Source organism: Cryptomeria japonica, chromosome 3, assembly GCF_030272615.1.
Source record: "Cryptomeria japonica chromosome 3, Sugi_1.0, whole genome shotgun sequence".
NCBI classification, from domain to species: Eukaryota; Viridiplantae; Streptophyta; class Pinopsida; order Cupressales; family Cupressaceae; genus Cryptomeria; species Cryptomeria japonica.
The window spans coordinates 388,637,269-388,709,357 of record NC_081407.1 but is presented as its reverse complement, the minus strand read 5'-3'; the positions used below and the strand labels follow the sequence as shown (position 1 = coordinate 388,709,357).

The 72,089-nt window shown below is 33.5% G+C and overlaps 2 protein-coding genes across 2 annotated transcripts; one reads left to right on the top strand and one right to left on the bottom strand.

The window, feature by feature from the left end:
• The first annotated feature begins 28,650 nt into the window (after positions 1 to 28,650).
• Positions 28,651 to 30,087, top strand: LOC131047903 (uncharacterized). Its single transcript, XM_057981713.2, has 2 exons — positions 28,651 to 28,931; positions 29,288 to 30,087. Exons 1-2 carry the CDS (start codon positions 28,751 to 28,753, stop codon positions 29,821 to 29,823), a joined length of 717 nt encoding a protein of 238 aa, XP_057837696.2. The 5' UTR covers positions 28,651 to 28,750; the 3' UTR covers positions 29,824 to 30,087.
• A 23,634-nt stretch (positions 30,088 to 53,721) lies between these two features.
• Positions 53,722 to 55,708, bottom strand: LOC131047908 (blue copper protein 1b). Its single transcript, XM_057981722.2, has 2 exons — positions 55,387 to 55,708; positions 53,722 to 54,420 (listed from the first exon to the last, which is right to left on the bottom strand). The coding sequence occupies exons 1-2, from the start codon at positions 55,556 to 55,558 to the stop codon at positions 53,900 to 53,902; spliced, it is 693 nt and encodes a 230-aa protein (XP_057837705.2). The 5' UTR covers positions 55,559 to 55,708; the 3' UTR covers positions 53,722 to 53,899.
• Between the last annotated feature and the right edge of the window lie 16,381 nt (positions 55,709 to 72,089).

Genomic DNA, 72,089 nt, shown 5'->3' with positions numbered 1-72,089 from the left:
CCCTTATAAAATCCTAGTGTGTATGACATACCCCTTAGTCCATCACATAGTGTCCTAAGGGGTCACACATGTGTTAACAAATGCGCGACCCCTTAGGACCACATATGACCCTTTATAACATCCTAGTGTGTACGACATACCCCTTCGGATCACATAGTGTCCTAAGTGGTTATATGTGGTCCTAAGGGGTCACACATGTGTTCTAACACATGCGTGACCCCTTAGAATCACATATGACTCCTTATAAAATCCTAGTGTGAACGACACACCCCTTAGTCCATCACACAGTGTCCTAAGGGGTCATATGTGGTCCTAAGGGGTTACAGATGTGTTAACACACGTGTGACCCGTTAGGACCATATATGACCCCTTATAACATCCTATTGTATACAACATGTACCCCTTAGGATCAAATAGTGTCCTAGAAGGGGTCATATGTGGTCATAAGAGGTCATGCATGTGTGTTCTAACACTATACATGCGCGACCCCTTAGGACCACATATGACCCCTTATAACATCCTAGTGTACATACGATAAGTCATATGTGGTCCTAAGAGGTCACACGTGTGTTCTAACACATGAGTGACCTCTTAGAACCGCATATGACCCCTTATAAAATCCTAGTGTGTACGACATATCGGTCCCTTAAGATAACATACATTAGTGTCCTAAGGGGTCAAGAATATGTGGTCCTAAGGGGTCACGCATGTGTTCTAACACATGCGTGACCCCTTAGAACCGCATATGACCCCTTATAAAATCTCTCTTCCCTTAATTTGCTCAGCTGGCATGTGTTTTAATTTTTAAAAATTATGTTTTAATTTAGTACACGATGTATATATCTTTAATGATCTCTCTCTTTCTCTCTCTCTCTGAAATTAATGTTATCTCTCTCTATGTCATGAAAATGATCTCCCTCTCTCTCTTGAATTAATGTTTTAATAATTTAAAATGTATGTATGCGATCTATATAGATAAATTTATATATGTTTTAATTTAGTAACTATATGTATATATCTTTAATGATCTCTCTCTCTCTGAAATCAATGTTAGATCTCTCTCTAGATGTCATGATTTAAATGATCTCCCTCTCTTTCTCATTAATGTTTTAATAATTTAAAATGTATGTATGTGATCTATATAGATAAATTTATATATATGTTTTAATTTAGTACTTGATGTATATATCTTTAATGATCTCTCTCTCTCTCTAAGAAATTAACGTTATCTCTCTCTCTCTCTGTGTCATGAAAATGATCTCCCTCTCTCTCATTAATGTTTTAATAATTTAAAATGTATGTATGCGATCTATATAGATAAATTTATATATGTTTTAATTTAGTAACTGCATGTATATATCTTTAATGATCTCTCTCTCTCTCTCTCTCTCTCTCTCTCTCTCTCTCTCTCTCTCTCTCTCTCTCTCTCTCTCTCTCCCTGAAATTAATGTTATCTCTCTACATGTCATGATTTAAATGATCTCCCTCTCTCTCTCATTAATGTTTTAATAATTTAAAATGTATGTATGCGATCTATATAGATAAATTTATATATGTTTTAATTTAGTATGTATGATGTACATATATATCTTCAATGGTATATCTCTCTCTCTGAAATTAATGTTATCTCTCTCTCTCTCTCTCTCATGAAAATGATCTCCCTCCCTCTCTCATTAATGTTTTAATAATTTAAAATGTATGTACATGCGATCTCTATATAGATAAATTTATATATTTTTAATGATCTCCCTCTTGCTCGAGCTTTAAAATTATTAATTAAAAAATTTGAATTATGCGAGAACTTCATGTATATATATATCTATGAATTATGCGAAAACTTCACGTGTACATTTTAATTTTTAATGAGCTCAAGATTAATGATCTCTCTCTCTATAGAATTTAACATATTTTATTTTTTAATGTTTTAAATTGAATTTACTTCATGTGTGTGTGCTTATGTATTTATTGTAACTTTATGACCTACCTAGATAGATGGTGTCCCAAGATCCAGTCCATGATCATGTACCTGATTAGGATCCACCTGCATAGGCTACTGATCAGGATCCACTTGCACAGGCTCCTGATGAGGAGCCACGTGATGATATAGATCCTCCATACCAAGATCCCCTTGCCTAATATTGCTATCATTTTTCACTACAGTGACCATGAGTTACAAAGGTTGAGGGTCATATTAGATGACCCACGAACTGATGGCATGTACAAGAGTACATGCAAATCCATTTTTGATAGTTTACGGACATTAAGGGACCGCCTAATTAGTCACACCTTATTTTCACCCGAGGTTATAGTTGATATTTATAGACAGTTGAAGAGTGAGGTGAGGGGTTGTGATTCTTTTGCTGATGTGGTAAGGGTGGTCTCGAAGGAGACCATCAAGGAGATATGTTTTCCATAGTATAAAGAGAAGAGTAAGGTGAGAGGATATCAGGTCACGAGATGTATTGATCCATAGGTTGCATCATTGGTTTACCCACGCTTCTTAGCTGCCCATGATCGTTATCCTAATAATGACCAGATACAGTTATACTTTGCACAACAAGTATTTTCTGAGGTTTATTGTCAAATGAAACCAAACTACCTTGATATTCCAACATATTATGGATAGGGGAGGGGTAGGATTTCTAACACAGATACATATCATAGGTGTGATAGAGCTCCACCTAGACACAGGGACCTTGTTGGTGAGAGATTTCCAGTAGTAGTCCCAGCCCTCACCCCCATAGAGGATCATGTTGTGGTTTCTTCTCAAAGAGAAGCAACTGATAGGATTGGAAAGATTGCATCAGCAACAACCACCATATCATCTGATAGGCTGGGCATATATATGATAAGCCGACCACGTTTGAGATCATCCACAGATCATTCATCTTCTAGTCATGGGGTGGCTTCAGATTTAGATGATCAATATATTTTTGCTGGCATCCCCTCCCCAGATGAGGTAGCGACTATAGTAGGAGGTGGTAGACATGTACAGATGTCACAATATTTAGCCGAGGACCTGCTACCTTCTTACCATTTTATTTCATCTTGACTTGGGATACCATTGGCTGCTGTTAGAGAGGAGATTATCAAAGATGGGTAGGCTATCGTTGCATCGATGCATACCTCGAGACAATCACAACATTCACATCACTCTAGGCATGCTCCAGATACTGACCCACCTACAGATCACTCTGTTGCTGTAGAGGAGGAGATACGAGTTGATCAGGTCCATATCACAGATGAGGGCTTGGATTCATTTGAGGAGCAATTGCAAGGTTTGAGCCATACTGGGTTTATGGATATGCTACTACAGTTAGACACTTCATCCACGATGCCTGGTCATCTAGTTAGCCCCTTACACTCCTCAGTCACACGTATAGCTAGAGAGAGATATGCAGGCAAGAGTGATGTGGTTGATATGATCACATGACATGATCAAACTATACAACCTACTCCTGGTACACATTTATGTACATGTGCGTTTAAATTTTTAAAAGAGGTATATGTTGTAATGTACGATAAATCTATATAGATCATTTAATAAATAATACAAGTTAACTTGTAGATCATTTAAATTGATCCTTGACTAATCCTAAAATACATGTATACGTATGTATAATAGTTAGCTCATGTCACTCCTAGCTTGAGCTCTGAGCGTGTGCATAGGAGAGATTCTTTCGATGCTGCATAGGTTGTTAGTGGACATGTTAGTTATGGTTTTTTGTATATATGTACATGTACATGTACGTTACAATTTATATTTTAATTTAAATTTAACTAGTCGGATTTGATTATATTTAAAAATATGCACTTATGTATATGTGTAGAGATCTATATTTAATATTTAAATAAATTCTACTTTTGCAGGGGTCTATTCGACATCCAGACTCTCACCAGTACTCTCCCTCAGATGGTCACTCTGTTCGTGGCCAACATGATGCATGTTGATTTGCTGGACTTTATAGCTCATTTGTTTATCTTTTTATATATTTACATTTTAGACTTTCATATTATATATTCATGCATGTATGAATTTTCTAGATTATACTTTATATAGTTTGTGTTTGATTAGATTATATATTTCATACATGTATGTTAGATTATGCTTTATACAGTTTGTGTTTGATCTTGGATTATATATATCATGTGCATGTATGGTTAGATTATACTTTATATGTATAGTTTGTACATTTGATCCTGGATTATATATCACATCATTTATATTCAGATTATATATGATCATGCACATGTTAGATTACTTACACATTATATATATATACATACAGTTTGCGTTTGATCATATTTGCACATTTGATATATATACTTTAAATATCTATTTAAGTTAAATGATGTGTTTGATTATATGTAACTTATTAGATAACATTTGTATATGTATGTGCATGTTTGATTATTCTTTTATATTATATTATATAAGATCATCTAGATTGAATTGGTGTAAATGTTCAATTAAAAAAATGTTTTTAAGAACTCTAAAACTTTCAAATTTATATATCTGTGATTGAATTTATTTACATGTAGATAGATTAAAAAAATATTGATATGTTAAATTTAAATTTTACTACATGTAACATGTATATGTAGATATGCATTGAATTTAAATAAATTTGTGAACAATATATCCACTCCACTATGCAAGCCATGAACAATATAAAAATCACACTTGTCCATATCAAATGAACAAACTCAAGTTAATGAACATATTCAATAATTTAAATTCTAGAAGTTTCATCTGGAACAAGTTAACTAGAAGTGAACATTCTAAAGTATTAAAAATTAAAAATTCATACATGTAGGTTCAAACACATGTACTTCTAGGTGTACTAAATAGTTCACACCACATCAAGTGGTTCATCCCGCTCTTCAATTATTACACACATGTCCTAATTTAATATCAAATTTACATATACATCCTAATTTAACATGCATTTTTAATTAAATTTACACATGATTAAAAATGTCCTAATTTACTTTACATACATGCTAAATTATTTTAACAACTTACAAATTACATATGCATACATGCATTTAGAATTAGATAGACTATACATCCTAATTGTACATGTGACCCCCTTAAGACATATTCAAATTTACACACATATGTATACTATTTTAATATCAAATTTCATACAAATGCATATTTAAAATTAAATGAATACATGTACATCCTAATTTACTTAAAACATACATACATGCTAAAATATTTTAATAACTTACAAATTATGCATGTGCATTTAGAATTAGATATATATACATCCTAATCAAGTGCATACATCAGGCCTTAACACATTTTCAACTCATCCACATGTCCCAATTTACTTTACATACCTGCACATAAGTATTATTTAACATGTACATTAGTCATACATCCTAATTTAATATAATTGAAAATTTCATATTTAACTAAACAATATATGGTCCACACAAGCCATATATATATATACTTAATGTATTTAATAATTTATCCAATTTTGAAAACAAGTTAAGTTCTAATTTATCAGTTATTAATTCAATTCATGGGTTGAAACACATGTACTTTGGTTTACTAAATAGTTCATACCGCATCAAGTGGTTCAGACCGCTCTTCAATAACACTTAATATTTTCTCATGATCTTTACTATCTAGTCTCCACTTTTGAGACCACCCACGACGTGGAACTGTATGAAGAATTAGGCCAACAACAATGACCAAGTGGCTATATTGATATACCTTGTTGTCAATTTGGTATTCAGTGAAATGAATCCCATTTTGAACAATTTTAACTTGTTTGAAATATGTCCCTTGCACTACAACTGAGCCTGCATGTACATGTATATAAGAAACGAGAAATTAAAAATTTGCACGTAAACGAGCTGTGTACATATAAAAATTAAAACATGTGTAGATGTGCATGTTTAAAATAAATTTATTTAAAATAATTTAAATGTTCAAATCAGTTCAAACTTGTGGGAAAGGACATTCCATCGCTCATTTAAGATTTTGTTAACTTCTTTCTCTCTTATGTGCAACACAATAAATAATAACTAACACCTTCTATATTTCCATCTTCTGCTATACTGCAAAAATATCTCCTGCAATTTGAAACAAGTTAAATAAATTTAAAATGTATGTACTCGATTTAAAACTTGTATAATTTATTTACATACGCAACATTTTTAAAGGAAATAAATATATATATATATATAATTTAAATATATGTGTACGTCATATACCTTTTTTAATAAATCCTAAAATATGGTCATAATCAACAGAAAGCAAAGGAATGTCTTCAAATATTTCATCCCCATTTGAATCCTGGTATGTGTCAGAAACATCTAGTGGCACCAATTTCCATTCACTAACATACCCAAGCTCTTGGTTCTTGCAATCAACATAGTTTTCCAAAATGCAATCAAAACAAAAACATGAATAATCCTTTGTGTACAATGTCCATGGGCGATTATCTGTACTCATGACACAATGCAAAGATCTTGTCCTCTCCATGCTCTTGCATCCATGCATTGATCTTCTATCCACATCTGCAAAATGTACATGTGTACATGAACATACATGTAGATAAAGTTGTTAAATTAAAACATTTGAACTAGGAACATTTAAAAAAATTAAAAAATATTTAAATAAAACACTAAAAGAGAACACATACTGATTATCTCCCAGAATACTCTATATGGAATGGGCCTGTATGTTCTCAATGATGATTCACCAGGATAATTAGGTTGCACAAAGTGTTTCTTTCACCATTCAACAACATCATGTGCATCGTCTATACGATCTCCTGTATAATTTATTTGATGCTTTCTTAGAGAACATTTGATACAAGCTCCTGCACCATTATGTTCACCCTTTCCATGACCACTCTAAAAAAAACTCCAAACATGTGGTATTTTGTCATTTTGATGATATCCACATAGTGCATAAAATGGTCTTGAAGATTTGAATTGTGTCGCACATCCATAAGACCAAACAAAATGTTTAACTATTGTTATGCCTCTCTCTTTCAAATATTCAAAAAAATTGTTAAAACAATGTTGTACAAAAAGTGTGGCATGCTCCTTATCATCACTGATATAGAAGTGGTACTCTTTCTTAATGACACTGTAGTCACACAAATCTGTCCAGCTTAATTAAATAAATATTCGCTATTTATTTGATTAAAAATCCACTAGCCATCAGTTAATTAAATTAATATTTAATTAATTCATCTCCAAACATTCTCCTATTAATTAAATAAATTATTGAATTTATTTTAATTAATTCATTAAACCAAATTCACAATCAATTAAATGAATAAAATCTATTTATTTAATTAAAACCCCCTTTTCCTCTTTTAAATAAATTAAATAAAACATTTATTTAAATCATTATCCCCCCCACTTGCATTTTCCTACAAAAGCAACTTGCACACATTTATTAAAATAAATGAATTTTTATTTTAATAAAATCCTATTTTCCCTCACCCACCAAATCCAATTGCATTCCTAAATCCCCTTCTAGATTCTTCTAACCCCTTCCTAATTAGCCTAATCCATCCCCTAATTATTGTCACATTCCTAAGCAAAATGGAGTCACTTCTCAAAGACTTCAAAAGTCTTTGAAAAGCATTTAATGCTTTGTGTGTTCAACAAATTAACCTCCAAAGTCTTCCAAAACCACTAATGGCTCTTACATGACCATTTATGGCTCTTACATAACCATTTATGGTTATTTCAAACTTGTCTTCCCAAACATTTATTGCTTTGACCATGTTTATCCCTCTTGCCCTTTGCACAAGAGTTTATCCATTGAATAAAAGCTTTATTCTTTGAATAAAGAGTTTATTCATTCAACTAACCTTGACGTTAACTCCCAAGGTCATATCAAGCATTTAATGCTTATTTCCTCTCCTCTCAACCTATCTCACATTGACACTTGTCATCCTGGGATTGGGTTGAAAGCTCTCACATGGATTAAAAATCATTCAATCTTGACCCTTGTTGAGATTGCTCAATCTCAACCATCCATTGCTCCATTTTTCCTATAAATAGAGCCCATTTCTTCATAATCCAGATCTTGAAAACTTGTATGCATTTAACCTATAGGCATTTTAGAGAGCATTTAGCATAGCAAACTAATATCTTGTTATTTTGGTTAAAATCAATCATTTTAATAGCATCTAGTATTTTAGCTTTTCATTTTACATTTGGAGCAAAATACTCAAATCTCAATCCCCCATAAGCATCCATAGTGCAAAAAGCTGCTGAGAGCTACATTATTTTGGAACTTGGAGAGGAGAGGAACAAGGGAGAAGGAGCTAAGAGCATGCTAAGAGGCATTTGGAGATGCCTTATTATCTTTGTTTCATTTGTTAGATATATTAGCATGATTTTAGTATCTCTTTTGATATGCCTGTTTAGATTAGCTTTTGATTGACTAACACTAACGATTTCTTGTGTCTTGTGTTGTTTGTCATTTGCTAACCTTGTCCATTTCGCAGTGCATCATTTGGTGAACCCGACGTGAATCCAAACACCCAAGAGATCATTTTTTTTAACCAATAACATGTTTGAATGTTGAAATTGTCACACAGGTTGTGCTTTAGCGCTATTGATCGCATTTTAGCGCTATTGATACTTGTTGTTCTAGCGCTATTGTTCTTACAATAGCGCTATTGTAGCAAGTTTAGCGCTTTTGACACTGTTTTGGCGCTTTTGACCCTGTTTTGGCGCTATTGACCTTGTTTCAGCGCATTTGCCTTCTCTGTCTTTCTTTTTCTTTTAGCGCGTTTGTGTTAAATAGCGCTTCTGTTCAAACATAGACTAGCGCTATTGTAACAGAACGTTGTAAAAAGGATCTTGTAACCGAAAAAGTGAAAGTTTTTAGGCTTGTGGAAGCCCCCCTTAGACATGGATTTTACTAACCGGTTGTTGTTTGTGCAGGTTTAAAAACTCACCCTTTAAAATCAAACACTTTATTTTGGTGCTTTAAAAACTTGAACAAACAAACTTTCTTTACTTTCTAGTTAGGGTCACTTGTTTTTTTGGTGCATTAAAATTGAACAAAACAAACATTTGTTTTCTTGCAAGTTAGGAAACACACTTCATTTGGTGCTTAAAATCAACACTTCCATTTTTCTTGCATCAAAAGAATTTACAATCCACACTTCTACTTTTGGTGCACATAAAATACACAAGCAACTTCTTTAAAACTTTTTGCAAAGCGATTTTTCTTCATACGTGCTTCAAGTTCAGTTGACCAGGATTTCCAATTTCTAGATTACAACACATTTTGCCATTAAAGGATAAAAAGAACACCATGACTGTTGGAGCAACATCTCCAAATAGTTAGATCACATTTTGAGGTTTAAAGGATAGAGAGAAAAGATGAAAAACAATGAGCTACTAAAGGATATATAATAAAAAAAAATCATAAAATATATGAAACATTGAACATCTAAAGGTATTAAGGATACAAGTGAAAAACAAAATATGCAATATAATGACTATTTAACATTTAACTTTGGCTTAGGTTTGGTAAATTTGAAGGCATTATTTTTGAAAATTTTACAAGGATATTTAGAACAAGAAGTGAAATTATTTAATTAAACAATTTTATCTTCTCAATTTATTTTCATAATCTTGAAGCATCATATATGTTAGTGTTGATGGTGTTTTGATGCACTATCAAACACAAAATAAAGTATTGGATACTATATCCTCTCTTGAATAAAGACTCTCAAATGCTGAAGATTTGCAAAGGATCACTTGAGAGGACTTCAAGGTTCTTTTATGTTAGGTCTTAACGTGTTGGATAACTTCAATGGTATTGATGTGATTTGTTGTACCTGCGAGTGGACTTACGTTGAACACCCAAGTGCTTGAATGGTGCTAGAATGTGGAAATTCACTTGATTAAAAAAAAGGGAAAAGGGATAAGGGTTGAAGAGAGATCTAATTCTAACACTAAGAATGTAGGAGCAATGGATGATCTTTGATGAAATTCTAACTAAGTCTTGCTTCTACATGCAACGAACATCTCCAAAAGGCTAGTTCGATCTTCTAAGGAAAGCTTTATGATTTTCAAATCATCACCGCAAGCGTAGACACCATCAAGTTGATGCATATCAATGAAGAAGCGATAATTGAAGTTAAGCTTAAGCTGAATGATTCTAGTTGACTACGAAGAGCACATTACCATCGACAAAGTGTTAGTAGTATGGATACATGAATTTCACCATTGATCATACAAATTTCTATTCTTCTAATAACATGAAAATAAATTTGAGAAGTATAGAGATCATACAAATTGTTGAATCAACACATAACATTCACCATTTTTTTAATGAAGTTTACATGTCTTTTGCAACAATGTCTTGGCAACAATCTTTGCCTTCTCTTTCTATTCTACTCTAAAATGCTATCTATCTAATGCCTATTGACTACTAACTATGAACCTTACAAATGATGAAGTGAGTCCTTTTATAGCGCTCTCATTACAATTCAATGGCTCAGATCAATTTGAGATCAATGGGCAAGATTACAAGATAGAAACCCCAATTAAGGTTTGTTGAACCCATTACAAAGCATTAAATGCTTGACCAATGATATATTTACATTTAATGGGACACATGTCCTTCTTAGAAAATTCAACCAATAGATGACAGCGGTAGGTACATCGAACTTTGTGCCCATTTGGTAATCTTCTTCTTTGTTAGGTTCATCGAATCTGGATGACTTCTCATGAAGTGACATGATTAGTTGTATTGATGACTGGACACCACCTTAACTAGCTCGAGCTTTGTAACTCATCACAAGTTGTAGACAAATGAAGCATATCTCTTGATACTCAACATTGCTCTTGATGTAAATCAATCTTCTAACTTTGATTAACTCTTCTAAAACGATCACATGTCTTGATCACTTGCATTCACGAGCTTTCATCTGACTATGCGCTGTGACAATGTAAGAATCACACCCATAGTGTATGCGCTGTGACTATGTAAGATGAAATCGTTGCAACAAATAGAATTCAGCACACAATGACAAAGATAGGTGACAGAGAAATGAAGTCGCTGATGCCCAAGATTTGCCTCTTCTTCAAGGTGAATTCGCTTGTCAAATATGTCTTAATCGCTGCCTCAGTTTGATCGAAATGGCTCACAATCACCACTCGCTACTGCATGTAATCTAATATCAGAGAGCAAGAGTAAATCGTTTCAACAAATTGATCAATTTGGAAAATAAAAAGGCATCACAGGTCAATCGACTTTCATATAATGTCTTTGAAACAACTTCACCACCCCAACTTAATACCCATTATTTTAAATCGAGTTGCCACTTTTGATCTCAAAGCAACTCGTATTAAATCCCTCATGGTGAAGTCGTCACTTTGATTAAATTAATGATCTCCAAATCGCAGCTTTCATACTTGGCCGATTTATTGCCTTTACTCTCCTCGATCACCTCAATCATTTAATATCACTTAGTTGGTTGCAAAAGATGTATCGAATTTATTTCGAATTGTGCAATTAAATTTCAAAATTGATCTTTATTAAATGATCAACTTGCAAACTAATATCGACCTTCTTTATTTGATTTTCATGAAAAATTCTTATCCTTATGCCTTGTTCATCGATTTCAAGGTGATCATTGATTGTCTTCTACATTTTGCATCGTGGGAGTTTTCTAAGTCATTGTTACTCCAGCATTCCCATTGTGCGATCTTGCCACCTTCATTTATCATTTGAACTTACAGTTACTCATCGTGCAAACGGATATTAAATTTTAAGCGACTTTGCATTGCTAAGAGCAATGATGAGCAATACATGAAGCATGCAATGCTTTCAAAAAGCAGTAAAGATGCAAATAAAAACCACTCAAAAGTAGCAGTGGCATTGCTTAGAAGCAGCAGTGGCATCACTCAGAAGGCGCAGCAGTGGCATCGTTTAGAAGCAGCAATACTACCGCTTAGAAGGAGCAGTGGCACCACTGAGAGGCAGCAGTGGTACGAAAAGGCACTGCTTATTTTCATGCCTTAGCCAAAATTTTATGATTTAATTTTTTATTTTTCAAAATTTTTTCATTTTTTAAAATTATTTTAAATTTTTTAAAATTTTGAAATTGTTATTTTTTTTTGGATTTTTTAATTGTTAATTTTTTTTGTATTTTATATTTTTTAATTTTTTTTGGATTTTTTGATTTTAAAAGGCACTAACTCTAGACCAAACTAAGACTCTATATTTACAACTATGCTAAGAATATATGGGTCCCCATTTGCGATGGGGTGATGTGTCAATACGTCACAACATTTAGGAAATATGGGATACTTTTGAAAGAGGGTATTTTCTTGAATGGGTTCAAGAAGATTTTTATCCTTTGATTTAGGTATTTATTTATTTCCTATAACATTGTAAGTTTCAAAGTCAGTGAGTATATACAACATACTAGAAATCAACAACATCAAGGCCATGGAATTATTGTTGGGATTGGCTTTGATGAGTAAAATTATGATGGGGTATTCAATAGAACAACATGTGGTGGGGAACGACAAAGGATGGGATCCTACCTCAAATTCGAAAGGATAACCTTTGTAATCTTGCTACCCTTATTAAAATTTTGTTTAGAAAAGTCCCTTGATCAAGGTTTATGATGATATGTGTATAGATAATTGTGATTCTTTCATATTTATTGAAAACTCGTCTATAGATGTTAGATTGGCTTCACCATGCTCTATGCAATGGTGATTGTCTCCTTTAAATCTTTCAACTCTCTCTCTATATATGTATAATATTGTGATTATAATGTTATGTATGTAATTGTGTCTTTTTCTATTCAAACTAAAATGTCACTTACAATTAAAATTTGCATGAGGAAGATACTTATGCATGCTTAATTGAATTTAGACTAAGTAGTCATACATTGGGTATTGATTGTATTGTTCTATAATATTTATCATTATAAAAATTTATGTGTTTTCTAATTTCTTCATTTGGTATCAGAGTGATCGAGGAAAATTTAAAGATCTAGCCATAAATGAAGGTAGAGAAGATAGTTCACTCAACCGTTTAATGCTAACTTAAAAGGTAGATCGGATTATAGTCACTTGCATTTTTGGGTAAATCTACCAAGGAAGAAACCACAGGTCAAAGTTGGAGAAAGTCATTGTCGTCATGAATACAACTGCAACTATTAAAGGTGTCACCCATGTCAAGGAAAGAGATGACTAATTAAAATATATAGTTAGAAGCTTTTTTGACTGTACTATCTGTAAGCCACAAGCCAAGGAAATCTCTCATAACCAGCCTCCAAAGGTGAAGCCAATCTTTAAAAGAGGAGATCAAAGTCAAAGTAATTTTTTTATATCAATCACAAGAGAATTTTAGTTTTTGAATAACCTCACATTTAAAGAGAATTTGTAGTAGAATATTGTTCAATCAAAGAAGAGATAATAAGAAGAGTGGTCAATGAGATTAGAAGATAATATTTTTTTAAGACGAAGTTGTTGCTACCAAGTTTGAAGTCATTGAAGTTTATAGATAAAAAAAAGATGATTTGCATGAATAAGATCGTAAACCTTGTAGAAGCCGCATAAATTAATCTAAATTTTTTATATCAATCACAAAAGGATTTTAGTTTTTGAATAACCTCACATTCAAAGAGAATTTGTAGTAGAATATTGTTCAATCAAAGAGGAGATAATAAGAAGAGTGGTCAATGAGATTAGAAGATAATATTTTTTTAAGACGAAGTTGTTGCTACCAAGTTTGAAGTCATTGAAGTTTATAGATAAAAAAATGATGATTTGCATGAATAAGATCGTAAACCTTGTAGAAGCCGCATAAATTAATCTAAATTTTTTATATCAATCACAAGAGGATTTTAGTTTTTGAATAACCTCACATTTAAAGAGAATTTGTAGTAGAATATTGTTCAATCAAAGAGGAGATAATAAGAAGAGTGGTCAATGAGATTAGAAGATAATATTTTTCTAACATGAAGTTGTTGCTACCAAGTTTGAAGTCATTGAAGTTTATAGATAAAAAAAATGATGATTTGCATGAATAAGATCATAAACCTTGTAGAAGCCGCAGAAACTAATCTAAGCCACCAATACAAAGTCATGTGAAGAAGTAAAATCCAAGCCTTAGAAAAGGCTTGAATGAGTTATAAGACAATAATTTGCAACCCAAACAAAGATTTATGCATAGTAAGAGAGAATCTTGCTGAAGTTAGAAGATATCATTGCTTTTGTGTTGAATCAATAAGGGGTTCAAATTATGGGGAGATTATTGGAATAATTAATTTGTCTCACTTTGCATGAGAATAACTTCATGTTTCTTTTTTTCATAAGTTAAAAATAGGATTTTAAAATATAGATTTTGCATGTTAATTGATAATTTCCATGGAGCTAGATGTGATACATTTTTAGAATTTTGTATAATTTGTTCATTGTGTCAAATACCTCTATTTATTAAGGCAATTGTAATGCATTCCTTGTCTTTGATCATTTGATTAGTCGATCAAATCCTTGATCATGTGACAATAAATTCATATAATCTCTTTACTATTTTTTATATATCAAGCAAGGAAATGGCCCTAATAAAAGCATGAGTAGCTTCCATATAGTCTACTTTTGTCTACGACAAAGCGACTACACAACTTGCCTCTTACTAGTCCAACTAATAGAACCATAGAAATTAGTAAAAAGATAAACACTAGTGGATGATTCTATTATCAATGCCATGTACCCAAATGAATTTACATATCCACAAATACTTAGAGAATGTTGAGGTCTAGTAGGATAACCATGAAGACACAAGGAATACTTGTAAGTACCCCTCAAATATATGAACACTCTTTTAAGTGTATCTTGATTTACCCATCCTAGATTAGCCATATATCAATTTAGCACTCCCACTTCTAGGGAAATGTTCCATCGCATACATAAGACCAAAAACACTTGCATATGGTACACTAGTCATGTCCTCCACCTCGGTAGGATATTTTGGACAATCCTCCATAAATAAATTCATTCCTTGTACAACTCAAACTATCATGGATCTATAAGTTGGCATGTTGAATCTCTCCAACACTAAATTCATAAAACTATCCTGCATTAACCAAAGATTTTATTTTTCTCCATCTCTTATGATCTCCATTTCCATAGTGTACTTGGCTACACATAAGTATTTCATTTCAATCTATGTTGACAATTGAGACTTCAAGTAAAAATCATATATCTTCTATTGCCCAAAAATGACATATCATCCACATATAATGTAATGATGAGAATGTGATAATTATCAATTATTAAATAAACACAACGATTGGATTTAGACCTTTCAAGCCCCAAACTCAACACATAGGTATCAAACTTTTGGTACCACATCGTAAGAGACTATTTTAAACCATATAATATCTTTTTCAACTTGAAAACTAGATTTTCTTTACCTTTTACTATATAAAACTCTAGTGGTGACAAATAGATTTCTTCCTCCAAATCACCATGAAGGGATGTTGTCTTCACATCAATATGCTTGATTTATATGTCACAAGCTACAACAAGTGATAATAAGAACCAAATGCATGTGTCATATTTGCAATAGGGGAGAATGTTTCACCATAATCAATTCCTCCACTTGCGAATACCCCTCCCAACAATTTCCTACAACCAAAACACCTATCAAATATAAAGAGTAAAAGTATGATTGTGCTATACAACCTTGAGAGATTGATTGATACAAAAAAAACCAAAAAAACCATGATGATATGCATATATTGATTGATCTAAATAATTACAATATACAAATGAATACTTATAAAAGAAAAACCCTAGAAAAAGAAAAACCCTAGATGAAACCCTAGGTGAGGATTAAGTTAGATCATGACTAGTGTCCTCATCATATGCTATGAGACAATAGGACATAATTAGTTTTATCTAATAATAGGAAAAAACTCCTAAGTTTATTTTAAGTGAATAAAATAACATGGGACCTATAATTACTAGGTGATTAACCTATTTACTCCAATAGATTGTGAGGGAGAAAATGCACCATAGGTCTTATTTTATCTACATATTTGATTCAACTAGTTACCAAAATGGAATTATAATAAGGAGATAATTTGAAGAATTTTATTCTTCAAAAGAGGTATCTTATGGTTCTAATTTTTTTATACAGAGATTTGTAATAAAGAGGTAGGTCACTTATATGGATTAGAAATGGAAGTGATTAGCATTGTTTGACAATAAGGTGCACTCACCACTTGTCATCCACTATTTTGAAATCAAGAGAGTTGAGTATGAAGTTTTCCTTTATGATGAAGATTTGGCTTCTTTTATTGTGGATGATTATGTGCCTAAGTTTAAATATTTTAGTTCGGCTTAGTATAAAATTTGTAATGATTTTAAGAAATAATATGTATTCCAAGTAGAATATCATCATGTTTCTCAAGTTTCTTATATGGGAGAATTTAAACAAAATAGTTTAATGTGTTAGAGTAAAAGCTTCCTTGTGTAGGTTGGTAAGATAGTATTGCATGTTATTTTGTTCTAATATGATTTGGAATATTTTTCATTTTACCTTTATAATACTAATGAGAGAAATAGGTATGAAGATATTTTTATTCCTAATCATCTTCTTATTGATCTCAACCAATCATTATTTGAGTTCCATAGATCTTAGGTCTCCATATGTATGACATCCATAGAAGTTCATGTAAACTTTATAAGCCTCATCATGAGTTCCTCATCTACCTAATGTTTCCTTGAGCAAACTAAGAACCTATACTAAAGATCCATAAATATTAATTTGTTTTATATGCAAATGGTTGGTCTTTGGGCCAATTTTCTAAGCTAGGAAGGTCTAGAATGGATTCAAGCATAAAAAGATTAAGGTATAAGTTGTAAATGGGAGAATGTATTTAATAAAGAGTAGGAAGGCTTTTGCAATTTGTATAATTCCATGTGATGGTATATCTCCATGTCTATGTATAGTTATTTAAGAAAATATGTAATCATAGTTATGTGATTTTTGTTGCCATATTTATTGGAGTAAATATAATGAAATTTTGATGTGTGTGTGTGAGAGAGATATTAATTTCAGTTTAAGTTAATTATGATATTCATGATTTAATGATATTTACATTAGAATTATTTTAATAAATTCTCAATGTTTTTAATTTCCCGAAAATAAAAAATATCAAAATTATTTAAACTTGGGTTGCTTTATTATTTCCTTTTCATTCAAATTGCACAAGTTTTGAAGGGGTACTTCAACATGAAGATATGTTTGTGCCTACACGGAAATGAGGTCCTAAAGTTGTAGCTTTGTTGTTTTCGACATTATTCAAATTCATATTACAACCCTACTAAAGGTGTGTTTGATACAAACATACTCCACAATTTCAACTACTTGAAGTTATGGTATTAGTTTCTGAAGAAGTTGGGAAAATACAACTTCAGAGGTCCCAAGAGCACCTGCAAGCAAAATACCTGTCACAAGAGAAGATTGGAGACAAAAACACAATAGAGGCTTTGAAGAAAAAGATTATCATTCAGAGTGGGAATATAATAAAAAAGTACAATACTTGATCCTTATAAAAGGAAAATATGCAACCCTAAAGATGTGCAACCCTAAAGAAACCCTAAAGGGATAAAGTGTATTTAATAATTAGAATAATTATTAAATACCTACCATATTATTAAATGACTAAGTTTAGCTTAAGCGTAGAGTATAATAGACTAATAATTAAATAAATAATTATTAGCTAATACAAGATAACTCTAACACCCCCCTTAAGATGAACTTAGGGAGTAGCTAAAAAACTAAATGCATGAAAGAAAAATGCAACTACATGAAGAAGGCAAAATTTGGGTCCCGACAACAAGGCCTGATGAGGTACCCAATCACAACCAAATCTGGGTCTAATAGACTGCTTCTTGCAAGACCATGTGATAGGACCAAAACCGAGGCAAAAAACAAAGCCAGCAGTAGACTTCCATTCATGAGCATCACCAGCCCAATCTGAGTCAGTGAAGCCAACAATGTGAGGGGATCCTGAAGTACAGTGAATGTCAAACTATGTAGTGCCCCAAATATACCTCAAAATATGTTTGGCAGCTTGCCAATGGCTCTCATGAGGATCATGGGAGAACCTAGAGACAAGACCAACCGCAAAGAAAAGATTCGAATGCATATGTGTTAGAGTACAACAAACTGCCAACCAACTTCCTGTATAAGGTAGGATCCATAGAAGGTGTAGAATAAGTGGCAGAAAAAATATCACCTGACTGAAATGGTGTGGGTGCAGGCTTGCAAGAAAGCATGTCAAATTTGTGAAGCATATCAAGAGCATACTTCTGTTGAAGTATGGAAATCCCATCGGAAGACTGAATAACCTGTAGGCCCAAAAAATAGTGCAGAAGGCCAAGATCTGTCATCTCAAACTACTCCATTAAGGCTCTCTAAATATCCCGAATCATGGAGGATGAGCTACCAGTAATGATAATATCATCAACATATAGCACAAGGATAACTATATCATCCCCTTGACAATGAATATATAATGTGGGATCAAAATGACAATGTGTGAAGAGTGTGGAGAGCAAGAAAGAGTCCATTTTTCTCATACTAGGCCTAAGGAGCCTGTTTGAGACCATATAATGAATGCCAAAGTTTGCAAACCAAAGAGGAATCCTACATAAATCCCTAAGGCCGCTCCATATAGATCTCCTCATGAAGGTCTCCATGCAAGAAGGAACTCTTCACATCCATCTAAAAAACTATCCATCCTTGTGAAGTTGCAAGTGAAAGTACAAAGCGAAAAGAATTCATCTTGGTGATAGGAGCAAAGGTCTTGGAGTAGTCAATACCCCCCACCTGAGAAAACCCCTTCGCAACAAAATGAGCCTTATACTTATTAATAGAACCATCTGCAATGTACTTGGTACGGTACATCCACTTGTAGTGAACCAACTTTCTTCCTTTCAGAAGAGTACAAAGATCCCAAGTATGATTCTTCATCAAAGAAGAATACTACTCATCCATGTCCCTATTCCACTCTAGGTGACCTATCACCTCTAAAAATTTCTGAGGATCATCCAAAATGGCATGACTCAAAAGACTATATTTTTTTAATTTATTGTGGATTTTTTAATTTTAAAAGACACTAACTCTAAACCAAACTAAGACTCTATATTTACAACTATGCTAAGAATAGATGGGTCCCCAAACTAAGGCGTAGAGTATAATAGACTACTTCTTGCAAGACCATGTGATAGGACCAGAATTGAGGCAAAAAACAAAGCCAACAGTAGACTTTCGATCATGAGCATCACCAGCCCAATCTGAGTTAGTGAAGCCAACAATGTGAGGAGATCCTGAAGTATAGTGAATGCCAGACATAAAAGATCATAGTCGTTGCCTCAAAAGGCTTTCAAAGAGGAGCAAGAGGAGGTGACTAGGCGGAAGTGGTTCTCTGCCTGGGTGGTGGTGGTGGTTGGGCGGGGCTATGGTGGCCGAGCGACGGCGGTGGCAGAGGTGCTCCGAGCAGCGGGACCGTTGTTGGCTGGCGGGTTACAGACCACTAGCTTGGAGACCGTCGATTTGGTAACCACTTGGGAGGTTGATGGTGGTAACTGCCTGGGAGGCTGCGGTAACCAAAAGGTTGGCCTTGGCATTTAAGATACCACCGACGGTTGATGGTGAGGGTTCTGGCCTAGGCAAGCCGTTAAACTACCCAATTTTTATTTTTTTTTAATTTTCTTTTTATTTTTCTCGAAAAACATGCCCTTAAAGGGCCAAAATCAAAAAAAAAATTCTCAAAGCCAAAGTTGTCCAAATTGGACAAATTATATATGAAAATGGGGGGTTTGGGGTGTTTTCGAGCTCAACGGCGAGGTCCGTTTGAGCACAAAATGTCCAGAAACAAAGAAGCACTCCAGATCCAAAAATAAAACTTTGAAAAAAATTGAAACCTTGGCTTCCAAAAAATCTTCTGAAAAAATTAGGAACAAGCAGCAACAAAGGTAGGCTCTGATACCATGAAAAAGTTGAGAAAATACAACTTCAGAGATCTCAAGAGCACCTACAAACAAAATACCTATCACAAGAGAAGATTGGAGACAAAAACACAATAGAGACTCTGAAGAAAAAGATTATCATATAGAGAGGGAATACAATAAAAAAGTACAATACAATCCTTATAAAAGGAGAATATGCAACCCTAAAGATGTGCAACCCTAAAGAAACCCTAAAGGGATAAAATGTATTTAATAATTAAAATACCTACCATATTATTAAATGCCTGAGTTTAGCTTAAGCGTAGAGTATAATAGACTAATAATTAAATAAATAATTATTAGCTAATACAAGATAACTCTAACAGTTTCAAATGAAATTTCAAATTATTATTTTCTAAATATTTTCCCATAAATTGGTATATAATAAATTGGTTCAGTATAAATGCAAGGGATGAACAATGAGGAACATTGTAATTTTTATCAACCACTCATTTTTTGAGTTGCATGGATCTGAGGTCTCCCTATGGATGACATCCATAGACTTATGCTAAAATTTTAGGCCTCATCGAGAGTTCCTCATCTACCCAGCGTTTCTTGTGCAAGCAAAGTACTTAGAAAGGTTCATTAAGTTAATTTCGTTTCCTCAAGATTACAGAAGGAATAAAAACATGATATCTCCTACTATAAACAGATGGAAAAACTAAATATTTTAACAAATTAACAACCCAAACTTACCGAAATTAAGGTGATGTCTGTATTGCGCGGGCTTCCTCCATTTCCATGATCATTGACGTTTATTATGTATAACCAGATATGTTTGTCTAATTTGTGTCAATATATTTCTTCAACATTTAGAGACATGGAGGAGACGACTTCAATATTAAACCATTCCAATCTACTACCTGTACTGATTAGGAAAGAAGGAAAGAGTTGGATTTTTCCACTCGAGAGATTAAGAGTCGACCATTTGGAATCCATGAGTTTTTGGACTTATTGCAATGTAATATTCCTCTTAACTTTAGTGTTGGATTATCTTCTTTCATGCATGTAATTTAATGAGGCGTATTTTATCTATTGTAATTTTAATATTGGATTGTTTTGTTTTGTACATAAAATTCATTGAGGTGTGTTTCATGAATTTTAATTTTAGTGTTGGATTATCTTCCTTCTTGTATGGAATTTAATGATATATATTATATGAAAATTTAATTTCCAGTTTAAATAATTATTCGATACAATGTTTGTAGGGTTATTTTCATGGCGTGTTTGTTAAGTGGTAGTGTTGTTGTTGTGACCACCAAGGTTCAAACCCTACTAGGCCATTGTGATAATAGGCTTATGTCTTTGCCTATCCAATGTGCTATTGTAGAAGTTTTGTTTTTAAAATCCTTAAAATAACAAATATTGTTTACTATGATAAATTTAAAATTAATGATTTTATTTAAAGAAATATTCAACAAGAATGGTAATATTTTTAATCCAAAAACTTATATTTGAAGTAATAACCGTACTATTGATGTTTCACTTGATTTGTTTGACTATCACCTTAGGAAAACCTTCTTGTGTGGCTTCAAAGAGGAATGTAGCCCATAATAATAAAGATTGGGGTTGACTAACCTCATTTCAATTGGCTTAGATCCTTTTTATGTACGATATTAAATATTTATGTATTTATTTAGACTAAATGTTCTAAATATCCTCTAAAAATCTAAAACTTTCTATGGTACAAGTTTTTAATTCTTAAGGCTTTCATTCAGGCTTGAAAAGCTTGAATAATTATATTTTAGTTGAAATTAAATTGTCTACTTTATAATTATGTGTTGACATTAATTGTTATGGTACTACTATTAGATTATGTGTGAACATAAATTGATAGGAAAATCAAAAAATTATTTGCAACACCTTTTAAGACTTCATTATTTGTATAAAGCATAAATGGTAGCTTTGACAAACTTATATAATAGTCAATTTATTGTTAATAAGTATTATCAATTCGATTTGGTAGATTTAATTAATTACATATGTATTGTTATCAAAATTAATTATGTTTTATGATTTTATATTAATTGTTTCTCTTGTTTGGGTACTATAAGTTGAATTTTTTTATAGAGATAGAGAGCATCACATAGGAGGAGGATGTCATGCTACTATGGTCATAGTGAGAAAAAGAATTTTGATATTTGAATTGTACCTTTCCTATCATTATACACCCTTCTTTTGTGTATTGTGTTCATCATTTTTATGCGACATTAACACCATTTTAGTTAGTAGTCTTGGTTTCCGTTAGATAGTGACATTTTGCTAGGTGTTGGCACATGCAATGAAGTCTAGTTGTCTAGAAGTAATGATTTTGCTTATTATTATTTGCATTATCTTTGACTGTTATAGGTCATGATCTACTATATTTCTAAGCTATCTTAAAACTAATAATAATAGATAATTTAATTATTTTTTTATCATTTAGAAAAGATCTAATATTGTTTAAAATATCATAGCTAAAACTACATGAAGTCATTAAACCTCCCTTTAGGCATGGGACACTACTTAAGCATTACATTCGTGATGAGATTTATTTCAAGATTTTGTGCTTCCATGTAGGGACATATAGATAGAAATAGTGTACTGGCAGTGACCATGGTGACTATACCACTCTATTTTAGTTTTATTACTCATTTATCATGTCAAATGGTAGGATACAAGGGTATTCTAAATATAGATTTAGCTCTAATTTTTAGGGAGCCTTGACATTTTACATGGAGTTTTGGATTCTTTACAATAGATATCATGTTGATAGACAATGGCTACATGCATATGCTTTGACATTACTAACTAGGATATTTGGTGATTCATTACAAGTGCATTTATAAGGGTTCAAAGATGCTAAATTCAAGGATTTTCCAATTGTGAGAAAGGATTTTTTAAATGTGGAAGACTTGATTACTAGAGAAATGACCTTATATTTTATAGGGGACATAAAAGTGTGTTGCTCCTATTAGGTACATGTTTTGTTATAACCCATTCCAAAATATATTTCTCTCACCTTCATTATTTCTCTTTCTTCCTACTTGTACCTTCACTAATATCTAATTTGAGAGTTCATGTAGTCACCCCATTGATATACTCATTCTTTGAGTTGTTTCCCTCAACCCACTAAGTCTTTGTTGTATGCCCAAGTGTCAAAATTTTCATGTTTTATGGTTTGATATTAAAAAAACTAGCCCCAACAAATTGTCAAAACTTTAGACTAATTATGCAATATTTTTAGATTATATTCTCACCAATTGTTTTTGCTAGCTTATCACTATAATGTCTCAAGGTCTCTACAAAATCCTATAAAGTTACAATTTTTTTTTCTATGTACCATTTATGTAACACTCCTCTCTCATGGATTTCTTCCTCTTTGCAATTGGATTGCCTCCTTTCTCCTTGTCTCCCAATATCAATAGTATTGTGTTATGTGGAACACCAAACCATTGATACAATTTATCCTTAATTTCCATGCCACTTTTTCTATCTACCATACATTAGTTTTATATAATTTTCTTTGTCCACATAATTAGCATTTACCTGTAGACTTTCACCCTTTTTCCTACCTATGCATGTCTAGATCTTTCCACCTTACATGAAGTTGCATATTTCTTTACAACCCCTATGCTCTTCTTTTTATTTCCTTGTGTACTTTTTTCCTATCCATGACATTTCTTCCCAAATTCATGTCATACCTTGAGTTCCACCTACCTTAAATGTACTATTAAACTTTGAACTCTCCATCTAATCTTACAAAATTACAAATTGAATTTGTACTTCCATATTCTACTCTTCCATCATGCTTCTATTCGACAAATTTTTTTACTCTCTATACAATTATGAATTATGCCGCAACCTCTAATTATCATGGATGAGTTCCAAGAACTTGTGAACCAACAAAGGACCATCCTATACAACATCAAGACAAGGATAACTCAGGATAACACTAGACTAATTAGAAAAAGGATTAATATGGCAGAATGAATTAATACATTTTCAACAATCTAGTTGGAAAAAATTATGAAATACAATGTAGAAATAAAATATCCATGAAACATTGAATGTAACATAATTATTCTAGTGGATTTGTTGCTTCTTCCTTTGATGTTGTCAATGCCCCTACAGTTGTTTCTTATAGTAATGAGTTTGTTGCTACGCCTACTGGTAATGTCACTCCCACCGGTAACATAGGTTTTGTTGCTCCTACTAGTAATAATGATGTTTATATTGGTAATTTTGTTATCTCTGTTGCTATTGATCCATGTTTGTCTTTGGGTCAGCATGGTTCATATTGTCTAAATAGATCCACACATGGACAATTCTCCAATGTAAGAAGAAGTCATCTAAGGATATAATAGCTGATAAGCAGTCTCAAAATTTAGTTTCAAAATAAGATGTAATTTGTTTGGATCCAACTCTATTGTTTGGTTGGTTGCCATGTTTTGTTGTCTCTGTGACTGGTTATCCAATTTTGGTTTTTATAGTTGGAGATTTGTGATGAATTGGGGCCCTTCCCCACTTACTTTAATAAACTAATAATAATTCTATTGTGATGGATATCATAGAAATTATCTTCCATAATTATAGTGAATGTATAAATTCAGTTTTATATATATAGAATAAATGATAACTTATGCTTCAATATAAAGAGGTCCATAGTCATCGTTGTTAGGAATTCTAAAAGGAGGAAAAGTGGTAAGAGGAGAACAAGGAGATAAATCAAGACCAACATCAAAAGTACTAACCATGAAAAGTAGAGCTCACAAAGATTCATAAAAATTCAAGGGAATGATGAATTCTACAAGAAAAAATGATGATATTATGTAAAACTAGAAATGGCCGTCTAATCAATAACCAATATATTACCACTTAATGTAAATTTAATTAGACACACATAAGTGTCTTGTTTACACAAATTATAAGGGTAAGGTCCCATGGGGTGGGGGGGAGGTATTAGGATCTATTTTCATGAAGCAAGAGGTCCCATGAATTAAAAAAAATTATGCTACAAGATTATTTTGAATCTTTTCCTAAAAAATAGCAACCCCTACTTCTCAAGACTACATATTTTAGCAGGCGCAATCAGGGTGGGGCTAGAAATTGCCCCACTAACTTAGGAATTTTTCTGCCACTTGTCAATTATGTTGGGAAAATAGGTGTTGTACACCTTGCATAATGTTGTAATTATAATATTTATTTATTATGGCGTTTCCCATGGACATGTAATGTAATATTTATTTAATTGATATTGCACATGGACGTGCAACATGTAGAGATTCCTTGGTAATATTCTCAGGACCACTTGATGAGTTGTATTGTAACATTGGGATTATTATATTGTATTTATTTAATATTGGGGAAAAATATTTAAAAAGACAAAAAATAGTACCCAATATTAAATGTGGGTTCAAGGGGTAAGGTAAGCACATGGTTTTACTTTACCACTAGCTGTTTTTGTGTGAGATTTTGTCTATATAAGTAAGCACATGTTTAGTGGTTAAGGTAGGCTAGTGGTTTTGGGCCATCATTGTATTGAGTCCTTTGGAGGATTGCATTTGTGAAGGATGGCATGGGATGTGTGGATTCATGCTTCAACACATGGGAATGCATTGAAGGACTTAATGATTCGGAGGTATTCACTATAACTCTATTTTGCTTTATGGTTGATTAATACAATGGAGTATGGATTCTTTTGGAGGCTGGGTTTTTCCCAGGATATATCTTGTGTTATCTTGTTGATTATCTATTTTGATTTTTTCATTATGGTCATTTCGTTAGCTTGTATGCTTGCTTTTCTCTCATGGGCTATGTAGGAAATGGATTAAATGTATGTGGGTTTAAAGCATCATTTCCTAACAAATTAGCTATTATTTTAAATTACCGCCAAAAAAGAAATAGAAGGAAAATGGTGTCTATTTATTATTATTTATTTGCAACATTCTTCATGAGATTACCAACTTAACTAAATTATCCCAGGATATATCTTGTGTTATCTTGTTGATTATCTATTTTGATTTTTTCATTATGGTGATTTCGTTAGCTTGTATGCTTGCTTTTCTCTCATGGGCTGTGTAGGAAATGGATTAAATGTATGTGGGTTTAAAGCATTATTTCCTCACAAATTAGCTATTATTTTAAATTACCATTAAAAAAGAAATAGAAGGAAAATGGTGTCTATTTATTATTATTTATTTGCAACATTCTTCATGAGATTACCAACTTAACTAAATTTTGAAGCTTAAACTTTTAGCTGAACTACACTACTAAATCATGAGACCACTAACTTTAAAATATTCCTAAAAAATCTCAACATAACCCATTGAAATTTTTTAGAGAGCATCCCTCCATGGGACCTTACCCTAAGTCTATCAGACATTTAAGTTAGAAGAAAAAACTAAAAATAGGTTATTTTGTTTCTATCTTGTATTGTGTGGGAGTAGAGAGATGTCAATCACCTTAGCCAATATGCTAAGAAAGAAAGGTTTGGTTGCTGGATTATCTTTTAAAGATTTAAAAGAGATTAACTTCTATAAAAAACAAAAGTATATCAACTACTTAAACATATATTTAAATTTTCATGAAACACCCCTCATTAAATTCTATGCAGGTACAAGATAATCTATTACTATAATTAAAATTTATATAACACACTTTATTAAATTCCAACAATAAAGTTAAAGTTCATGAAACACACCTCATTAAAAATTATTATTAATTAAATTAGATTTTATATTAAATATCTTTAAATTATATAATTAAATTAAATAACCTTTAAAAAATATCTCATATTTCCTAATACATGTGAAATGCTTTGAGATTCCAAAAATAAACTTAGAAGATATTTTATTAATTAAATAATCCCACTTCTTTTTTCCCACTTATTCTTCTCTTTTCTCACCCCATCCTTCTAAATATATTTATAGAACTTTAACAAATAATACCTTCAACTTTCTCAAACCTAACCCAAAGTTGAAGGCTAAACAATCTAATATTCTATATATTTTTTTCACTTGTGTCTTTGTTTCACCTATTTTTTCTATTCCTTATTATATATCCTTTAGTAGCTCATTGTTCCCCCAAATTCCCCTTGAATACTTATCTTCCTTTTCCTTAGAGGTATGATTCTAAACATTTATATCAATACTATCATGTTTTATCTTATGATTTAAAAAGTGTATATTCCTATGGCACTAGTTCTAAGATCTCATTGATAGTTATTTCATAAATGTTTGTGAAAATAATGATAAAAGTAATAAATGGTTCCTTTTCATTTTATCCCTTTGCTTTTGTATATCCTTTTAAGATCCCATTTTCATGTTTATTATTTTGGTTGCATGTTGATTTATCTTCATGTTCTCCTCTTACTATTTTTTCTCCTTTTAGAATTTTTAATAATGAATGCCATAGACTAGTTTATAAAATGAAACATAAATTTCATATAATATCATTTATTTGATTTATATATAGTTGTTGAAGAGCATCTCTATGATATCTAGTTGAGTAGACTTGAACCCAAGACCTCCCATGTAAGAGGCTTGTAGATAACCACTACGTTGTGGGGTCGTCCCCCTTTTATTCACATGCTGTGTTGCATGATTATTCCCATTTATATTTTTCATAAATGTTGTAATGTTATTTTTATCTATGATATTTCTAAAAACCCTTGACCTTTGATAAATGAAAAAAAAATCAAATATTAAATATCATTACACCTTATTTTTCCTTTCAACCTAAATCTTTATCGTTATTCCTTTTTAGATACTTTATAAATATAATAGGATATAGCCTAAAATAGTTGAATATAATGAAAATAATAATAATGATCCAAATGCTTACTTCTAAATAACTAGATTTCATCAATTATGCCAACACTTGGTAAAAAGTGACTATCTATGTCAATCATGACTAATGATCAAGACAATTCCATTGCCAAAAACCATACAAATAATAATGATATAAACCTATAGGAAAGGTAGATTTGAAGAATCAATTTTTTTTTTTAATCACCCTTAATTGCATGACATCATCCTCCTACATGATACTCTTAGTATTGGTTGAAGAAAAAATTAATATAAAATTATAAAACATAATCAATTTAATAAAAATAGAAAAACATATATCATTAATTAAATATATAAAATTCAAATAAAAAATAAAAAATAATTTTATTACTTCAAATATAAGTTATTAGAAAAAAATATCATTCTTACTTAAACTTTATTCAAACAAAATTATATCATTTAAAATTTATCATAAATTAAACTATCTTTATTATATCAAATATTTTAAATTTTTTAATTTCTATAATAATAAATATTATCGTGAAATATGAAATACATAGCTCTAAATTCCATACATAAAACAAGAAAATCCAACACTAAAATTAAAGTTCATGAAACACACCTCATTAAATTCCATATATAAAACAAAATAATCCAACACTAAAAGTTAAAATTCACAAAACACTCCATTAAATTCCATGGATGAAAAAAGAGAATCCAACACTAAAGTTAAAAGAAAAATTAAATTGCAATGAATCCAAGCCCATGAATTCCAAGTGGGTGGCTCTTAATCTCTCCACTAAAAAATCCAAACCTTTATTTCCTGAGGTATTGACTAGGTGACTATGCCATCTCCCAGGTTTTCATTCTTTACTGTAACCTTGTGAGTTGAGAAGCCACCGAGCAGTCTTTGACACTGTAAATCAATGGCTCAAAGTGCATCGACTTATTGCTTGATCTTCATGGTGATGGGATTCACTTTGATGAATATCAATATGATTTGTTCAGCAGAACAACATGTGGTGGGGGACGACAGAGGATGGGATCCTGCCTCAGATTTCAAAGGATGGGCTTCCCGCAAGATCTTCCATGTTGGAGATAATCTCTGTAATATTGCCCTTCCCTTGTTATAAATTTGTTTAGAAATTTTAGTAAAGTCTTTGATTAGGGTTTATAGGTTATATATGTATGGATGCTATTGGTTCTTTCATATCTATTTAAATCCCATCTGTACATATTAGATGGGATCTTTGACCATGACCTACGCCATGGTGACTACCTGCTTTTAGATCTTGTCAATCTCTTTTGAGTAGCTCTTTTAATCGACTTATGTCAGTCAAAAATGGGTTTGTGGAGAACTTAAAGAATAAATCTTTCTTCTAATGAAAATTTTAGGTTAGATAAAGTTTGGCCTTTGTGCCTAGAAAAATGATGGCAAACAACTACATTTTGACATTTGACAGGGTTTGCTTATGCTTCCTCTCAACAAAGCGTATTGGAGCTGAAGAGCCGAGATGAGTTTGAGAATTGTGATTTCAGCAATCCAATCAAGTTATTTGATGGAGGGCTTGATGCAGTCCCACTCATTGAAATGGGTGACAGATATTTTACCAGTGGAAATGCAGAAGACTGTCAACGTGGGATGAAAGTGCACATTAATGTTGTATATGATGGACTCGACAATGGCCAATCTGACAATTTCGATGTAGTTTCAGATGGGCTTGACAATGTGGCCAAAGATTTGGTTTTAGATTTATTATCAGATGGATTAGAGAAGGGTGAAGGCAACCTTGTGTTGAGATCAGATGGAATGGAGCATTATATTGCTGCTTCTGCTGGTGATGATTCGATGGAGGAGGGGGCAATAAAGGAAGTAATTGCTGAAGGGCCCACATCATCACGAAGGCAATTATCTGGGTGCCCTCCATCAATTCTTATAAACCTCTCACTCTCCATTTGTGGCACTGTTATCACCATGCTTATCTACGCAACGCTTTAGCTTATCAATTCTCTATTTGATTATGAACATATATATATATATATATATATCTTGTGATTATAATGCTGTGTCACGAACAGATAAAATCTAACGTGACCTAGGTAATCAGTACAAGTAGTAGAAGAATGGAGTGGTTTGCTTTTGAGTAGGGGAGTAATATATTGAAATCATGTCCTCCTCCTCTCTATATGTTGAAGAAATATATTGGCACTAAGCTGTGATATATTGGCTATTTATTAGACAAACATATCTGGTTTCAAGTTATATCTTCGTTTCTGCTTGTAGAATTCATGTTTTCTAGATACTTTCTGTGAGCGTTAGGATCATGACAACAGGTTGCAGGTAAGAGTATTTTGATAACCCAGTCATCAGATATTTTATTGAACTCAAACTGCAAACATGTTAAATGGTACTTCCTTTCCAAGACAATCTTATAATACTTTCAGGATGCTTCATGTCAAATTCTGTTGAGCTTGCTCATGGTGCTTTTTCATGGTAAACTGTTTTGATCGTTTTTGCAAAACTCCATGTTTTTATTCAAAGCCATCTTTTAGAGGTTTATTGCAAACATCTTTTATCATGGAAATGAAGGAAGGCCGTGCAATACAGACATCACCTTAGTTTCGATAAGTTTGGGTTGTTAATCTCTTACAATATTTAGCTTTTCCATATGCATTTTTGTTCCTTTCTGTGGCATCCTTTCATCTGTAAGATCTAACAAAGCCATAGTAGAACAACGCGTATAAAAACTGCCATTTAAATTAAGCAGCCAGGTTTGTTGGTAGATCTAACTGCATGAAAAGAAAGTGATATGAAATATAGAGAAAAACATACAAAATTAGCAAGAGTTTAATCCATTGAAAATTTCATTTTTTTCAAGATTTCATATGTATTTTCCCACTGTCATCTTGTTTTTGCAGTTGGTCGTATTCTTTCCTTAGTAGATGAGACTAGTTTTCATCATTCTACTTATATCACCAAATCGCTGCAATTAGCCATGGAGAGATACCATCACCTGGAACTCTACATTACAAATCCTTCCTACTATTTATCAGATGCATTCTCCCATTTATGATTTAGTCCTTTAGTGTTTGATGCTCTAGAATACATTGTAGACCTTCCTAGCCTAGAGAATTGGCTCAAAGATCAACCATTTATGAATTTTGCATGAATCAATGGGTGTCATGTATAGGAACTCAACAAACGAGTGATTGAGATTAAGGGGGATTGTTAGAGTAAATAGGGTAATCATCTAGTATTTATTAATTATCAATTAGTTATTTAGGTCTTCTTTTATTTTATTCACTTAAGCTAAATTTATGAGTGCTTTTCTATTATTAGATTAAGCTAATTATAGATTATGTTCTCTCACATTATAGGATAAAGACACTTTTATGAACTAACTTAACCCTCACCTACAATTTCATCTAGGGTTTTTCTTTCATAAGCATTCATTTGAATAATATAATTATTCAAATGTTTTTATTTAGATCAATCAATACAAACATATAATCATGTTATTTTTGGACCAATTAGTCTTTGAATTGCATAGCACAATCATTCTTTTTCTCTTTAGATGTGATAAATGTTATGGTTGTATGTGATTTTTGGGAGCTATGGGGTTCACTATCAACTCCAACACAATCAACATATTAGTTGTTTGATGGCCCATTTTGTCACAACCTTCCTTTATCACCTTTTGATTTAAATACAAACTCTATTATATTTCTTTTGGATAAACTATTGAATGAATATTATAAAGGAATGAAAATAATAAATCACACACACACATGGAAAATATACTTTTTTTTAATTGTTTATTTAAATTTCCTCACCCAAATTATGGCACATGTTGTAGGAGGAATAAGAAGCTTCTAGAGGCTTCTCCACCACCTTGCATGTAACTCCTCCCACTAAGTCTAATCAATTTGCATGAAGGCCAAATTGGGAGGGAATATCTATTTTTTAATTAAAAAATTAGGTAGTGGAATTTGGAGTTTTTTTCTTATAAAAGATGTACAAGTTTTCAAAAAAGAGGAGTTGGTAATTCCATAAAGAAATTCTTCAAAAATTTTTCTCTTGTAGTCACATTTTCATTCTTCAGCTAAGATTTTTGCTTTGGAGGACTTCTCTTCAAGTTTGAAGGATCAAGGGAGATCCATAGAGGATTCTACACCATTTTCAAGCACCCAGGTTCTTTCAAATATAGTTTCTTTTCATGCGTCTTATTCTTGCTGCAAATTAGAGTAGATTAAATTGTTTGTCTCAAATTTTGATGAGAAATAGATTCATTTATTTTCAGATTCTTGATAAGAATTAGAAGTAGATTAAATTGTTTAAGAAATTAGAATCATTTGTTTTCAAATTTTGATGAGAAATAGATTCATTTATTTTCAGATTCTTGATAAGAATTAGAAGTAGATTAAATTGTTTAAGAAATTAGAATCATTTTTTTGATGAGAATTAGATTCATTTATTTTCAGATTCTTGATAAGAATTAGATCCATTAGTTTCAAATTTTGATAAGAATCAGATCCATTGTTTAAGAAGTTAGATCTACATATTTCAAATTCTTGATAGGAATTAGATTAAATCGTTTAAAATTTCTTATTAAGTTTTAGATTGATTCTTGCTGAAGAACTAAACCAGAACCATCTTTATCTCCTTTCTCTAAGAACCATTTCTTTGGTTATTGATTTAAAATCTGAAACGTATATTTGAAGAGATCTCGCTGTGATCATTCTCTCTGTGATTTCTCATTTTCTGGTTATCTAAATCCTCTGTAAAAATATAATTAACATTTCTTCTCTGTGAAATAATTTCTCTGTGTGTACAAATAAATTTATCTCTCTGCTCTATGAATAAATCTCCCCGTGTAAAGAACAAAGGAATAAATAATCCCTCTCTGATTACTTGTCTATTGTATTTTCTCCCTGGAACTCAATATGTATTCTCTCTAATATTAATATTTTTTTTACGTACCTATTATCTACTATTCTCTCTGTGATTTCAATAATATGGAAATGCAATTCTCTTGCATATAAAAAAATGCACACACACACACACACACACACACACACACACACACACACATAAATAAAAATTTATTTCAAACTTAAAAATTTTCAAATCATTATAATGCACGACACCTGAAAATTATTTCAGACGGTTGGCAATGGTACGCAGGCAGCCATTATGGTAACCGCAGGGGGGATGGAGGGGCCCGCGGTGTCCCCTCAACCCTGCGGGCCTACACATGCAGGACCGCAGGGGTGATGGGACCTGTGGTCCCGACCCCGCGCCCTTTTAACTTTTAAAAAGGGGTTTGCCCATTTATAGATGGCTTTATTATTAAGCACTTCGAAGTTTTAATTTGGTTTTTTTTTCAAAAAAAAGATAATAACCTAAGATAATTACTATTAAATTCTTAGTTTAAATTTTAAGTTGTTAATGATGACATTTAGGAAATAATGATTTTTTTTATTTTTTTATTTTTTTTATTTTTATTTTATTTTTTTCTTTAGTGTAAATTTTAAGATATTGAATTTCGGCTTAGAAAAGAAAAAAAATTGGGATTAATGTGTAGCAAGTTCGTAATTAAATTATCCTTAGTAAACTTTATAATTGTAGATTATATTCTCTTAAATCGAGTTATTCAATCCATTAAGAATCATTGGGACACTTAATTGACCTTTAGAGATTAATTTACAGTAATATGATTTGAACCAAATGCTTAAATTTAATCGCTATTTTGGATTCGCTAAATCTTCTTATGGCATGCAAATTTCTCATAGATTAATTACTTTCATTGATGGTTCATAGCATGCGAATTATTTATGGATTAATTACATTTTTCATGCAAGTACACATGTAATTACTATTATGCAAGTTTCGTGATGGTCATTATTATGCAAATTATACTCCAAGTAGTTATTTCAATTAATTAAAATTTTTACGCTTCCATTTCGTGATTATTTTCAAGCATGATGTTTTCATAGTTAGAAAACTAAACAAAGGAAGTTGGAAAACCAAAACTAGCAGCGTTCGGTATATACGGTGCCTCTGGGTCATGCTTACGGGTAATTCTGTCGTGTTGAACTATTGCACTTAATGCCTAATAAAGCTGCATTAACGATGTCTGTGGCATCGTGCCTATAAATCGTCGGGGAGTAATAAGGGACACTTGGAAGTTAAAATCCAAGGGGCGGGTAATCCCCCTTGGATCGATAATTTAATAAGATAACTTTTAAATGATTTTCACATCCATTGAGATAAACCATAGTAAACCCCTTTTAGGGATGGTCAAGTTAAATGCTCTCATGAAATTGATTTCTTATTTGAAGGGATATTGGTGATTTGCAATTGGGTGACGCTCATGATAAGAATTAGGATCTAGTTATTTTTAGGCCACAAGCAATAGGCCATCTTGAGCCTTCGCTTAAGCGCTACCATCGTGGGTAGCAACCGCAGAGAAACTGTCTGGGACACTGACCCTAGAAAGGGTTGCGTACCCACAAATCAGTTTACATCAAACCATAGAATAGAAAATAGAACTACATACTTTACGCCTTGATCCCGTGCTGAAGCAAGTATGTAGGCAGTCTTGGGACAGAGTTGTCCCTTGTACTCAGGCGTTCGTGGGTGGAGTCTAGGCTTGGTTGAGTAAGAATCCTAATTGAAAGATAAGATAATTAAATTGAAAAATAAATTCAATGCATACTTGGAAGGAATCCCGTATGGATTCGCTTGACTTCCCGAGGCTTTAAGCCAAATTCCGAGGCGGAATTCAAGCTTGTATTATTTTAATTACTCCCAAGGACGGCGACCTCGGTGCACTCTTGTTAGAAGAGAGTAGTACTTAGTGAGTGGCTCAGGACCCGAATGGTCCCGATGAGTCTAAGTCTCTGGCCAGAGCATCTCCTATCCCGTTTGGATGGATGCCTACCCCGTATGGGTAGATGCCTATCCCGTATTGGATAGATGGAATCTTATGTCCTGTATGGACAATTGCCTAACCCGTATGGTTAGATGCTCATCCCGGATGGATGAATGCCTAATCCTAAATGGATGGATGCCCAAAGAATGCAATTGAATAAAACATAATGATTACATTAAACAAAAACAAAAAAGAATACTCAATTTTTTTTTGAATCAATTTTGGTGGGTTATTACATGTGGTATTAGAGAAAAGGTTCAAATCTAGGCCTTGTGCTCACTTCAATTTATTCAACTAAGGGAATGTTTTACAATAGTAGAAATTAATTTTATTTATTTTTTAAATCCTAAATCAAAAAAAAAAAACTAACTACATAATTTAACTTTTAGGCAAAACCTAGAATGGCAAGAGGAAGAGGAAGAGGAAGAGGAAGGGGTAATGGAACACGTACTAGGAGTCAAAGAGAAGAAAACCATGAGGAAAACCATGAAGAAAACCATGAAGGAAACCATGAGGAAGATCATGAAGAGGATCGACACAACCCAGGGAATAACGGAGATGGGGTCCAAGCTATAATCAACCTTCTAACCGAACAAAGAGACAAAATCAACTTCTTGGAACAATCACTGCAGGACCTTAGGGAAAGGCAGAATGACTATGAGAATAGAAGTGGTACCGAAAATGGAAACCCTGGTAGCAATCAAGGGAATGTGATGGGTAATAGAAAGGAAAATAACATATTGGAACTCTCCAAGGATTTAAAGAAAATCACCCCTCCTAAGTTCGATGGGAGGCAGATTGGTGAAGGGGCTGAGAATTGGCTAAATGAAATGGAAAAATATTTTGAGCTAAGAGATTTTAGCGAAACAACCAAGGCTTTATGGGGTTCCTATCAACTCACAGGGGAGGCGGCTAGTTGGTGGACCAACACCAAGGAACAAAATGGGTATAGTAGGGATACGGTCACATGGGATCAATTTGTTCACCACTTCGGAGATAGGTGGCTCCCTCAATTGTTCTTTGATGAGAAAGTGATAGAATTCCATAATCTACGTCAAGGATCCCTATCCGTTCAACAATATTGGGATAAGTTCGCCAAGTTGCTTAAATATGTGCCTATGTACCAAAAGGATGAAGAAGGCCAAGCAAGGAAGTTCATTTTGGGGCTAAATACCAACATAGGGGTAGAGGTTGACATGCATGGACCCAGAAACATGAATGAAGTACTTGAAAAGTCCCTAAGGCAAGAGAGAAAGATTCAAACACTAGCAGGGCGGAACTATAATGGGAACCACTCATTTAAAAGGAAGCAAGAATTCAATGGAAACACTAATTTCAACAAGGGTCAGAGGAATAATTCTTCCGAAAGGAGGCCACCGCCTAATCAATATCAAAGGAATGGAAATGATAATAATAGGGGCAATAATAACAGAGGCAACTATAACAGGAATGACTAGTAGGACAGGATAACTTATCCACCCAGGGGCAATGAAACAAGGAATGATCCCCCTAGAAATCAAGGTAGGAGGGGTCCTCCAGACAGATGCTTTATGTGCGGGGAAAACCATTTTGCCAGAGAGTGCCTTAGGATGCAAGGACAAATTAGGGCCAATCAACCCCAACAAGGGCCCCAACAAAGGATTCATGCAGTAGTTAGGAACCAAAGAGGAAGATACCAGAATGTTCCTGTGGAAACTACAGGTACACTAATTGAACAACCAATATCAATTCTAATTGACACTGGATCATCTGAATGTTTCATCTCACCTGAATTAGTAAACAAATATGCATTAAAAGTTAATCAAATGGAGTCATCATGGACGGTTCAATATGGGGATAAGGCAACTAGGGAAGTAACTAAGTGTTTACCGAGGGCAAGGGTACAATTCCCTGAGTTCGAAACAAGGGTAGATCTCTATGTGGCACCCCTAGGATTATATGATGTAATTATGGGAATGATTTGGTTAACAGACCATCAAGCTAATGTGGATTGCTATAACAAAGTTGTTGAATGTTTGGATGATGGGGGGAAAAGGGTCAAAATCCAAGGAAAGTTTAAACCCATTAATATAGAAACCATCTCAGCAATGCAATTAAAGAAGGAAAGGAGAAGAGGAGGTCAAATCTATATGGTTGAAATTGATGAAGGAAAGGAGGAAAATACAACAACATTTGAAAATACCCCTTTCTTAAGGGAATTTAACGATGTTTTTCCAGAAGAATTACCCGGTTTACCCCCTAAGAGGAAGTTTGACTTTTCTATCAAAGTACTCCCAGGAGCTGAACCAGTATCAAGGGCACCTTACCAGATGAACACAACCGAATTACAAGAGCTCAAAATGCAGTTAGAGGAACTCTTAGCTAAGGGATTAATAAGGCCAAGTGTATCACCATGGGGAGCGCCAGTTTTATTTGTTAAGAAGAAGGATGGAACCTTAAGGCTATGCATCGACTATAGGATGTTGAACAAAGTCACCATAAAGAATAGGTATCCCTTACCTCGCATAGAGGATCTTTTTGACCAAATGAAAGGAGCGGCAGTTTTCTCAAAGATAGATCTCCGGTCAGGGTATCATCAACTCAGAATTAAGGAGGAAGACATTCTGAAAACAACCTTCAGGACTAGATATGGACATTATGAATTCACAGTAGTTCCTTTTGGTGTAACTAATGCCCCAACTTCATTTATGAACCTAATGAATAGTGTACTCCATGACTACTTGGATAAATTTGTTCTGGTATTTCTGGATGACATATTGATTTACTCTAGAAATGAAGAGGAACATTTGCTACACCTACAAATTGTTTTGCAAAGGTTGAGAGAACATAAGTTATATGGGAAATTGTCCAAATGTGCCTTCTTTGAGGAAAAGATTCACTACCTTGGGACTATAATATCAAAGGAAGGAATAGCAGTCGACCCAGATAAAATAAAGGCAATAGTAGAATGGCCAATCCCTAAGAATGTTTTAGAGGTAAGAAGATTTATGGGGCTAGCAGGTTACTATAGGAAGTTTGTGGAAGGATTCTCTACGATAGAAAATCCCATCACCTCGTTACAAAGGAAGGGCAAAAGGTTTGTGTGGACCAAGCAAAGTGATAAGGCATTTCAAATCTTGAAGGGAAAACTAACTTCAGCACCCATTCTAAAGGTACCAGATCCGAATGGACACTTCACAGTCATAACTGATGCTTCTATTGAAGGGTTAGGAGGAGTACTTGTCCAAGATGAAGGGGTGGTAGCTTACGAATACAGGAAGCTAAAGACTCTTGAAGTCAATTATGCACCCCATGACTTAGAATTGGCAGAAATTGTGCATGCCCTACAAAAATGGAGACACTTCTTACTAGGGAAGCCCTTTGAGCTTAAGTCAGATAACCAAGGACTAAAATACATCTTTACCCAACCTCACTTAAATGCCAGACAAAGAAGGTGGTTAGAGTTTCTAAGTGAATATGATTTTGAAATTGAATATATTAAGGGGAAAGAAAATAGGGTGGCAGATACCTTAAGTAGGAGGAGACACTTGATGACTATAGCAACATTCAAAACCTCTTTCAAAAGGCAAGTAATGGATGAACAAGGACATGACCCATGGTATGAGCAAGTCAAGTTGACTTTAGAACACAACCCAACCGATCCTAAGGTCGAAGGGTATACATTAGATGAAGATGGGTTGCTCAGACACAATAATAGAATCTATATTCCTAATTCAGGGAACTTAAGGGAAGTAGTCTTGTCGGAGGCTCACAATGCCCCTTATTCAAGGCACCCAGGAGTTAACAAACTTTATGCAGATCTAAAGAAGTTATACTTTTGGCAAGGGTTGAATAATGATATTGTCAAGTATGTAGCTAAATGTTTGGAGTGTCAAAGAGTAAAGGCAGAACATAGACACCCAGCTAGATTGTTGCAATTGCACGATGTACCTCAACACAAGTGGCAAGTTATTAGCATGGATTTTGTGCAAGGGTTACCCATGTCACCTTCTAGGCATGATGCAATAATGGTGGTAATTGACAAACTCACTAAGGTGGCACACTTTATACCAGGAAATCTGACAGATGATGCACCTACCTTGGCTAGATGCTTTGTTAAGGAAATATTTAGGTTGCATGGAATACCAGAGAAAATCATATCAGACGGAGATGCTAGATTCACTTCAAGGTTTTGGACCACTCTTCAATCAGCTCTAGGAACTCAACTAAATTTTAGCACTGCATACCATCCTGAAACCGACGGTTAGACAGAAAGGACAAATCAGATTATGGAAGACCTGCTTCGCATGTACTGCATGGACCAACAGAGGAAATGGGAAGAGTACCTACCTTTGGTAGAGTTTGCTTACAATAATACATATCAAACATCTTTGGGAATGGCACCTTTTGAAGCTTTGTATGGTAGACCATGTCGAACACCTTTGAGTTGGGATAGTCTTGAAGATAGAGTGATTATTGGGTCAGATATGTTGAAAGAAATGGAAAGGAAAACTAAGGAAATTAGGCAAAGATTGAAGGAAGCCTCAGATAGGCAGAAAAGTTATGCAGACAAAAACAGAACACCAAGGGAGTTTGAGGTAGGAGAGAAAGTCTTCCTAAGGGTTAGGCCACACAAGAGTTCCATAAGATTTGGGAAAAAGACTAAGCTTGCACCTTGTTATGTCAGACCTTTTGAAATATTGGGAAGGATTAATCCAGTTGCATACCGGTTGGCCTTACCTCCCCAATTGAGCCGAATACATGATGTCTTCCATGTATCTCTTCTTAAAAAGTATGTACCTGATGAGAAACACATTTTGAATTGGGATGCTTTACAGGTCCAAGAAATGGGAGCAATAATGATAGAGCCATTCAAAATCTTGGAGAGGCACCAATGCCAGTTGCGCAACAGAGAGGTTGATCAGTGCAATGGGACCAGTATGATGAAAAGAATGCCACGTGGGAGGACACTAAGGAGATGCAGCAGTTGTTTCCTTTTTTGTTTTAAACATGAACTATAAACTCTTTTGAATGCATTTAATAAGTGCATCAGGACGATGCACAAATTTAGGGGGGAAGGATGTCACAACCCTCCTTTATCACCTTTTGATTTAAATACAAACTCTATTATATTTCTTTTGGATAAACTATTGAATGAATATTATAAAGGAATGAAAATAATAAATCACACACACACATGGAAAATATACTTTTTTTAATTGTTTATTTAAATTTCCTCACCCAAATTATGGCACATGTTGTAGGAGGAATAAGAAGCTTCTAGAGGCTTCTCCACCACCTTGCATGTAACTCCTCCCATTAAGTCTAATCAATTTGCATGAAGGCCAAATTGGGAGGGAATATCTATTTTTTAAATAAAAAATTAGGTAGTGGAATTTGGAGTTTTTTTCTTATAAAAGATGTACAAGTTTACAAAAAAGAGGAGTTGGTAATTCCATAAAGAAATTCTTCAAAAAAATTTCTCTTGTAGTCACATTTTCATTCTTCAGCTAAGATTTTTGCTTTGGAGGACTTCTCTTCAAGTTTGAAGGATCAAGGGAGATCCATAGAGGATTCTACACCATTTTCAAGCACCCAGGTTCTTTCAAATTTAGTTTCTTTTCATGCATCTTATTCTTGCTGCAAATTAGAGTAGATTAAATTGTTTGTTTCAAATTTTGATGAGAAATAGATTCATTTATTTTCAGATTCTTGATAAGAATTAGAAGTAGATTAAATTGTTTAAGAAATTAGAATCATTTGTTTTCAAATTTTGATGAGAAATAGATTCATTTATTTTCAGATTCTTGATAAGAATTAGAAGTAGATTAAATTGTTTAAGAAATTAGAATCATTTTTTTGATGAGAATTAGATTCATTTATTTTTAGATTCTTGATAAGAATTAGATCCATTAGTTTCAAATTTTGATAAGAATCAGATCCATTGTTTAAGAAGTTAGATCTACATATTTCAAGTTCTTGATAGGAATTAGATTAAATCGTTTAAAATTTCTTATTAAGTTTTAGATTGATTCTTGCTGAATAACTAAATCAGAACCATCTTTATCTCCTTTCTCTAAGAATCATTTCTCTGGTTATTGATTTAAAATCTGAAACGTATATTTGAAGAGATCTAGTTGTGATCATTCTCTCTGTGATTTCTCATTTTCTGGTTATCTAAATCCTCTGTAAAAATATAATTAACATTTCTTCTCTATGAAATAATTTCTCTGTGTGTACAAATAAATTTATCTCTCTGCTTTGTGAATAAATCTCCCTGTGTAAAGAACAAAGGAATAAATAATCCCTCTCTGATTACTTCTCTATTGTATTTTGTCCCTGGAACTCAATCTGTATTCTCTCTAATATTAAAATTTTTTTTGCGTACCTATTATCTACTCTTCTCTCTGTGATTTCAATAATTTGGAAATGCAAATCTCTTACACACACACACACACACACACACACACACACACACACACACACACACACACACACACACACACACACACACACACACACACACATATAAATAAAAATATATTTCAAACTTTAAAATTTTCTAATCATTATAATGCACGGCACCCGAAAATTATTTCAGACGGTTGGCAATGGTACGCAGGCAGCCGTTATGGTAACCGTAGGGGGGATGGAGGGGCCCGCGGTGTCCCCTCAACCTTGCAGGCCTGTGCATGCAGGACCGCAAGGGTGATGGGACCTGTGGTCCCCACCCCGCGCCCTTTTAACTTTTATAAAGGGGTTCGTCCATTTATAGATGGCTTTATTACTAAGCAATTCGAAGTTTTAATTTGGTTTTTTTTTCAAAAAAAAGATAATAACCTAAGATAATTACTATTAAATTCTTAGTTTAAATTTTAAGTTGTTAATGATGACATTTAGGAAATAATGATTTTTTTTATTTTTTTATTTTTTTTATTTTTATTTTATTTTTTTCTTTAGTGTAAATTTTAAGATATTGAATTTCGGCTTAGAAAAGAAAAAAAATTGGGATTAATGTGTAGCAAGTTCGTAATTAAATTATCCTTAGTAAACTTTATAATTGTAGATTATATTCTCTTAAATCGAGTTATTCAATCCATTAAGAATCATTGGGACACTTAATTGACCTTTAGAGTTTAATTTACAATAATATGATTTGAACCAAATGCTTAAATTTAATCGCTATTTTGGATTCGCTAAATCTTTTTATGGCATGCAAATTTCTCATAGATTAATTACTTTCATTGACGATTCATAGCATGCAAATTATTTATGGATTAATTACATTTTTCATGCAAGTACACATGTAATTACTATTATGCAAGTTTCGTGATGGTCATTATTATGCAAATTATACTCCAAGTAGTTATTTCAATTAATTAAATTTTTACGCTTCCATTTCGTGATTATTTTCAAGCATGATGTTTTCGTAGTTAGAAAACTAAACAAAGGAAGTTGGAAAACCAAAACTAGCAGCGTTCGATATATACGGTGCCTCTGGGTCACACTTACGGGTAATGTCGTCGTGTTGAACTATTGCACTTAACGCCTAATAAAGCTGCATTAACGACGTCTGTGGCATCGTCCCTATAAATCGTCGGGGAGTAATAAGGGACACTTGGAAGTTAAAATCCAAGGGGCGGGTAATCCCCCTTGGATCAATAATTTAATAAGATAACTTTTAAATGATTTTCACATCCGTTGAGATAAACCATAGTAAACCCCTTTTAGGGATGGTCAAGTTAAATGCTCTCATGAAATTGATTTCTTATTTGAAGGGATATTGGTGATTTGCAATTGGGTGACGCTCATGATAAGAATTAGGATTTAGTTATTTTTAGGCCACAAGCAATAGGTCATCTTGAGCCTTCGCTTAAGCACTACCATCGTGGGTAGCAACCGCAGAGAAACTATCTGGGACACTGACCCTAGAAAGGGTTGCATACCCACAAATCAGTTTACATCAAACCATAGAATAGAAAATAGAACTACATACTTTACGCCTTGATCCCGTGCCGAAGCGGGTATGTAGGCAGTCTTGGGACGGAGTTGTCCCTCGTACTCAGGCGTTCGTGGGTGGGGTCTAGGCTTGGTTGAGTAAGAATCCTAATTGAAAGATAAGATAATTAAATTGAAAAAGAAATTCAATGCATACTCGGAAGGAATCCCATATGGATTCGCTTGACTTTCCAAGGCTTTAAGCCAAATTCCAAGGCGGAATTCAAGCTTGTATTATTTTAATTACTCCTAAGGACGGTGACCTCGGTGCACTCTTGTTAGAAGAGTGTAGTACTTAGTGAGTGGCTCAGGACCCGAATGGTCCCGATGAGTCTAAGTCTCTGGCCAGAGCATCTCCTATCCCATTTGGATGGATGCCTACCCCATATGGGTAGATGCCTATCTCGTTTGGATAGATGCCTACCCCGTATGGGTAGATGCCTATCCTGTATTGGATAGATGGAATCTTATGTCCCGTATGGACAATTGCCTAACCCGTATGGTTAGATGCTCATCCCAGATGGATGAATGCCTAATCCTAAATGGATGGATGCCCAGAGTATGCAATTGAATAAAACATAATGATTACATTAAACAAAAAAAAAAGAATACTCAATTTTTGTTGAATCAATTTTGGTGGGTTATTACACATTTGAAGCACAATTGGCATGAAAAATACTATAATCTTTACACTAAATAAATATATTTTTATATTCTTCCATATGATCACCAACTTCACAGTCTTCAATTATAATTTTTTTAAAAATGAACATCAATAATTATAATGACATTATTTTTTATAATTTTGTCATCATGTCAAACTATATCCATGTTATCCTCACACTAAAAAATATTAGTAGCTTAACTATTAGAGAAATGGACAAATAATTGTTTCATTCTTGAATATCATAAAATTAAATCTGATTAGGGGGTAAAGAGGATCATGTATCTTTAACTAATCAAATATAATCAAACATAATGCAATAGAATATCAAATTGAAAGAAATGAAAGCTTTAAACTAAGTTAAACTCCCTATTTCTGATTTGTGCTTCCATTGTTCTTCTTCAAAATTGTGTAGGTGGCTCTCAGGTATTGCACTGAAATTCCTGCATAGATTGACAATTGCTTTGAAGAGTGTGATCTAGTTTGATTTGAGAAAATGATGTTGTTTATATAGATTTTCATGAGAGATGGGGAGGGATTTTGAACTCAAGTCCTAATTGATAGATAAGTGATTTAGATTGATCAGTTAACAGAGTTGATTGATTTGTTAACTCAGATTGATTGACTTGTTAACTCATTTGATTGAGTAGTCAACTAGATAGATTGGATAGTGAACTGAATAGATTGATCAGTTGACTGATTGGATTGGAGAGATGATTGAATGGATTGGAGAGATAAGTGGATTGATTGATTAGTCAAAAAAGGTGATTTAGAGTGAAAATGGATGATTGAGGAGTTAACTGAGTTAACTAATTAGTTAGTTGACTTATTTGATCAAATCATTTATAATTTTCAACATGTGATGTAGGATTTTGAAGTTGAATTTGATTTTCATTTTCAATTTTCATTTGGATTTGGGTTTTCGAATGCTAAAATGCACATGAGATTAACTGAAATTTATTGAAATTCAGATTTGGTGAAATGTTAATTTAATGATTTGAAATTAGATGAAATTAATTAAAATCCACGTTTGGGGAATTATGAATTTGAGAGAAATGAAATTAGATGGAATTATTTCAAATTCAAATTTGGGGAATTGGAGGAATAAATTAATTAATTTAAATAATTTATGGAATAAATTAATTAATTTAATAATTTAAATGAAATAAAGGTTAGCATATGGATATTATCAGACATCATATTCATTTAACACAATCATGAAGTAAAGGTTAGCACAACACACATCATCATATTCCAAGATAGTAAATCACACCTACTAATTATCATGTAATCATAAATGAATCAACATAAAACCCCAACATCATGATCATGTCTTAAATATATCATCATCCACTTTAGGAGTATCACGTATTAAATAAGATCATAAAATGTCTCACCCAAGAGGAATTCAATCATCAATAAGGAAGTCAGAAGCACACATGAGATACATTAGCATCCAACATGACTATCATAAGGATGATCCTTGGAGGGGCATTACATCATTCACCCTCTTCATAGAATCAAGGAATGTATAAGCTTCTTGAAGGCTTCTAATTATCAAGCCATCTCAAATTAAACTCAAACCAACCTCACATGCTTCAAATAACAAGTCAAAAAAAGAAAATGTGTTAGAGTAGAATTCATTTGAAATGTTAGAAAGAGAAATTAAAAAACTTTGACTAAAATTCAAGCTAAACTCTCTATTGCTATTTTATATTTGATTATTCTTGGACAAGAAAAGTAGCCCGTTGACACTCATTCCAACTTCATCTTCAAAAGCAACCACTAGATCATTCAAAGAAGAAGAGTGATGTACTCTACAATTATCATATTTTTCCACACCCTTCCATATAGATACCTAAAAAAGAATATTATCCACATGTATAAGCATCTTCAAACTTGAAATTATCCATGAATTCTAAAAATATAGAAACATGTGCATCCCCTCCATAAATACAATATCCATCAAACTTAGGTGTTTGCTTGAAGACCTTGGATTTCATGGCCTATATTCCATAATTAACCTAAGATAGGCCAACCTAATTTAAATAGGATCTAGGTGAATGACACAAGATAGAGCAACTTTAATTTTTATCATATGAGAATTATCACAAGACTCTAATATCTTGATTTTTTCTTCATATTATTTTTTCATCTTATAAATATTACTAATATCTTACATATTCTTTTACATGTTTGTATGCAAATTAGGGCAAGTTTTTTAAAACATGCATGGCTATTTGAATATCAAGAATAAGCATCATTAGAACAGTCATGTTCAACTAGTTTAAAATAATTCCTAGGGGTATACCTATATGAAATATTTAAAGGAACATCAAAAGGAGTATTAAAACCACACCAATTGGCCATGACTGATCATACATTACCATATAGGATAGAAATTTGAGGTATATAAGAAAAATGTTTCCTTACCATATAAGAAATTGCTCCACTAAAGAGAGGAAGAAAAAAATATGTACCTTATAACCAATCATTTTAGGCATAATATTTCTCTTGAGAAACCAACATGAGCAAGGTACAACAGCATAAAAGCTCATTTCTAGATGGTAAAGTCACCAAATATTTTACAAGAGAACATCCTTAAAGCATACTTGACCCTAAAAGTATTATATTTTTTAGGATTCAACTTTAATAATAGAGTCTCTAATTATTTTCAACCTAGTAATACTTTTTTTACCAACAAAATTAAATAGGCATGAGGTGACAAGCAATCAAACTCATTGAAAAATAAAACATGCAACTATAAATCATCAACCATAGCTAAAAATACTCTATTATTTTATCACTAAGGTCTTCAAATTATTTTTGAAATGAATATTATCCTAACAATGATGCACACTAAACTAATTCCCAGAATTACACCATAAAGTCATAGAATGTATTCCTTACCACCAAGGCTAATTGTATATTATCATGAAGGTAAATAAGGGGATCTATCAATATATTATGGGCAGTTTAAGGCCTACAAAGATATTAGGTTTTCTTTCCTACTTTTTGGGCTCAACTTAAATCTAAGAGGGTATTCCTAGAAGTACCAAGCAATTTTAGTACATCAACCAAAATATAGCATGACAATAACAATCAATAACTAGACCCAATGCACAATTGACCCCAAATATTATCACTAGGTCAAAATAAACTATCTACAAAGGGCCTCTCATATAGATGATATCATCTTGCACATTCACCTATACATACAAAAAGTATTTCAATCTCATAAGATTTTTTATCAGATACATCTAGTGTAAATTTTAAGATATAATAAATATGATTCTCTGATTGTTTGGAATTTAGAATTACTTAAAATAATTCCTTGATTAATATTACTAAATCGTGAACAATATGTACATATCTACAACGAAAAAATAATATATTCCTAGAACTAACAAGATGCAAAATGCTTAGTCTTCAGACATTTAGTGTTGCGGTTAAAACACTTCGTTGGTGAAGCAACCACCAAGGTTCAAATCCCTATTGGGCCTTTGTGCTCGCAAGGCCTTGTGCCTTCGCTGGGCTGTTGTGCTCGTGGATTTGAACAAGTGAAGTGTGGGGATGAGGTCCCCCATTTATGGCCTCACTGGTTCATAGCTCTAGGTCAAAAGCCTTTACCCCTTATATAATAAAAAAAAAAGATGTAAAATGCTTAAATGAAAGTGATTTATCTTAAAACAATGTAGATCAATGCTTGCTCCAATAGGTGATAGATTCATGAATAAATAAAGGGAAATATGTGCCATCAATTAAGGTATCAATAGAACTATATTTCCACTTTTATGGTCATCAAACATTAGATTCATGTATTAAATATGTACTTAATAATCTATAACCAAAATGATAATGACTATATGAAACCAAGGAATAGTTATTAAAACCATACACAATAATAGATATTACCAAACACACACAACCTTTATTATATTTATACAAGCAAATGTGGTGAGAGAAAACATATAATTATAACTACATATTTCTCTAAATAATTGCAAATAGTCATGGTGACATGCCATTTTTGAAAACTTTACACTATAAAAACCTTCCTACTCTTTATCACATGCATTCTCTCATTTATAGCTTAGAAATTCATTATTTGATGTACTATAATCTAGTAAATGCTTTCTTAATCTAAATAATTAACTTATTAATCTATCTTTCCTATAGAACAAGTATTGTAGTATAAGCACATAAATTTCTTAGGGAACATGGAGTACATGAGGAACTCATGATGTGGCCTATATATTTTCACAAGTATAAAGATGCCATGCATAGGGAGCTCTCAGATCCACTCAAAAAATAAGATCAATATTAATCGCAGGGAGATTAAATGAGTACAAGATCAACTGTCATCACTTATAGAAGCATGGGTTCCCAATTAGTTCATTAAAATTGTTTTTGAAATCATGCCTTAGACATCCATAGAAGTACTTACAAGGCATGGTGAAATTTATTCATTGATGTGTCCACATCCCTTGCATTTATTTTGAACTACTTCATGATATATATAACATGGGGAAAGCCTTTAAAAATGATAAAGATATTTATAAAACTAATGCCATAACTCTTGATAGTTGATGGTGGGTGAGGTTGTTGATGTCACAACTTGAACTCGCACCATTTAATTTCTCTTTATATCAAATCAGGTGTGTCTTGGAATTTCATGGGATAAGGATGGGTCAAGATTGGGAGTTCTTGCACTGAGAACAATGACTTTTGTTTTGGTCATGCTCTGTGAGGAGCTCTTGGGATCTCTTCCTATAACTTAATTCTATGCTAATGATGCTACCCGATCTTATAATCACGAAGACTAATTCTATCCTAAAGAGAACTCTGGTGTTTTTGGTGAGATTTAGACAAATCTCAATCATGAATTACTCACGAAATCATCTATTTATAACTAAAACACATTTAATATTCCTATGAATTCAAATTCTATTTTATCTATTGAAAAGGTAAATCTATTCTATCAGCGGGTAAATGAAATCTATTCTATGCTTTCAGGAAATTAGGAGCATTCAAAACAAACTAAATCCCATGAGTAAATCCAATAAAGCTAAACCGTCCTTGTCTTTTCCTTAATCACCATTGCCACTTAAATTTAGTAACATGCAGCTAGAATCTATTAATTGATGAATCGTAACTGAAATGATAAACTATGAACTAAGTTTTACACTAATGCATTCATTTTCCCAAAGAGTTACAATATGAAAATAAACAACTATGAAGTGCAAATGATTTTTCATTTTCAAGGATTATCGTGAACTTCTAGAAAGAAATGTAATAGATTTAACATACAGAATTGAAATGAAAACAAAATTAAACAAGGATCACCTCCCTTTGGTCGAGCGAGCCCCATGGGGGCTTCACTTAGTGAACCAGGGTTATAGCACGCGTGTTCATGGCATACTAAATAATCCCTTTATTTTCAAAAAATATTGCCCTAAATTCCTTTCTTGTCACCCCCTCTAAATACACAGCCTCAATTAAAAGCCCCCCTATTTTCACCAAATATTGTATTTTTTCATAGCTTGAATTAAAAATCCCCCTATCTTCATTGATAAAAAATATATTGTATCCTTATTTTTGGGATATTAAACCCCCCAATATGAATGCACGTGATATAATATTTCCTAGTTAGTGATGCCCCCATGGCAAACCCTGCTCTTCCTTTGGTGGGATTTGTAACACAAATATTTCAGATCAACTCAAATTCTCATTGCAAATTAACTTCTAGAAGGAATTAAAATGAGTTTGAACTACAATTAGGAGACTCTATTGCAAGAAAACTTATTGACTATCTAACTGACTAGCTTTCTGCTAAAAGTGATGGGATATATATAAATATCCTTATTTGAACTCAAAATACTAAATTACCCGCTTAACTGAGTAATGACCATTAACCTAAATACAAAATATCTTACAATGCAATCAGTTACTTGAAATTAAATTGAAGTTCTCAAGTATAGCCGATGAAATAGACTAGGAGAAAACATAAGTGTATTTGCAGCTGGAGCGACCAAAGGTATTTCCATGTTGGGTGAATGTGAAGTTCATAACTTCTTGTCTGTTAGTAACTGTTAAGCACATTCAAAGATATATCCAAGAAATTAGAACAATATAATGATATCGGCTCTGAATATTTGGTCATTCATCACAATAATCATCCAAAAAGTAATGCATTTAATCACATAGTATCATTTCTAATATACTTTCTAATTAGTAGAGTATAACAATAAAAAGAGATAAACATACATATATAAAGTCCCCCACTAGGCACATTAGTTCACAAACTATTAAAAGTTTTTAAGCATAAACTATAATTAAAAGTATCACATTTCAAGCTCATCAATTGAAATTGTGAAGTATGTAACTCTTGATAGTTGAAATGGTGGAGTATGTGCATATTGATGAGGTTGTAATATTTATTTGAATAATTTTGGCAAACAAAAAATATTTGCATTTTTACAACATCATTTCTCTTCAAGAATAAAAATATCTTCATATCAAAGTACTCTTCAAAACCTATGCACTATTTATCAAAAGGAAACAATAAGGGCCCAAGTTTAAAATAAATTCAATATCTTTTAATTACTTTAGGAAATTGAATGTATTCAAAAAAAATTGCAAGCCTTTTGATAATTTTAACAAAGGAGGGCCATTTAATGTATTTTTAGATCAATTATCTATTTTGTACCAAAAAAGGAAAGACACATAGAAGTAGTTGAGACTAGTTTAAAATATGTTAATTATGCAATTGAGTCCCAAAAACTCACAAATAGTTCACCAAGGATCATGTAAATTAGAATAACCCTTAGAGGATGATAAATAGGGTGACTCCTTACCTATAATAACTCACTACCAAGTATAAGAGTAAGAATACACTTTTGTAAGTTCTATGTGCCCAATTAATGCATCAATATATGTTCATTAGGCTCAAATAGCCACATGCTATAATTAATTTATGCAAACATTTATCCAATTTCAGATATGATTAATGTTATTGTATGCATATATTATCCCTTAATTAGAGCAAAGAACTTCTCATAGTTGAGTGGGCCAACTTCATACCCCTCAATCTCATAAAAGCTAAGTCAAGCATAATATAAATTATACATATATTCATATATATGCATATACATATACATATGCAAATGCATATGTATATGCATATTTGTATATATACATATACATATATAATTTATATAATGTATGCATACTCCTATATACATAATGATAAAGTATTAGATGTTTAATAATTGTATGAGTCCATCTATATTATTAATTATGTTTAGACACTTAATTTACTTCGACTATGATACGTATATATTTGGTTTTAATGGTTTAATATATTAAAAAATACTTTAAATGATGTATGTAATAAGAAATGAAAAAAAAACTTAAGGGATTGAAATACTTTTGTTTTGATTATATAAAGCAAAATAGGGCCCCAACCCATTTACAAAATAGTCATTAAGGCAATAGAGAGGGGTCTCATAAGAGGTGAGACAACTGGAAAACTAAAAACCAAAGCACAAAACAAAGACTGGCAACAATAAAAAACACAGAGGGGACCAAGGAAAGACTGGTTGAAACAAAAAGACCAACTAATTATCACCCAGAATTTTGAGGCCCTCAATGGCCTACCGCTCCTTGTTAAAAGTTTCTAACTTGTCCATGAAGGACAATTCTTTGGTTACAATCTCTTCATATAGGTGGGATTGATGTCCATTGGAGATTTTCCTTGGCTCTACCATTGGTACTGGAATAGGGAGGTGAACCAGTAGAACTGACATCAACAATATGAGAGTTTATATGTAGCTAGTTTATCTATAACTTTGTGACAATAGTTGGGGTCAATTGTATATTGGGTGTAGTTGTTGATTGTTATTAATCATATGAAATCTTAGGTGATATACTAAATTATTTTGGTACCTCTAAGAAGACCCTCTTAGATTTAATCTAAACTCAAAGAGTAAGAGAGACCACCCACTTTTCTATGGGTCTTTAGCAATCTATAATATATCGATAAACCTCATTCTTTACCTTCTTGACGACATGTCATTGGCTTTGGAGATATGAAATGTTCTAATATTTTAGGGTACAATTGTGAGACCTATCATGAGCCAAATAATTTCACAAATAAACTAAAAGTCACTTGATAAGTATTAGACATATTAATAATAGCGAGCTTCAATAATGTGTGATATGTATGATTTTAATGTTTATTGCTATCTCTTATGGTACATAGAATATATTAGTTAATGCATGATATTTTCTAATAGATTAAATTATTGTATATAAATCGATGATGAACACATAATTATCTACATAACTAGCTAAACTAGTATATCTATATTTAAAAAATATAGGTAAATTATGTTGAGAGATATCTTATAATAAAAGGGAATCTGATTATTGCAACAATATTAGTAGTATACAAGAGTTTCAAAAATATGGATAATAATAGAGTTGCTTAAGTATGTACCAGCATTATCTAAGACGACAACATGAACCTGGAATAATTGTTAGATACTCACAATGCCAAGCCCACTCCTCCACTAACCTCTCAATGCTACTGATTATTGGCACTCTTCCACTATCATTTGAATTTAACGGTTTCATATAGTTGGAGACAAGTGGTGAGGGTTCTATTTTATTTGGAGTAATAAAATAACACCTCCACAAAAACCAAAAGATGGCATAATTCATGCATTTACCCATCATTTACATGTCAAATTGTTTCAAAATTGAATTTTTCTTTAATGACATTCATTGTAGACATAATAATACACTATTGATATTTTAGAACCCCTTCCATTGTGTACTTGTTCCAAAATAAAAGATGTTCCTCCTGCAACAAATCGAGGACAACTTTATTGGCTACTTACCCTTCCATAGCTCTCTATAATGAGATTACGTGAACATAGAAAAATACTTCTAAGCATCTTCTGAGTTCATCTTTTTTCTATGATTCGCTTGTTCATATGTTGCATACACTATCTTAAAGCATGCAATCAATTTCTTCGCTTTGATGAAGCTCCAATTATTGCGTATACTTTAGAACTTAAACAATGGTTAATCTAATTAACAACATACCATCGAACATGATCAAATTTTAATAGTGCAACATACTTGTGCCCTAAATAGGGCAAGATCCTCCTAACAGTGGGAATTATATCTGGTGATACAAGACAAATGCTGAAAACTTATAACAGAAATGTTTGCAAGGGTAAATCTCATCTACAAGCTCTCTCCAGATACTGCAGTACACCACACAAAAAGTAATGACGCAACAGTAAATGTTTTAAAACAAGTAAAACAATGCTTATAAAAGCTGCCATTAATTCCATGAAAAATTGTGATACTCTGTGCACGTACAAATTATTAATTCATTTTCAAATAGAAACTTTGATAGATTATTCTTAACTTGATATAAGCTTACATTTGAAGGGCCATAATATAATTGCTATCCCTCAAGAATACAGAAAGTGTAGCAGCTGTCCCTTCAAAATAAAATAGATCTAGCAGAAAAGAAACTTGCAAGTAAAATAGAAAAGAAAATCAAAATTGAATTAATGCAATTCAATCATCTCATTATTACAAATTTGTATGAATTACAAATGATATATAGATCACACAAATCTGTATGAATTACAAATGATATATAGATCACATGAACAGAAATTATATGCATAAAATTTCTGAAGATGAGACTGAAGAGACGGAGAGAAAAAAACTCCTTGATTAACCTTACATGCACAAAATGGAAAACATACAACCTCTGTTGTAACTACGGTGCAAACTGTGCTCTCACCATAAATCACGGAGCAAACAAAAGTTATGCACTAACAGAAAGGAACAAAAACATAACATCTCCTACAATATTGGTCTTCCAAACAGATGGACAAACTGAAAAATATTTTAGCAGATTAATAACAACCCAAAGTTGCGAAAACTAAGGTGAAGTCTGTATTGCATATAGATACTTTGATGATTATGCTTAACTTGATACAACCTTAAAGAAAAGATTACATTATAGTTTTTATCACTCAAGATTACAGAAAGGAACAAAAACATAATATCTCCTACCATACTGGTCTTCCAAAATAGATGGAAACACTAAAGATTTTAACAGATTAATAAAAATCCAAAGTTACCGAAACTAAGGTGATGTCTGTATTACACGGGCTTCCTCCATTTCCATGACTAAAGATGTTATAAACAGCTTATCTGAGTTCCTGTTGTCATGCCAACCCTCACACAAGATATTTAGAAAACATGAATTCTAGAAGGAAAAACGAAGATATTACGTAAACCAGAAATGGCTGTCTAATCAATAGCTAATTTAGTACACCTTAGTGTCAATTCAATTACACACGTATAAGTTGTAATGTTCATGCAAATTTTTACTGTTCCTGACATTTCAGTTGAACATTCTAATCACTATATATATATATATATATGTCCTTAACAGAGAGTTGAATCTAAACCATGGCGTAGAGCATGGTGATAACAGTAACACAAAAGGAGAGATTTATTATAATTGATCGAGATAATCCAAGGGTTCCTGATGTTGGTCCTTCAGCAATGGCCTCCATTATTGCCGCCTTCTTCTTCCTCGAATCTTCACCATCAGAAGAAGCAATAGAATGATCCATTCCATCTGATTTCAACACAAGGTTGTCCTTACCCTTCTCTAATCCATCTGATAATAAACCTAAACCCCAATCTTTGTGTACTTTGTCAAGCCCATCTGAAACTACATCGAAAATGTCAGATTGGGCATTGTGGCGTCCATCAGATACAACATTAATGTGCACTTTCATCCCACGTTTACAGGCTTCTGCATTTCCGCTGGTAAAATACCTGTCACCCATTTCAATGAGTGGGACTGCATCTAGTCCTCCATTAAATAACTTAATTGGGTTGCTCACATCACAATTCTCAAACTCTTCTCGGCCCTTCAGCTCTATTACACTTTGTTGCGAGGAGGCATAAGCAAACCCTGTCAAATGTCCAAAAGCTTGTAAAGTACATTCTAAGTAATTCATCTGAAGAAATCCAACAGCGCTCTTTCAAAATTAAAATTTTCCTATTCTTAAGATATATTTCAACATTAAAATGTACATAATATTCCTACCAATCCCCTAAAAATTAGATTTTCAAGGTGATCCTTCCAGGAGTTAAGAATGCAACTATATGCAACCATTGAGGGCTCTTGTAAAAAACCTTAATTTTCTAAATAATTAGCATCTGAATGCAATAGCCATTGAAAATTAAGGAACCTTATTCTTGTAACATGCATTTTCAAGTCTTGAACCTCCTCTACATATAGTGAAAACACCGATTTCAATTTGAACTTCTCACAATTGCATTCATTGCTATTATCAAATTTCCTTAAAGGGTTTTCACTATACCTAATCTACATGGCAACATCTCTTATTTTACTTCATTATGAATTTTCCTTACCATAAAAACAAACCACCATAGCCAAAAACAAATCATTTAAATTTCACAATATCACTTCTCCTCCAAGCACACACAAATTTCCTTTTACTTCAACATCAAAATTCATTTTTCCAAAAAAACATGATCCGAAAAAAAATTAAAAAAATGATGCACGATCAATCATCTCTGTCAACTTACCTTTTCTGCTTATTTTGATCTTACATATTTCCCAGTAGAATCTTACAGATTCTTTCTTGAATTTGGTAAAGAATAGTACAGGAAAGAAAAAACTATCCTTACAGATCTTTTTAATCTTATGTTCAATTTTCTAATATTCAAAGCCACTGGTGGGTCTAATATTTAGTAGCTTTCCTTCAACTGTGTAGCTATTCTAGTATATACAGAAATTTCAAATAGATATGAAAGAACCAATATTATCTGAGCATATATAATCTATAAACCCCAATCAAGCAACTTCTTAAATTTTCTAAACAAATCTATAACAAGGGAAAGGCAATATTACAGAGGTTATCTCCTACTCGGAAGATCTTGCGAGAAGCCCATCCTTTGAAATCTGAGAGAAGATCCCATTCTCTGTCATCTCCCACCACATGTTGCTCTGCTGAACAACCCATCATATTCATCAAAGCCAATCCTAAGATGACCCAGCAATAATTCCATGCCCTTGTAGCCATTGATTTCCAGTGTCTTTTATGTGTTCACTGGCTTCTCAACTCACAAGGTTACAGTAAAGAAAGAAAACATCTATTGAGTGTGTTATCATTTATTGAGTGGAGAGATGTCATAGTCACCTTAGTCAATACCCTAGGAATGAAAGGTTTGGATTTTTTCAGTGGAGAGATTAAGAATCGTCCACTTGGAAGTTTAATTTATGGGCTTGGACTCATTGCAATTCAATTGTTAACTTTAGTGTTGAATTATTTTGTTTCACACATGAGGTGTGGTTCATGAACTTTTAACTTTAGTGTTGGATTATCTTGTTTCATAGATAGAATTTAATGAGGTGTGTTTCATGCACTTCAATTTCAGTATTGGATTGTTGCATTGATTTATTTAATGAGATATATTTTGTTTGAAAAATAAAAATTAAATAGTTGGTGTATTGTTTGTTATTGTAGAGGTTAATTTTTTAGAAGTCTTTAAAATAACAAAGATTGTTTATTTTAATATTAATTTTAGTATTTATTTCAAATTACATAATTTTATTAGCATAAAGTTGTAATAAGAATGATGAATTTTTGGTCTGTGAATGGGTTCATATGGATTAATCTTTTTAGAAACAATGAGGATAAAGTCAAATGGATGGCACTAGAGGAAAGGTGGATTAAGATCAATTTAGATGGAGCATCAAAAGGGAACCTGAGTCCATCAGATGTAGGATGGATAGCAAGACACTGGCAGGATAATATTCTGATTTAGAGTGTCCATAGGCTTGATGATAGGATGAACAATGAGATAGAAGCTAAGGCTGCATTCCTAAGGATGAGATTAGCCAATAAACTCTTGGTCTCCAACCTACATTTGGAGGGCAATTCATAGGTAATTACTAATGCCCTAATCAAAGGTTAAATGTGTGGATGGAAGCTAGAAAAACTAATCAAAGTTATTAAAAATAACTTAAAAGCAATTTCAAAATTTCTCACGTCAAATATGAGGTGGCAGATTGATTTTCCAAGTCGGCGACATATTTAATGCAGGAGTGTGAGAAGGAGATTTGGGAGGATCTACGTGGTATTGATTATGAGGAGGTAGCAGGGAGGTAGGATTTCCTTATGCGATGGCAGCAAATTGATGGTGAGTTAGTTGATTTTGTCCTTCCCAAGATGTCGGAGGAGTATGGTGCAAGTTTTAAGGAGATTTGAAGTTGGTGGCCGTCATTCTTTCTTGCAGTGTCGAGGAGAATTGCGGAAGGGCAGAGAAATAACGGCAAGATGCAAGCGAACTTCTCCTTGCAAACAATGAAACCCATGGTGGCATTTTGGGGAAAAATCTCGAAGAATAGATTGTTCAAAGCATATTATCAAAATAGATGACCCCAAATTTTTCTAGAAGGTGAGTATTATGCTGGGCGATGAATTTTTTCAAGTAAAATACAAATACCATATGAACATACACATTGCATTCCTATTCTTGGCGTGGTGCTTGGAGCTAGGAAGCAAGGAGAATGCACACTAGCTAATGAACCAGTGTATCAGGGAGGAATGGTGGGCCAGCCTTAAACAACATACTAAGAAAGTGCGGACCTCCCAAATTATAATCCATTGTAAAACTCCAGTTACAGTAGAAGATAAATTGGCTTTAAAATAGTGCAGTCGTACATTGTGTTATTGACCGTTTGGAAAATCGCAGTCGTAGCTTGCATGATCAATGGTGTGTAATGTGTGGCTAACTTTTGTGTTAATTGATTTCCATGATATGTTAATGAATTTTGCATGTTTTCCATTCCCATCATGGGCGTGGAAAAATTTGTGCAATGTACATGCAGAAAAATGTTAGAGGTGCAAAAATGATGTTTTTTTTCTAATAAAGGGGTAAAAACTTTATTGAAAATCAGAATCAAGAATTACAAAAGAGAACCAAAGCCACAAAGCCCCAGAAAGGAACCACTACCCCAACCAAAGATCAACCTGCTTCATAACTATCCATGTCCTCAGCAAAGATATTCTACAAGTCCTGACAGTAATCTGGGAAGAGATACTCTCAACCTTCAACTTTCCAATCATTATTTTGATGCCCACTTAGCCAAGCAATCAGCTGCTCTATTCCATTCATGTCAAATGTGGATGAAAGACATCTTCTCCATCATAGTACTAATTTGAAGAATTTGTTGAAAAATCCCTGCTAGCTGCCAATGAATCCCACTCACCTTCTGCTTAGTCAATAGGTTAACCATAATTTGTGAATCCAATTCACAGATAACCTTATGCCATCCCAACTCCAAGGTGCGCTCTAGGGCATAGAAAATTGCTAATCCCTCCATAAAGTTATTAGACGAACGGATTTTATGCACTAAAAAGAAGAAAACCACCTCCCCCATACGACCCCTACCAACACCACCAACCCCAATAGGGCCCGGATTACCCCTAGAGGAGCCATCGGTGTTAATCTTGATAAATTCATCTTGAGAGGGCATCCATCTTCCCACCTTTTGAACCTTCTTCATAGTACATCTACCTCTCCTGATACAAGCTTAGGTGGGAGACAACTCCTACAAACCCAACCTACTCACAATATCCGCCTCACCTCTATCCAAAGGAAAATTCACCTCACATTTAGCTTCCACTGTCTCCCGAATGATAACAATGATTCTATTCCACACTTGTTGAACTAACAATCTGACCTCCCTAAAGATCCTCCTATTCCTCTCAAGCTAGATCTGCCACAGTATGAAAATGGGCCCAATATGCCAGACAGTCTGGAGAAAGGAGGACAAAAAAGGTCTGCCCAAACTGCTCCAAAACTCCACCAGAGAATCCGCATGAATACAAGGATGCTTCCACACCCCCCACCAGCAATTCTAAATAAGCAGCGAGAAAGGGCATCTGAAGAACAGGTTTGAGGAATCTTCCTCCCCATTACCACACAAGACACAAATGGAAGGCCCCAAGAATCCCTGCTTGCGAATATTGTCCCAAGTTAGGCATCTATTCAAAGCCAAAGTCCAAGCAAAACAGTTACACTTTGGCCAAGAAAAATTACTCCACACATGTTTCCACCAGTGCAACCTCTCTCCCCTCTAGTCTACGGGACAACAACTCCTGGTACCCACTAGCCATAGTAAAGACACCCTTAGGATTCAGAGACCAGGCAAGTCCATCCCTACCCTTGAGGGAACTATAGAGTCTACTCACCAAAATGCTATACAACTCAGCACACTCTTCATCCATCCCAACAACCGACCACTCATTAGGAGCCTTCCATCGCTCCATCTCCAGACGCCCACACCTATAACCAGCCTTGAAGTCGCTCACCCTAGACCACCCTGCCTCCAAGAACCTCTGGCAAAGATTCCCAAGGTTAGGAAACTAATCAAGGATGGGAGAGTATCCATCCCAAGAGTCGTACCAGAAAAGGACCTCTTCCCCCCTCTTACATATCCAAAAAAGTCCTTCCTTTATAAGAGAATCCCCCTTCTTAAGAGTACTCCAAATTGTTAAGCCTTTTCCCTTAAGCAGGTATCTTGGGATTTCCTCCTTCGAGATCCTCTGCATATATTTGAAGGCCAAAATCCTAGCCCAGCCTCAATCCTATTCAACACACCACCTCCAATACAATTTAGCCGCCAAAGCCTCCCCAAATAAAATAGACTGCCTTAAGCCTAGCTCACCCGACTGTTTCAGGCTACACACCAAGTCCCAATTGACAAGACACCGTTTGTATAAGGACAGATTGCCTGCCCATAAGAATTGTCTTGCTAGAGAGTCCAATCCCTTCAAGAACCACTTAGGGGCCACTTGAAGCATACACCGATAAATCGGAAGAGCCTAAACCACCGACTAGATCAATTGAACTCTCCCAGCAAAGGATAACCATCTATGTGTCCAATGTTCAACCTTCGTGTGAAATTTGTCCAAGATACCCTTCCATGAATCCCTGGGGGATTACCAGGAGAGATAGGAATACCCAAGTAAGTCAAGGGAAGAGAACCGACTTGGAATCTCAAGATATGAGCAATCCTCCTCTGAATATTTCTAGGTGTGTTGAAGAAGAGAATGGTAGATTTATCCTCATTGATCAGCAAGATAAACATCCAAAACTTTACAGGTGCAAAAATGATGTTAGTCAATCATACATCATCGTTTTAATTCTTTGTTGCCATCAAATTGATAAATATCAAAATTTACTAAAAAATTTTTTTCAAGTCTTTTATATCCACTATCCCTTCTCTCTTTAAGTATGAGAATTGTTTTATTTAAATATAATAGATTTTTACTAATTTTACTTCTAGGTAATTTTAGGTTTAAGAACAAAATTAATTTAGATCATAGATATTGACTCTTTAAAATAAATTGTATGTCAAAAAATTAATAATATTAAAATTAGAAATTTAACAAATTAATTTATTTGCAACATAATTGAAATAATACATATTTAATTTTTAAAATTAATTGTATGTCAAAAATTTATAAATATTAATATTGAAAAAACTAATAAATTGATGTATTTAATTCTAGATGCAATATATTTGAATTAAAATTGTTTTTAGAGATATATTAAATGTAAATATATAATTATTTAAATGATCAAAATGCTTAATAATATATAATACATTGAATGATTTAAAATGCAACCTTAATATATTTTTTTAGAAAAAAGAAATCAAATGCTAAAATATTAATAATATATTGCACATGAAAAGATATATAATTCAACACTAATTTTTAAAAGAAATAAAATAAATTATAAGAATTGTAAAATTATAAACGATGAAAATAATTACTAAAATTATAAAAGAATTAAAATTATTAAATTTTAAGTATAATTACTAACATGAAATTATTTAACAAAAACTACTAGACATAAAAGAATATAAATAATTAAATTATATTAAAAATTATTAAATTTTAGAAAAATAAAAATTACTAAAAATTCAAAAAATTACATTTTTATAAATAATAAAAAAAGATTTATTAAATATCTTACAATAATACATACATACATACATTATTGGCATTTCATTCAAAAAAAAAACAAATACTAAAGTGTTAATAATATAGTATCAATTTGAAAGATATATTATTTTTTTTATATATTAAAGATCGAGAGTAAACAAGTTACAAACAGTTATAGACAAGGGAGGCTAGGCCTCAACCACCAAAATCACCGAGGATCTACGTTACATTACTAGAGAGCAATACGAAGTCAAAAAGGAACAATGTAAAAGGAGAATCAAAGCACTATTGTAGAATGTGATCGAGAGGATCAATCCATGTGATCCATCCTTGGGCCCCTTCCATCCACACTGCCTTCTTTTTGGTCCTAGATCTAAGCTAGCATGGCAATGCGATCAGCCTTGGGTAGCTTGTTACTGTTGATCTCTTCAAGCAGCTTCTTCAAAGCCTTTTCAAAGGAGGACTGGTTCTTTGCAAGCCTTCTCCACTCATAGCCATCCTTCATCTCGTGTATGAACATAGTGGCATGACCATCTTGCAAGAACCGGAGGAACTTATGCTTTTCGAGATTCATCATGAAGGAAACCTGCGAAGCAATTTTAAAAAAGGCGAGTCTATGAAGAGACTCAGTAAGACACCTGCAAGTGCCATTAAAAAGATATATTATTCAACGGTAATTTTTTAATTAATTATATATATATTAAAAATTGTTAAATTATATAAAAAAAACTAAATCATACTGAAAATTACTAAATTTATAAAAGATTAAAAAGTATTGGAATTATATAATATATATAATTTTATTTTAGTGTATATATTAAAATGAAATTATATAAAAAATAATTAAATATAAAAGAATAAAAATAATTATATTATATTAAAAATTGTTAAATTTTAAAAGAATAAAAATTATGAAAAAACTAAAAAAAACTAAAATAACATGAAAAGTGCTAGAGGAGAAAATCTATGAAAAGAAATGAAACTAAAAAATGTAAAAAAGAACTTGAAATAAAGAATTTTAAAACAATACTTATGATAAAGTAATATTTGTAATAGTATAAGTATGTGTTTTTATAAGTAATACTAAGAAGGAAAATAAAATTAAAATAATGCACAAACAAAGCATATATATATATATATATATATAAATAATAAAATATGATATAAAAACTGAAAAAAATATTAATATTATTGAATAAAATATGATATTAAAAATAATATTATATAATATTAAAATATTATAAATGCATAGAGACATAATATTTTTAAAAAATATAAAGAAATTTTGATTAAAGATATGAACACTTACAAATATAACAACACTTGCCAACCTTGGATTTGTATACTTACAAATATAATATTATATATAAACTGAAAAATACTAATACTACACACTATTAATATATTATAAAGGCTTACAAATAGTATAAGAAACATAATAATATTAATATTAATATTAATTAATTAAAAAATAAACATCATGAGGATGAAGTCCCTAGCGAGTTCTGTGATTATGTTCGGATCCTCCTCAAGGACGCATCTACCCTGATCGAAGTCAATGGGACCCTCTCCCAGCCTATTCCTCTATCTAGATCAATTAGGCAGGGTTGCCCCCTTGCCCCTGCTCTATTTGTCATTGCATCAGGTGCCCTGTACTATCTCCTTAGAGATGACACCCTATCCCCCCATGTCCAAGGCATCACTATGCCAGATGACTCTGAACTGATCAACATCTAGTTTGCCGATGATACCTCATTGTTCCTGAAGCTCTCAAGGCACAATATTGATTCCCTTAATAAAAAAATTGACATTTTTGGTAGAGCATCTGGAGCTCGGAGGTCTAGCACCAAATCCATTGTACTTGGGTGGAAAGATAATCCTCCAGACTAGCTTCACCAGTTTGGATATGCTTGGGGAGGACCAAATAAATTAGTCTATTACCTTGGTATCCCCTTTTCTATCTCTCCCTCTCTTAAAGACATGTGGGGTTGGGTCAAAGGGAAAATAGACAGTAAACTGAACAAGTGGGACAATAGGGTCCTCTCCCTTGCTGGCAGGATTCAAGTCTGCCAGAAAATCCTATCTTCTTACAGCATATACTACTCCTCAGTGTGGATGTTCAACAACTACCAAGTCTTCTAAATCCAAAAGGCTATCAGACGATTCCTATGGTTTGATGGCAAGGGTAAAAGAAAAGCTCACGCGGTCAAGTGGACTTGGTGCCACTTAGACAAGAAGCTTGGTGGGCTGGGCCTCAAGGATCTTAGGCTACAAGGTATCTCCCTCGCAGCCAAATGGATATTTTACTCACTGGAAGGACAAGAACCCTGGAAAATCCTCATCAGAAACAACATACAAAATGGTGTTCCCAAAACTACCAAAACGTGGAAAGCTCTCCCATTCAGTGATTTAATTGCAGGCGGTTTCCCTGTGTCTGTCCAAGGCACTTGGGTGTTTAAATCCATCTGGAAATCCTAGGAGCATGTGCGTGGTCTTATTAACAACTCGAGCATCAACTATGACAATACCCTCCATGGTGAAAGGTCAATATGGTGGAACCTACATCACAACTCCAAACCCCTTGCTTTAACCCACGGTTGTTATGCTAAGCATTGGCATAATAAAGGAATCAAGTATATCATGAATATTCTAGAACATGATGACCTTATCAGCTGGGAGGCTCTTAGCACTAAATATGATCTCCCTGCATCACATAAGAAGACCTACAACATAATTAAAAATGCATGCACTCCCTTTAATCTCCCTAAAAACACCCAAGTAGACGCCCATAGGTACCTTACATTCCTATGGATGGATGGCTCCACCCTCCCTAAGATCAAAGCCAAGTCTATCTATACCCTGCTCAATAGTGATACCTCGGTGATTGAACATATCAACACTCTGTGGTACATTAACCATACCCCCCACACTTGGCAGAAAACCTTTGAGAAGCTTTGGTAGTCCCCCATCCCCCCTAAGGTCAAATGATTCATATGGCAACTTATATTGGATAGACTACCTATTAGGAATAAATCGGCTACATATGATCAGTGTTTTGTCTACAGGAAACTTGAGACCGTGCGCCACATCTTCTTTGACTGTCCTTTTGCTAGAGAAATTTGGCTCCTGTTTGGAATTTCTATTATAGAATATGTTTACACTCTTGATATAGTTATTGGTTTTATTCAAGGGCTGAGGAAGGATACTAATCTAGTTTGGCAAATTTTGTCTTCTTACATTCTCTGATTTATTTGGAAATTTAGGAATGAGGAGAAGTTCCAAGGTATTACAAGGGAACGTACTGAGTTTTTTAAAAAATTCACACATTACAAAATTATTGTGCAGGTTTGTTTTCTTATGAACATCGAGAGAAACAAGCTCCTGTGATTCCTCAAAGATGGCAAAGCGACCATGTTTGTTTATGAGATGCAAGATGGGTACGAATGGGCTAGGCTTGCAGATAATCAGACCTCCTTTGATAAGGCAATAAAGAAGCTGATAAAGGATCTATAGGACAGCAGGCCTCCTCCCTTCAACAGAATAGAGATGTGCTCCCAGATCCTAGCAAGAAAGAAGATGGTTTGGATGGAAGGAGAACAAGGCTGGACCACATGGCTGGAGGACCAGGATGAGGTTCTCCAATAGTGCTATACTCTGTTGCATCCCTTTTTTTATGGTTAGGAGATAAATGTATATAGTTCTCTCTCTGATTTCACAGTTTGGCAGTTGAGGCCTTGTCCCCCACTCTCTATTTTTGTATAAACTCTCCATTCTATTTTGGACTCTCGATCTCTAATATAAAAAAATATAAAAAAATAAACATCCAATATTTAAATTCAAAATGATACAACAAAATACCTTTAAAAAGAAAAAATATTTTAAAATATTTATTATGAATAATTTAAAACAATACTAGAAACAAAGTAATACTTATAAAAGTGAAAAATGTGTTTCACTATTATAAATATTGCTTTATTACATGAGTATATTATTTAAAGTAAAACTTATATGTGAGAGAATACTTAAAAAAGACTAATACACAAACAAAGTTAAAATGTAAAACCTATATGTGAGAGAATACTTAAAAAAACTAATACACAAACAAAGTTAAAACGACAAGGACTTTTAAAACTCAAAATTAATAATATTATATAATATGAAGATATCATAAACCTTTTTTTCTAAAAGCAATTAAATATTAAAAAATAAAATATGTTAATAATGTTAATAGTAGAATGAATAATACAATATAATAATAACTTAAATAAACAATAATTATGAAGGAGATTTATTAGTATTTGTCATAGGCAATACTATTACATTCACTTAAGCCTAAATAATCGTTAAATTTTATAGGGCTTTTTTCAGATTTCTTTATATTTTAAAAATAAATATCTATTTTAAATTGATTTGTTTCCAAATCTTTATTGATAATCTTGTAAATAGAGTGGTTTTTCTATTAAAAAAATAAACCCAATTATTATATTTTATAATTGTAATTTTTTTTAAATCATTTTATTTTTTATACTTTTTGAAAATTATAAAAAAATAATAATCATTTTAATATATACCATAAATTTAAATATTTTTCATTTAATCATTAGAAAATAACCTTTTACTCTATTTTTATATTATATAACTTTATGATTATTAATAGTCATTTTATTAAGACTAGTTATAATCAATATTACACAAATATAATTAAATATATATAATTTTAAACTAAAAATTAATAATTAATTTTATTATTATAATTATAATTATAATTATATAGAGTTTAATTAAATTAAAATTATATTCATTTAGTTTTTTTGGTTGGTTATTTTATATATTTATAAATAGAGTACATCAGATTTAGTATTGTTTATCATATTCACAAAAGGTAATTCTAAAAAATCTCTAAAAATAGTATTCAAATACTTGTAAAAGACATCCAAATCCTACCCCCGCCCATGCCTTGTCATCATTGTGCTACTAGCTCAAGAGTTTAACAGTAAATTAAAAAATGGTGTCCATTTCAGGACATCCACGAAATCCTTACCCCCCAAATTAAACCATATTATTGTTTTATACATGAAACTATTTCAAATAAAATTATAGAAACAAACTATAAACAACAAAAAACACAAATTTCCATTTCTTTTCAATGCTTCCTCACTACCTTCAACGGTCCATTGACCCACTGGTCTTTTAGCTGGAAGCTTACTTCTTGCTCTTCCTCTAGCTAGGGTCCATTGACCCACCAGTCTTTTAGCTAGAAGCTTACTTCTTGCTCTTCCTCTAGCTTCACCTTCCTCTTTCCTTTGGCACGTTCACGATCCTTCAACCGCAGGTAGTGAAATAGCGAATCTCAACCACTATAAGATTTGGCCATGTGCTCATTCTTGTTTGTCTCCTTCACCCAACGGATGAAGGGCATCAACTATTGAGGGGTCTCATCCATTCTCTTGGTCTCCTTTGTAGGTAAGAACCCAACCCCCACACTTGCCCTTTCCAACATAGATTTCAACCCATATATCCAACTACTTTCCACATAACCTTTCAATACCCACTCAACATCCTCTTTCTACCTAACTTCCAACCCCACGCCACCAACAATGATACAATATCAATGTTCATTTTGTACCTGTGTTTTGATTGCAAGAATTCTTCACCAAGAAAAACTTCCATGATCTGAATGAAAGTGTCATCATCAAATTTAAATAGATTTTTCATTCTTTCCGTAATGATTTTTCCCCTAAAAGCTAATTGTTGCCTTGGTTTTATCAAGGAAAAGGTGGCCTCCATATTGCAAATCAGTTGCCACCCATCCTCTGTTATGAGCACCAAGTGCTTTCACCGTAGGTTTTATAAACATATAGGAAACACATGTCACATCACCCCACCACCACTACTTTCCATAAATAGCTTCTAATAACAACAATGTACAATTACTCCTTAGAGATTGGGCTTGAGATTGCAAAAATCTTCCATCGCACTGCTCGACATATTATCAATCTGCACTGCTCATTTGGACAGCCTATCCACCACGTCATTCCCTGATCTCCTCACATGCCCAATTTCAAACTCTTCAAAATTTTCTAGTAAATGCTTGGCAACAAATATGTATCTATTCAAATTTCATGCATGTATTTCACCAATTTTTAATGCATTAATAATAATCAATGAATCTCCTTCAAGCTGAATTTTTGAAAGATCTAATTTTTTTCCCATTTTCAAAGCTTCAATAGCCACTTACACCTCGGCTTCATGGTTCATTCCATCTGCCAATTTTTGCACTCCGATTGCTACAATGTTACCTTCCTAGTCTCATAACACAAATCCATCTCTTGATGGCCCTGGATTGCCCTTTGAAGCCCCATCAAAATATATTCTAAACCATCCTTCCCTTGGTTTGGACCACTCCACCACCTTCATTTTCTTGGATTCTAAATTAACCTGATGAGGCCCATTAACGGGCCAGATTATATTCATATTTTTACTATATTGTTGATGTTAAATTATAATTATTAATATTATTTTATTGAAGTGAAATTTATAGTTAATATTACAAAACTACAATTAAAATAATATATTTTAAATTAACAATATTTCAAAATTATAATTAAGAATTACAATAGATATTTTTATTACAATACTATAAAGACAAGTACTAGCCACTACATGGTACTTGTTTATGATCAAATAAGCAAAGAACTAACAAAATTATAAAAGAAAAACTTATTAATTTGAAAAAAATTAATTTAAAAATTAAAATTAAAATATTATAAATAAGAACATAAAATAATTGCAATCAAAATACTAAAAAATCAATTAAATACTTTAACACTTCAAAAATATATCTAAAAAGTAAGGAAAAAATTAAGAAAAAACAAAAAACTATATAAAAGAGTAGAAAATTAAATAATTAATTAAAAAGAAAAGAAAAGTAATAAAAATTATTAATATATTGAAAAATAACATTAATGGGGAATATGAATCAAAAATATGTGTAAGCAGGCATGTGGATGGCTCTGCGATTTTTCAGTGCTTTCGACTGCGCCTTGAAGGAGGAAGCAGGATTGAGGCATGCAGGGGTTGATGGGAGTACCTTAGTGTCTATGTGGAGGAGTTAATCTCCTCCACTTGGTTCGCATTTCTCGCCCACTTGCTCTGTTTCGTTCTATGTTTCATTTACTTTGCTCTGCGAACATTTATTGCGATTAACTCCACCCATCCACCCACCCCGTGCGATCCTAACCCCGGTTTCCAATGGAGCCAGAGTTAGATGGAGTTAATGTTAATAACCCTAAACCCACACTCCAGACAATACCAGCCTTAACAAAGTCTTTCGTCGAGACCGTCGCCCCACCTGCAAATGGAGTCAGCTCATCGGTGCACTTCCTTAAGGCTCCTATAGACGAAGGACCCAGTAAGGATAGTAAGTCCCCTTGCAATACCTCAGACCCCTTCTACATTTCGCCAAATATTGAAATGTTGAATGAAATTGCTTCATAAAAGCGTAGGTTATGTGACACTACCATATTTTTTGCTTGTGTTGATGCTAAAAAATGCCCACCTAGGAAATTCGTAGATGACTGGTTTCACAATCTATGGAATCTTAAATTAGGGCTTAAAATCACGTCCTGTAGACAAATATACAGAGGTCTAGTTCTCATTTTCTTTAATTCGCATGAAGCCCAATTGGAAGCACTTAAACGCCAATACTGGACGGTTGGGAATACCTCTTTTTGAGCCCTAGCTTGGTCTCCAGAGGCGGTTAATGAGGAAGTCCTCGCATTATCCTCTCCTAGATGGGTCATCCTCAAGTATGTCCCCCCTTTTTTGTGGCGTTTCCTTCCCCAATTAATGGAACCATTTGGAAAAATGGTTCGGATAGATGAAACTGCTCGGTTGGTGCCCAACCTAGACGCAAGAATGCTTGTCTCAATTAAGCCCAGAATCGACATTCCACCATCTTTAAACCTAGATATTAATGGAGACACATTCATCTGCCTGATTGAAATGCTTGGAGGATTGAATTCATGTTTTCTCTACAAGAAAGAAGGACATATTCGTAAAAATTGCCCAATTATCAGTCGTAGGAAGCAAAAACATAATTTAGGTGAAACTACTGTAAACCCTAAAAATGTTAATGATCTACAATCTCCCCTTCCCCGCTTTGCTAATGAGATGTCCGCAGATCTTGATCACACTCCTAATAAGGTTAACCCTCTCAAGCCCGGTCTTGCACCTTTGGCCCCCGAACTCCTCATCCCTGTTTCCGACCCTTCTCAAAATCTTGTAGAATCACCCTCTGATTGTTTTCAACTTGTTACCTCGAGGAAATGAAAACGTAAAGTTACCCCTCTCGATGCCCTGAATCTTAACTGCTCCTCCAACAACCAATTGGCCTCTGCTCATAAACCCCATGACCCTGATACATCCCCTGTTAACTCTATGGTTATAAATATGGTTAAAAATCTGGAAAACCCCAATCGTGGTGATGATGGTGCTAGCATTAGTAATAACCCTGCAATGATACTCAATTCCAAAACCCCAATTCAATCGGTCTCCTCTTCACTTGCAGGGCTTATTTCTGACACTAACACCATCCTTCCCTCGACTACATCTACACTCAAAGAACTAGAGGACAATCATATTATAGAAGTTATTTATGCCAATAAGGGTCTAGAGGAAATTAGAGCTAGCACTATGCTCCCTGGCTTTCCAAGCTCCTAGTTGTTTGGGTCCGACATAGGAGGAAATGCAGATAGTAGAGTTGAGATTCTTGAAACCAGCGAAGATGATGAGGACCTAATGAAAGGGTCCTCCCTAAATAAAAAGAAAGGTAGGCCTGTGGGCTCCAAAAACAAGAAGAAATATGGTGATCAACAATGGTCTCCCTACTATCCCCCCTTAAATCCTCCACTTTGATGAAATACATATCATGGAACATTCAAGGCCTTGAGTCGCTTGACAGGAAATTTGTTATTAAAATATTTATGGATTATCATAAAAACTTAGATTTTCTGATGTTACAAGAACTTAAATCTGTTGGGTTCTCCCTCAACACTACACTTGACTTCATTTGGCGAGATGCAATCAAAGTCTGTACCAACCACCGTGGAGGAAAAGGAGGAGTTGGTCTTCTTATCACCCCTAAATGGACAATGTACCTCAAGGATAAAGGGACCTCCCCTTGTAATAGAGTAGCTTGGGTTACCTTAGATGTTAAGGGTTCTTTCTTTGGCATATGCTTCATTTATGCATCTAACAATTATAAGGAAAGAATATCCCTATGGAATTGGCTAACTTCCCTCCCAAATATCCCCTGGGTCATGGCGGGGGATTTTAATATGACTGAATCCTAGAATGACAAGGCTGGGGGACTTTCGTTTGAATGGAAAAACTCAGAAAAACCTCACTGGGATAGGTTTAAACAACATCTACAACTTTTTAACCCCTTGGAAGGCACTAAACCTGACACCCCTAACCTATGGCACACCTGGTGCAACTTTCATCAAAACACTAATAGGATCTACTCTAGGTTAGATAGATTCTATGCTAATAAGGACTTTTTCTCCTTTTCCCCCAACTAGTTTGGGAATGCGGTTGCAGTCTTACCAACTACCTTGTCTGACCACTTCCCCATTTTAGCCATTATTAACATCAGGAACTCCATCACCCCTAGCCACCCTCGCAATAAGAAATTCTTACTTAACACCTCCTTGCTGCAAGATGAGGATGTCCTAAATGCCATCAAACTAATTAGACTCTTCAACTTGAAACCACATCTCCCCCAATCCCACATGCTCAGATGGTAGAGGAACATTTCCTCTTGGCAGAATCTTCTCCAAACCATTGGCCAAAAAAAATCCAAGGACTTTAGATTCATGGAAAAAACTCTTACTCTTCGGCTTCACTCCCTAGAACATGAAATTCAACTGCAGCCTTCTTCCCCTACCCTGGTCAAAAAGGTCTCTGAGGCTAGAGATGTCCTCAGGAAACACCAATAGGTTAAAATCAGAGGTGCTTTCATTAGAGCCCGCAATCACTAGCTCCAATTTGGTGATAATGGCTCCAAAATATTCTTTAATTTGCTTAAGCAAAAACAAACCAGGGAAAAAATAGATAGAATAACTATAGATGATAAGGAACTCCTGGATATCAATGACATCAAAGAAACCTTTGAAGTGTTTTACAAGACTCTGTTTACCTCTGAGGATAATGAGGCCTCGATAGATGCCCGTACCAAATGTAGGACCATTATTCCTAATAGAATCTCTGAGGACGAAGCCAGCCTCCTCAAAGCTAAGCTAACCGTGCAAGAAATCAAGGATGCCATTAAGGCTCTCAAGGATAGCAAGGCCCCAGGCCCTTATGGACTTCCTGCTGAATTCTACAAAACTAACATTGACTGGATCTCCAATGACCTATATGACATCTATAATGAAGCCCTTGCCACTGGCACCCTAGGGGAGTTCATAAATAGGGGTATTATTAAGCTTATTCCAAAAGAAGGGGACAAAGCCCTAATTAAAAATTGGAGGTCAATTACCCTCCTCAACGTCTCCTACAAAATCCTGGCCAAAGCCTTAGCCTCTCACCTTGAGAAGATCCTCCCCAAATTCATCTGCTCCACCCAAATAGGCTTCATTAGAGGCAAATACATCTTGGAGAATCTTGTAACGAGTTGGGAATCCATGGAATGGGCCAGAACCTCAAACCAAGATGTCTCCATGTTCCTTGTTGACTTTGAGAAAGCATATGAAAGGGTGGAATGGGACTTCATCCTCATGATGCTCTTAGCCTTTGGCTTTCCTAGCAAGTTCTATGATTATGTTTGAATCCTCCTCAAGGATGCATCCACCTTGGTTGAAGTCAATGGGACCCTCTCCCAGCCTCTTCCCCTATCTAGATCAATTAGGCAGGGCTACCCCCTTGCCCCTACTCTATTTTTCATTGCTTTCAATGCCCTGTATTATCTCCTTAGAGATGACACCCTATCCCCCCTGTGTCCAAGGCATTCCTATGTCAGACGACTCTAAACTGATCAACATCCAGTTTGCTGATGATACCTCGCTCTTCCTGAAGCTCTCAAAGCACAATATTGATTCCCTTAATCAAAAACTTGACATTTTCGGTAGATCTTCCAGAGCCCGGATATCTAGCACCAAATCCACTTTACTTGGATGGAAAGATAATCCTCCGGACTGGCTTCACTAGTTTGGCTATGTGTGGGGATGACCTAATAAATTAGTCTGTTATCTTGGCATCCCCTTTTCTATATCTCCCTCTCTTAAGGACATGTGTGGCTGGGTCAAGGGAAAAATAGATAGGAAACTCAACAAGTGGGACAATAGGGTCCTCTCCCTTGCTGGCAGGATTCAAGTATGCCAAAAAATCCTATCTTCATACAACATATACTACTCCTCGGTGTGGATGTTCAGCAACTACCAAGTCTTTGAAATCCAAAAGGCCATCAGACGGTTCCTATGGTCTGATGGGAAGGGTAAAAGGAAAGCTCACGTGGTCAAGTGGTCCTAGTGCAACTTGGATAAAAAACTTGGTGGGCTGGGCCTCAAGGATCTTAGGTTGCAAGGCATCTCCC

What these genes read in the sequence shown, in the direction of transcription:
- LOC131047903 (XM_057981713.2), top strand. Translation starts at nt 28,751, where the DNA reads ATGGCTCAAAGTGCATCGACTTATTGCTTGATCTTCATGGTGATGGGA. An exon ending in CCATGTTGGAGATAATCTCT is followed by an intron (nt 28,932 to 29,287) that starts GTAATATTGCCC and finishes GACATTTGACAG; the next exon opens with GGTTTGCTTATGCTTCCTCT.
- LOC131047908 (XM_057981722.2), bottom strand. Translation starts at nt 55,558, where the DNA reads ATGGCTACAAGGGCATGGAATTATTGCTGGGTCATCTTAGGATTGGCT. An exon ending in CCGAGTAGGAGATAACCTCT is followed by an intron (nt 54,421 to 55,386) that starts GTAATATTGCCT and finishes GACATTTGACAG; the next exon opens with GGTTTGCTTATGCCTCCTCG.